This window comes from Populus nigra, chromosome 10 (genome assembly GCF_951802175.1).
Source record: "Populus nigra chromosome 10, ddPopNigr1.1, whole genome shotgun sequence".
In the NCBI taxonomy this organism is placed as follows: Eukaryota; Viridiplantae; Streptophyta; class Magnoliopsida; order Malpighiales; family Salicaceae; genus Populus; species Populus nigra.
In genome coordinates this window covers 12,350,517-12,401,018 of record NC_084861.1, presented here as the reverse complement: position 1 = coordinate 12,401,018, position 50,502 = coordinate 12,350,517, and the positions used below count along the sequence as shown (strand labels likewise).

The 50,502-nt window shown below is 35.9% G+C and overlaps 7 protein-coding genes, 1 long non-coding RNA gene and 1 other non-coding gene across 17 annotated transcripts; 6 read left to right on the top strand and 3 right to left on the bottom strand.

Moving 5' to 3' along the window:
* The first annotated feature begins 306 nt into the window (after positions 1-306).
* Positions 307-5,089, top strand: LOC133705074 (phosphoinositide phospholipase C 6-like). Its single transcript, XM_062130165.1, has 9 exons — positions 307-1,030; positions 1,704-1,900; positions 2,456-2,591; positions 2,679-2,924; positions 3,001-3,221; positions 3,330-3,447; positions 3,693-3,845; positions 3,926-4,012; positions 4,476-5,089. Exons 1-9 carry the CDS (start codon positions 638-640, stop codon positions 4,767-4,769), a joined length of 1,845 nt encoding a protein of 614 aa, XP_061986149.1. The 5' UTR covers positions 307-637; the 3' UTR covers positions 4,770-5,089.
* A 1,677-nt stretch (positions 5,090-6,766) lies between these two features.
* LOC133704654 (phosphoinositide phospholipase C 2-like) lies at positions 6,767-11,404 on the top strand. Its single transcript, XM_062129547.1, has 9 exons — positions 6,767-7,317; positions 7,929-8,125; positions 8,504-8,639; positions 8,716-8,961; positions 9,038-9,270; positions 9,661-9,778; positions 10,109-10,261; positions 10,397-10,483; positions 10,865-11,404. The coding sequence occupies exons 1-9, from the start codon at positions 7,009-7,011 to the stop codon at positions 11,156-11,158; spliced, it is 1,773 nt and encodes a 590-aa protein (XP_061985531.1). The 5' UTR covers positions 6,767-7,008; the 3' UTR covers positions 11,159-11,404.
* A 252-nt stretch (positions 11,405-11,656) lies between these two features.
* Positions 11,657-12,460, top strand: LOC133704655 (NF-X1-type zinc finger protein NFXL2-like). The gene has a single exon (XM_062129548.1). The coding sequence runs from the start codon at positions 11,687-11,689 to the stop codon at positions 12,458-12,460; it is 774 nt and encodes a 257-aa protein (XP_061985532.1). The 5' UTR covers positions 11,657-11,686.
* Positions 12,461-12,632: 172 nt separating this feature from the next.
* LOC133704656 (uncharacterized) lies at positions 12,633-17,765 on the top strand. Of its 4 annotated transcripts, none has more exons than XM_062129553.1 (6): positions 12,633-12,706; positions 13,484-13,550; positions 14,955-15,032; positions 15,158-15,365; positions 16,118-16,200; positions 16,837-17,765. In XM_062129553.1, the coding sequence occupies exons 3-6, from the start codon at positions 14,963-14,965 to the stop codon at positions 17,064-17,066; spliced, it is 591 nt and encodes a 196-aa protein (XP_061985537.1). In that variant the 5' UTR covers positions 12,633-12,706; positions 13,484-13,550; positions 14,955-14,962; the 3' UTR covers positions 17,067-17,765. The 4 variants fall into 4 exon arrangements, with proteins under 4 accessions (XP_061985537.1, XP_061985535.1, XP_061985538.1 ...); XM_062129551.1 differs by having other exon boundaries at positions 16,112-16,200; XM_062129552.1 differs by lacking the exon at positions 12,633-12,706 and adding an exon at positions 13,113-13,241 and having other exon boundaries at positions 16,112-16,200.
* Positions 17,766-21,253: 3,488 nt separating this feature from the next.
* LOC133704653 (putative serine/threonine-protein kinase-like protein CCR3) lies at positions 21,254-24,095 on the bottom strand. Its single transcript, XM_062129546.1, has one exon. It carries the CDS (start codon positions 23,901-23,903, stop codon positions 21,465-21,467), a length of 2,439 nt encoding a protein of 812 aa, XP_061985530.1. The 5' UTR covers positions 23,904-24,095; the 3' UTR covers positions 21,254-21,464.
* Positions 24,096-29,707: 5,612 nt separating this feature from the next.
* On the bottom strand, positions 29,708-33,789 carry LOC133704501 (uncharacterized). Of its 3 annotated transcripts, none has more exons than XM_062129336.1 (6): positions 33,193-33,787; positions 32,064-32,192; positions 31,867-31,987; positions 31,671-31,752; positions 30,288-30,441; positions 29,708-30,160 (listed from the first exon to the last, which is right to left on the bottom strand). In XM_062129336.1, exons 1-6 carry the CDS (start codon positions 33,460-33,462, stop codon positions 30,059-30,061), a joined length of 858 nt encoding a protein of 285 aa, XP_061985320.1. In that variant the 5' UTR covers positions 33,463-33,787; the 3' UTR covers positions 29,708-30,058. The 3 variants fall into 3 exon arrangements, with proteins under 3 accessions (XP_061985320.1, XP_061985319.1, XP_061985318.1); XM_062129335.1 differs by having other exon boundaries at positions 29,708-30,190; positions 33,193-33,783; XM_062129334.1 differs by having other exon boundaries at positions 29,708-30,441; positions 33,193-33,789.
* A 545-nt stretch (positions 33,790-34,334) lies between these two features.
* Positions 34,335-35,808, top strand: LOC133705361 (uncharacterized). The gene is made up of 3 exons (XR_009844251.1): positions 34,335-34,685; positions 34,958-35,030; positions 35,161-35,808. It is a non-coding gene; the product is annotated as an uncharacterized LOC133705361 (long non-coding RNA).
* LOC133705359 (serine/threonine-protein kinase ppk15) lies at positions 35,347-41,219 on the bottom strand. 4 transcript variants are annotated; one of them, XM_062130502.1, is made up of 8 exons: positions 40,663-41,219; positions 38,671-39,523; positions 38,304-38,384; positions 37,986-38,265; positions 37,703-37,810; positions 37,247-37,525; positions 36,968-37,111; positions 35,347-35,806 (listed from the first exon to the last, which is right to left on the bottom strand). In XM_062130502.1, the coding sequence occupies exons 1-8, from the start codon at positions 40,985-40,987 to the stop codon at positions 35,633-35,635; spliced, it is 2,244 nt and encodes a 747-aa protein (XP_061986486.1). In that variant the 5' UTR covers positions 40,988-41,219; the 3' UTR covers positions 35,347-35,632. The 4 variants fall into 4 exon arrangements, with proteins under 4 accessions (XP_061986486.1, XP_061986483.1, XP_061986485.1 ...); XM_062130500.1 differs by lacking the exon at positions 38,304-38,384 and adding an exon at positions 35,915-35,970 and having other exon boundaries at positions 35,682-35,806; XM_062130499.1 differs by lacking the exon at positions 38,304-38,384 and having other exon boundaries at positions 40,663-41,218.
* Positions 40,254-40,361, top strand: LOC133706095 (U6 spliceosomal RNA). Its single transcript, XR_009844440.1, has one exon. It is a non-coding gene; the product is annotated as a U6 spliceosomal RNA (small nuclear RNA).
* Positions 41,220-50,502: the final 9,283 nt, after the last annotated feature.

Sequence of the window (50,502 nt, the reverse complement as noted above, 5' to 3'; positions counted from 1 at the left end):
TTTTAAAATTTATTTTTAATATTAGCATATCAAAATTAAAAATAAATTAATTTTAAATAAAAAATTAAAATTTTTACTAAACAACATTTTAAACACGTTATCAAGCACTACTAAATAAGTAACTATTGCTAATGAGTTCCATGAATATAGTAATTAAGAGATTTTAAACATGGATGGGTTAATTACTCTTGGTGGAAGTCAACGCATGAATCTCATCCCATCAATAACAGATAATGTTTCATAGATTAATTGGCATAAATATTTCGAAATTTAACATTACGCTATTCTTAGAATAAATTCCTAAGAACATCGCTATTCTAATCTGAATTTACTCGAAATTGCTTTGTTTCAGAAAAATGTCACCTCACATGATTGGCTTGCAGCGAAGGCATCCTAGTACGAGAGCAGGATAATTATGACATTTGATATTAGTCAAACAACAAGAAGAAGAAGCCAGATATCAAGCTGGTACTTTTGCTTTTATTGTCTCCTATGATAGATAGAGCTACAAATTCTCCTGTTTTATATATAGGCTCTCCTCAGTGTCTCTCCCTCCTTGTCTCCCAAATCTTCAAGCCAAAAAGGTTCTGGAAAATAAAACAAAAAAAACCAGATAGCGTGGCAGAGAAACTCAACGATGGGGAGCTACAAGAAAGACAAGCATAGACCATCTCCACTACCAGAATCTAGCAATAGCAACAAAGATGAAATGGGGAGTTATAATTACAAGATGTTTAATCTTTTTAACAGAAAGTTCAAGATCACGGAAGCTGAGCCACCCAAAGACGTGAAACAACTTTTTTCCAAGTTCTCGAATGGTGGGTCCCACATGGCGGCTGATCAGCTCCGGCGCTTCCTGGTTTTGCACCAGGACGAGCTTGACTGCACGCTGGCGGATGCACAGAAGATCGTGGAGGAGGTCATTAACAGGAGGCATCATTTGACGAGATACAGCAGACATTCACTTAATCTTGATGACTTTTTCCATTTCTTGCTTTATGATGATCTCAATGGACCCATCACCTCTCAGGTTACCCCTCTCCCTAACTGTGTCGCTAAATGTATTTGGCACGTTTACGAAATTTAGAGTATCACAATTGTGATTTACGCTTTTAAATCATGTTTTTTTTTAATCATGGATAGGGTAAAGAAAGCAAAATCTTGTGCAGTTGATGCCAAACCTTTTCTTTCTCAATTATTTCTTGTTGTAATTTGAACTTTAGAGAAGCTCGGAAAATGGGGTTGGATAAAGTTTGTAATTTTTTACAGCAAATGATGGGTCTAAATACTTCTTGCATTTTAGTTGGGATTCCAAAGGTGGGGTTCTCTCTCTCTCTCTCTCTCTTTTTCTCTACATTTTTGTATTGTGCAGGAAGCGGGGCATTTACATTGTGGACTAGGTGAAAGTAGCACTGCCCCCTTTTGTTGATTTTGTTAGCAATTAGAATTATACATTGATTAAGGTGTGTGGGCCTAGAAATTGATTGATTAGCAGAAAGGATTTTTTTTATTGTTATGATCAAGAACCAAAACAATAACTTCTCTTTTAGAAATTACGGAAAGATTTTTACTTACAAGTCTTACGAACAGGGATCTTTGGAGCATTACTTATCTGCATCTTTGCCATGTTTTTCCGGGTATGCTTTGAACAATTTGTAAGGGGACCGTGTTGAGTATGCCCTTGACAAATTATGTCATTCCAGGTACACAATGATATGACTGCTCCATTGGCACAGTATTTCATATATACAGGGCATAATTCCTACCTAACTGGGAATCAACTGAGTAGTGATTGTAGCGAGGTGCCAATTGTAAAAGCTTTGCAGAGAGGTGTAAGAGTAATTGAACTAGATTTGTGGCCAGGTTCCGCAAAAGATGAGATTCTTGTTCTTCATGGAAGGTATATACTGATTGCAATTGTACCATTTTTGCGAATGTGAGTACTTTCTTTTGCCTTTATGTATTTGTGGATATGCATATCCACTACTTTATACATGGATGGTAGTATTTGTGAAGCAGAAGCCTTTCTTTAAATTGAAAGCAACATTTAGCGAAATGTTTAGTTGCTATTACAAATCAGAATGAAGAAGCTTTTAGAGGCACAATATATCACTGTTCTGTATAACTCATCTTTCCCTTTCCTGAAGCATGAAGGTCAGGGCGTCTTTAACTTTTATTTTATTTTATTTTTTGTTAACAAAAATAATATAATGAATAGAATTCACTGAATGGATTTCATGCAAAAGAAATTGGAGTTGCTAAATAGTGAGAGAGTGAGAAAAATCTATGTAGGGTAGCATGGATTGCATTTTGGAAAGCAGAAGCTAATGAAGTGTTATTGAATCGAGTTATTAGTGAGTTAAAGAAAAACGCATTCATTGTAGGAAAGACATACATGGATGTTATGATTCTGAATCATTGTTCTCTAACTAAGTTATATCCTGATTAATCGTAGGACCCTGACCACTCCAGTGCCACTCATAAAATGTCTGAAGTCCATAAGAGACTATGCTTTCGCTAGTTCTCCTTATCCAGTCATCATAACTTTAGAAGATCACCTCACACCAGAACTTCAGGCTAAAGTTGCAGAGGTTAGCTTTCAATTCATTTTCAAGGATTTGAATTTTCAGCTTCTCTGTTTCCTATGTATCTATAACCTCCAATACCTTTGCACGTAGATGGTTACTCAAACATTTGGCGGAATGCTGTACTATCCTGAGTCAGATTCCTTATTACAGTTCCCTTCTCCGGAGTCATTGAAACATCGAATAATCATTTCAACCAAACCACCAAAAGAGTATCTTGAATCTAGTGGCATCAAGCGAAAGGGACCTTTATCACCAGGTGGAAGGAATTCATCCGAAGAAGAAGACGAAGCATCAGGGATACCATGCCATACAGCTGAACTAGAAGCGGATGATAGGGTGAGCATAGAGGCGAATCTTGCCTAGTCTAAGTAAGATTTTTAAGGTGTTTCGTTAACTTTTTCACAAATGGCAGAGCGACAGTGATCAAGATGATGTAGACCTAACCGATTGTGACAATAAATCAGGCCAGTTAGGGGCACCTGCATATAAACGTCTAATCACAATACACGCTGGGAAGCCAAAGGGTTGTTTAAAGGATGCTTTGAAAGTTGCAGCTGATAAAGTTAGACGTCTTAGTTTGAGTGAACAGGAACTTGAAAAGGCTGCGGCAACAAATGGAACTGATGTAGTGAGGTATCTATCGAACATTACTGATTACCGATGCTTCAAAGAAGTTTCCATTGCTATTGTCCATCTTAAAACCAGATCGATAGTGCTAATATATGCTGTTGTTCTTCCCAGATTTACACAGAATAATATTCTGAGAATTTACCCTAAGGGAACTCGGATCACCTCCTCTAATTACAAACCACTTGTCGGATGGATGCATGGAGCTCAGATGATTGCGTTTAATATGCAGGTTTGTTTCCGAAACCATATGATGTCAAGCAACTTTCTTTCATGAAGGAGGCATTCATAAGTTAAAAGACTATATCCTTTATGAACCATGAGTGACTTGGATATCACGGGACTTGAATTTTTTTTTAGGCTACCTGGATGTTCCAATTAGTTAAGCAATCCAAAGCTTCATGTTCTTGCATATATGATGATCACAGAATGTCAGCCATATAAAGTCCTCGTAACATGTGAGCTTTCCTTTAACAGGGATATGGAAAATCACTTTGGCTGATGCATGGGATGTTTAGGGCCAATGGAGGTTGTGGTTACCTTAAGAAACCAGATTTTCTATTGGAGAAAGGTCCAAATAACGAGGTGTTTGATCCTAAAACAAAATTACCAGTAACAAAGACATTAAATGTGAGTGTACTAGTCTTGCTTGAAATTGAATTTCATTTGTCTGAAGCTCTCTTCCCGAACTCTATTTTATCTATTAACAGGTGAAAGTATACTTGGGTGATGGATGGCGCCTTGATTTTAGCCACACACACTTTGATTCATACTCACCACCAGACTTCTACACAAAGGTTGGTTGGATTAAGTATCCTACTCACATGTAAATGTGAAATTTGTCATTAAAACTCGTAATACTTGAGCATCATCTTCCAACCTACGAATGGGAAAAGGACTTTTCAACATGTTTTGGTTAACCTGCCTTATCCACAATTGGTCGAAACACAATTCACTCTGAAGTGATTAAAAGCCATTAATGAGCAAACCATATCTATTTTCTTTCACATTCTAGCTTAAGAAAACGATGTGTGATGACAAGTAAATGAACATTTGATTTGTTATCCTCAAGGTAATCTCTAGATTTTGCTAATAAGTTTGAATCACCAGACTTGGAGATTGGTATCTGTGATTGGTGAGGGTTTTGAGGTTCTAATCCTGCCTTATTCTGTTACATTGCTGGCATTTGTATCATGTTCCTGAAGTATCTATCTCACGCATGCTTTCCTGCTAATGAACTAATAATCCACAGTACTGCAGGTTTACATAGTTGGGGTACCAGCTGATGCAGCAAAGAGAAAAACAAAGATAATCGAGGATAACTGGTCTCCAGCTTGGAATGAGGAATTCACATTCCCCCTAACCGTTCCTGAACTGGCTTTGCTTCGGGTTGAAGTGCAAGAGTATGATATCTCAGACAAGGATGACTTTGGTGGTCAAACATGCTTGCCTGTCTTGGATCTAAGACCAGGAATCCGATCAGTCCCTCTCCATGATAAGAAAGGAGAGAAACTCAAGAATGTAAGGCTTCTAATGGGGTTTCAGTTTGTATAACCTCTACAGAATTATTTTTCATTGACGGCATAAGCTAGCTCCAGCCCTTGTTCCTAGAACAACAGATTGTCCAACAGTAGGTGTATAATTAAATAGGCTTTATAATTAGTTAAAGAAGATTGAACCTGGCCCGAATGCTTATGCTTTTGTTTTGCTTCAGACCGACGATAGGGTATGAAAAGTTACAAGCAAAGTTTTTTTCCCTTGACAATTAACATGGACAGCCTTAGCTGTTGCTGTAAGGTCCTTTCTTCGCTGTTGAGATGTCACAGATGTAATCTTTCGTTTTTTAAGTGCTTTCACATTACACTTGGTGATTAGTTGTGGTCACGTATTAAGAAGCTTGCCTGGAAGCATCTTTAAAAGATTATTTAGCGAACGACTTTTGACCTAAGATGATTTGTTCTTCAGTTATGGTTAATTTTGTCCAAAAAGTTGGAATAACATATCATCTGTCTTGATGTATCCCAAAGTAAAACTGTTATCCCCCCCCCCCCCCTAAATGTAACCCAATCGAGATACAAACCGTAAAAAAACAAATAATATTCCTAAAATCCACTGAATCTAATCTCGTTTTGGATGGAAAAACTCCGGTAGGACCAATCACTTGTATAGTTATATGAGGCTCCGAGCCTCTTCCTTAATGTGTTTTTACAAGAAAAATCCTGATCTAGACTGAACGGTATATATCAAAATATCCTCAAGAAACGTAGCGTGATGGTAAAGGATTTAAAATTTACACAGCAGGTCTCAAGTTCGAGTCAGGACGTGCCTCTTGTAAGAGCCTGGAACAGTCGAGATTTTACTCGTTCACCTTAATCCACAAAATACATTTTTTGAGGAGTAAGGTTTCCTAAAAAAAAAAAAAAAAGATATATATCAAAACCTTGTCGGAAAAGTCAAGGTGCAAATCAGGAACCGACCAACAAGCAGTAATCATGGGGCACGTTTGATCATCCTTCCCACATAAAATTTTATCATCATTTTAAAGGCGGCTCTGAAAGTGCGCAATATATAATAAAATATTATGGGATGGCTTGATGGTTAAAGGCGTGCTTTTTAATTATCAGCTACCCTTCAAATCTCAAGTCAGGCTATCGAAGTTAACTTCCATGAGTTATTTAAACTTGTTACAAAAAACAAAAATCTCCAGTAAGTGAAAGCTGGCCCGAAAGTCGTAGACTGCAAGGAAGTTCTCGGAATGCCCTTGCAGAACAGAAGGTAGATATGACAATGGCCCAAGCTATAATTAGGTCCGAATATGAGAGATCCTAACCCCTTGTAATCCGATGTGGAACCCGTTCAGCTGATTGTTTTTTTCGAGCTGTGTGTTTCATCAGATAACTTGTGAGAGAAACCTTTGATGCTGTGGTCCAATACTGCTTCAAAGGAGTATCTTTTTTGAGCAGAAAGATATTCTTTTTCTTTTGGTCCAGGTAACTAATTTTCTCTCTCTTAAAGTTAAGAAATATTATCATCTAATTGGTAACTGAAAAGAAGGATATTGAAGTCATCAACTTATTTAACGTGTTAACAGTTCCTGATTTCATGGCATGCGTGTCACTTTAACCTCGTACTTCTAGTTGTTTAATGTAAGAAACAAGAAACAAAATTACAGTAATAGCCACAAACGATCAAGTGTGAATAATAAAAAAAGCTTATCCTCTCAAATTTACGAGTTTCTACTTTCAAGTGCAAATAATTTACCATAAACTCAATGGATAAAGAATTTATTAGTGTTTGTCAGCACATAAAGAGTGATATCGAATAGAGGGGGGAAAAAGAAAAACATCTGAAATTCCAAACACCTCTTCACCAAATTGTTCATTTCCTTCCCTAGCACTCCATTAATTTATCGCGAGCAGTCAATTAACTTTATTCTTTCCCTCACTACGCAAGCATTATCACTGTTTGATATAGCGTATGGTCAAAGCTACCTGTCAGCCTGTCACCAGCCATGCGTATAATTTAGCAAATGGATCAGTGTGTAGAGTATTGGATTCCTGTCACTGCCACTACGCCCATGCCAACCGTCCAAGAGAAACTAAAGGTCAATCTGGCCGCACGCAATGTCACCCAGATTTATCTGGAAACCATCACCTTTTATTGCCGACACACACCATCCTCAAAAAAACAGCACTCTCTCTTCTTACATGCAAAATGACAACAATCTTGTAATCCTCAAAGACTCAAATAAAAACAACAGCCATCTTTCTGCATCTCTCTCTAAAATTCTCCAATGTCCAAACAGACATACAGAGTTTGCTTCTGCTTTCGCAGGAGGTTCAAGCTAGCAGTGGCCGAGGTACCGGATGAGATCAAGGCCTTGTTTGATTTGTACTCGGAGAATGGCATCATGACCGCTGATCATATCCACAGGTTCTTGATCGAGGTTCAAAAACAAGAAAAGGCCACTTTCGAGGAAGCACAATCTATTGTTGAAAGCCTCAAACATTTGTCTCTTTTTCACCGTAAAGGACTCCATCTTGAGGCCTTCTTTAAGTATCTTTTTGGCGATACTAACCCTCCTCTTGATCTTAAACTTGGGGTAATTTTCCTCTCTTTTTTTACCCTTCTTTGTTGTGGCTAAATTTTGATTCTTCAATGACTTATGCTAATCGGGTCTTTCTTTCTGGTTAAATTTGGTACTTATCATACACATAGTTAGATTTGTTTTTTGGTTTCAATATATATATATATATATTGCTTTGGTAGCTAAAATAGGAAGGGGGCGGGTTTTTGTGCTCCATGTCGGGAAAGAAAGTGAAAAACTCAAGCTTATGACTTTTGACTGAATTGTTACTAATAAGCTGCATTGATTTAAGTATTTCATGATTATAATAACTTGTTAATGAATGCTATTGGATTGTGTATTGCTAATTATCTTTGAAACGTATGATTAGATGTAGAGTCTCATGGGATGCTTGAACTTGTCCATGTCGCTAATTAACTTTTGTTATTTAACGTTTCTTTAAAAGTGGAATGTCTTTCATTTTCTACCAGGAATGTAAAAATAAGAGCTTTCAACTATTGTCTCTTCGTCATGGTTTATTTTTCTAATTGATTTTTTTTGGAATTACTGTTCTGTTTCAATTTCGTACGGATATCTGCATTTTTCTTTTTCTGTATTTGCTTATATATTTTATTCTTTTGTTTCAGGTGCATCATGATATGACAGCACCCCTTTCACACTATTTCATATATACTGGCCACAATTCATATCTAACTGGGAATCAGCTTAGTAGTGAATGCAGCGATGTTCCCATCATAAATGCTCTGAAAAAAGGTGTGAGGGTAATTGAATTGGATATATGGCCAAATTCTGACAATGATGATGTGGAGGTACTTCATGGGAGGTATGCTGTTATTGTGCTAATAATGGTATCTCTAAATAACTATAGGATGTGCAATTGTTACTGCGAAAGGAAACGAAGCAGGAACCAATAATTGTACTACAACTTAATGGTGATTTTTTTTTTTCCATTAAGTTTTGATTTTGTTCTTGCTTTGGTGATTTGAATCATAAAGAAGCTTAGTGGCTTCCTCTTTTTTAGTGGGGGATCCACATGTGCTAATCTGTAAAAAAAAAAAAATTGTACAACTTATATCCTTTAATCTTTGCCTTGAGTGACCTTTCAATCGTGAGTTATGAGAAACCATTTCAGTTAACTTCAAAATACTTTTGAACCATCCTTCCCTGGTTTTTAACCAGTGGTACTTTGTACTTTGTTTAGGACTTTGACAACTCCGGTGCAACTTATCAAATGTTTGAGGTCAATTAATGAGCACGCTTTTACTGCATCTGAATTCCCTGTTGTTATAACTCTAGAAGACCACCTTACTCCAGATCTTCAGGCTAAAGTGGCTCAGGTGAGTCTTTGCTATTCTGTAAGGATGGGAAGGACTTACGGACTAATGATTTAATATTCTTTCAAATGGTTTCTAGATGGTCACTCAAACATTTGGAGACATCCTGTTTACTCCTGGCTCAGAACGCTTGAAGGAATTCCCTTCCCCCGAGTCTTTGAAGAGACGGATTATCATATCAACAAAACCACCAAAGGAATACCTTGAGGCGAAGGAAATTAAGGATAAAGAGAGTGATTCCCAGAAGGGGAATGCTGCTTCCGATGAAGAAGCTTGGGGGAAAGAAATCCCAATTCTTAATGGCCATATTCTTTCTGATGACAAGGTATTTGAAGACACTTACTAGTATTTAGTTTGCCAGGTTTTTCTACTTTCTTTCCAGACTAACCTTCTTGGAGCAGAATGAATCGGACAAAGATGATGGTGATGCAGAGGAAGATCTTGATGAAGGAGATCACAAGTTGCAGCATGATATAGCACCAGAATACAAACGTTTGATTGCTATTCATGCTGGGAAGCCTCAAGGTGGATTAGATGAATGTCTGAAAGTAGATCCTGATAAAGTGAGGCGTCTTAGCTTAAGTGAGCAACAGCTTGAAAAGGCTGCGGAAACCCATGGAAAAGAAATTGTCAGGTACAAACAAATCCTAAAGCATTCCGTTGAAAGAACTCATCTGCAGTAGTACATGTGCCTTTATTTGCTGCTTGAAACCTTACTGTCACAGGTACTATTTGTTCGATTGTGCATTTAATAGTTCAATGCTCATGGTTGAGAATGTATTTATTGGTGGAGTTGGAAGGATTTGAATGACTTGAAACATTGGCTTTTAATATTCTATGTGGTGGTGTTTATCCAATCCTGGCTTCTAAATTTTGACTCCTTTTCTGGCATTATCATTCCATTATTATACTAGTAATTAGCTTATGAGCTTCATAACCGTATCCTATGCCATTATTATACCCTTTGTAATTGGATCATTAGAAAACCAAGTTCCAGTATGTCTGATAATGGCTTGCTGTACAGGTTTACCCAGCGGAATATACTCAGGGTGTATCCAAAGGGTACTCGTGTGAACTCATCCAACTACAACCCACTAATTGGATGGATGCATGGTGCTCAAATGGTTGCTTTTAACATGCAGGTTTGTGTTTCAAAATTTAATGATTGAGTTCCCAAGCATAAACTTTGAGGGTAGAAAGTAAGGGTGGGAGGATTTGGTGTTACATCATTCAATTTTTTTAGGAGTTTTGGCCTTTTGTTTGTAAATGGATTGCTTAACTGAATAATTTTATTCAAACTTGTGTTTAAAAAGTACTAGATCGATAGAAGAGAAAATCATGATGAAGTCTTTTTTTAATATAGTTATCTTATATGATAATGGCTGAGCAATGCATTACATCTATCATTGTTCTTTCAAATTTATAAAAGTATGTGTCTCAGCCAAATACTAAAAGCAGGTCTTTCATTGAAGGGATATGGAAGATCACTCTGGTTGATGCAAGGAATGTTCAGAGCCAATGGTGGGTGTGGATTTGTGAAGAAACCAAGTTTTCTACTGAAGTCTGGTCCACATGGCGAGGTATTTGATACCAAAGCTAAGTTACCTAAGCAAAAAACTTTGAAGGTGAGTGCCTTATTGTCAATGCCTTTGGCTGGAATGGACTTTTTTTCCGGATTCATTTAAAATGTCCATGTAATGTTTTCTTGTGCAGTTAATCTTGCGTAGATGAATAATTGCAATTTTCTTATTGCTGAATAGGTGAAAATATACATGGGTGAAGGATGGTTTTATGATTTCCAGCACACACATTTTGATGCATATTCCCCACCAGATTTCTATGCGAGGGTAAGTAGATACAATCTTATGGCCTCGTTGTCTCCTATTCTTAAGTGATTACGTTCAATCGTTCAATCCACTGCACAATTTTCCTGCTACACAACTATAGTCTAATCCTAGTTTGGCTTTCCATCAAAAGTCTCATGTTCTTGTCATGGCTAAGGCATTGTTGAGATCTGTAGTAATGCAAGACTTTACCGTAACAGATTTTATCTTTGCTGTTATTTGTTCGCTAGATTTTTGCAGTTTACTTTTGATTCTGTTTTGCTTAGTTCTTCTTTTTGGGCCCTCCTTCCCCTTTGTTCCCAATAGGTATCTGAATCAGTGGCTACTGCCTAGATCATGAAAAATAATGGATGATCAAGTGCAGTTTAACTTTTTTATGTGCAGGTTGGGATTGCCGGGGTCCCTGCAGATACTGTAATGAAGAAAACGAAGATTCTGGAGGACAGTTGGATACCTTTTTGGAATGAGGAGTTTGAGTTTCCATTAACTGTTCCAGAACTAGCTCTGCTTCGGATTGAAGTTCATGAATATGACATGTCAGAGAAGGATGACTTTGGAGGTCAAACATGCCTTCCTGTATGGGAGCTAAGAGAAGGGATTCGAGCAGTTCCACTCCATGACCGCAAGGGAGAGAGATACAATTGTGTAAAGCTCCTTGTGCGCCTTGAATTTGTTTGATACCAGTAGAAGTTCCACGCCAAGTAGAAAACTACGAAAGAGAGATGTACAAATCTGTGAAGTCCATTTTGATTTCTTTGTTGTTGTGAGCTGGTGTGATTATGTGATTTTTTATTGCCGTGTGAACATAACAACATCTGCCCGGTGCTTTTGTCTGGCTGTTCGTTGTGTTACACGATAATATTGTAAAGAAAATGATGGAAGATTATCATATTTTATTAATCTCTGATGAGAAGGTATTTTGCAGTTGACTCCAAGCAATAAGAAAATGATATAATCTTTTCTCTTTGATATGTTGTGTGATAAAGGAAGCAAAGATCAGAAATATTCAGGCGTTCGTCAACTCGGAAAAATTAACTAGGTGGTCGTGATGATAGCTATCCCTGTCTCGTGGATCTCAATTCTAATTGCTGCTGCTAGTGGGCTAGCAAACAATCCATCACCAGCCCTGGGCCTAACACTTCATTTTTCCAAATGCTCACGTGGATAACACGTGACTTCATTACCCCGCCCTCTGTTCGTTCTTCAATGCCAGCCGAACCAAACCCCACTCCAGTTCCACTGCTCCAGAGTCCAGCTCCCCAAATTCTGAAATGTCCTCTGCCCACAGCCACCATCAACACCGACAGCTGTTCTCCGAATCCGTCACCACCACTCTGCAGATCTCACAAACTCAATTTTCAAATACTATCATGTCTCATTTCTCTCGAAGCATCAAACCAACCGATCCAACCTGGTCTTCCACTTCTCTATGCTGCGCCGTTTTCGACCTTATCTGGTATCGAATCCTGGACCCGCCAATCCTCCGATCTCTCCGCTCTTCGAGCCTCCACGCGCCTCCCTGCCTCCCCCGATAAAGCCGCTGAATCATCCACCTGCATCTGCCCTAAATGCCGCTCTGAATATTCCATATCTCAAATTCCAAGAAGTTACCTCTGTTTCTGTGGCAAAGTGGAAAATCCACCACATGATAATCCCCGGATTTTAACTCACTCTTGCTGCGAAATCTGTTACCGACCGTTGAAGAATAACTGTGGTTATTTCTGTTTGTTGCTATGCCATCCCGTTCCTTCCCATCTTGCCCGAAACTTGTCAAAACGACATGTTTTTGTGGCAAAACGATGGTTGTTAAGCTGCAGTTACAAATTATTTTCCTGTAACAATGTCTGTAATAAATCATTAGATTGTGGGATTCATAATTGTAAGAAAATCTGCCATGATGGAACTTGCCTGCTGTGTAATGGCCGCGGGGTTTATAAATGTTTATGCGGAAGGAAAGTCGAGGAGAGGGGAGTGTTGTGAGAGAGAATTTAGATGTGAGAATCCGTGTGGAAAATTGTTAGCCTGCAGAAAACATGTGTGAGAGAGGTTGCCGTTTTGGGGAAGAGAGTTTATGAAGGATTGGCTTGTGATGTTGGTGGTACTTGTGATAAAATGCCGAGTTGTGGTTTGCATAGGTTCCATGAGAGATGTCATCGAAGGCATTGCATTGAGACTTGTCGAATTGTTGTCATCAAGTTGTGTCAGTGTGGGGAGATGAAGATAGAGGTAAAAACTTTATTTTTTCCTGCTTTCTGATCCAATTCAGTGTTTTATGAACTGTTGCTATTAGATTGTACTCGTTGTTACAATGAAGATGATTGGTTATAATGCAATAAACGTTAGTATGTTCATTTTTAGTGAATCAAAATTTTGACTTTTGTTTTTTCATATTTATTCATCGTGTGAGTTCAAAATTGGGAAGATTTAACTGAATTTAGATTGGGTTCCTTGCTATCAAGATTTGGCGTGTGAGAGGAGTCAAAGATTGAGAAATTATGGACGGCATGCTTGTAAATGTAGGTGCTGTGATGGGGACTGTCCACCATGTGGAGAGGTGCATTTCATAGTGCTTGGTTGCTTATTACGCCTCATATCTATCATTTTATCCTGAAATTCAATACATGTTTGAAATTCCAGATCTGTGGCAAGAGGCTTCAGTGTGAGAATCATAAGTGTCCTGACCCATGCCAGCGGGATGCTTGTCCTCATCCTGCCTCACTTGCATTTCTTCTATTCACAAGAATGACCATGAGTTAAATAGGTATATAACAAAAAAGAGATGAGAGCCAAAGTAGTTATACAATGCCACTGCATTTTAGAATGCTTCACGCACATACTCATTTGTTCGAAACGTCTTTGATTGAGTTTCTGAAACTTTGGATCAGTCTGACAATATACTTCATAATGGGGTGTTGTTCTTAGTTATCTAATTAGATCTTATGCATTATGGATATTTTTATATTGAGGCAATGTCTTGATGGTTGGTTTTGTCCTTGTATGTAGAGGTGCCTGTGCTCCTTGTACTGTCATGTTTACAATTTCATGTGCATGTGGAGATACTCACTTTGAGGTGAGCGTTTTGCTTATTCTGGATATCTCTTTAATTTCATGCAGCCATTATTTCAATGATTTCTAGAGTAGCCATTAATTCTATTGAAAGCCATAGTTAATTACTCGTTTAAATAAATAACTATTAAATGTTGACTCAAGGTTCAAAATCAGAAAGTCAATGAATGGAGTCCACCAAATCTATCTCTCATGATTTTAAGACTCTTTAGCTCCAATAGGTAGAGGAACCAGCAAAAATGTTGACAAGAAAAGAGAAATGTTTCCAAATGGTTTGATGATTTGGATTGTGCCAACAGTGCTGTAACATGAGAAGTTTTGCTTTGTTGGCCTAATTTTACACAAATGCCTCTGGCTTAGTATTATATTTTTTGACTTAAAGACACCGTCATAATTAAAAGCGTGTGCATCGGTAGCGTATAAATTGTGATGAATGGGGAATTGATGCACAGGACTGTTCATTCTTCAGAATTATTTTGAAATAGCTTCTTACTGTCTATAGATAAGGTAATTCATGCTTTAGCTTAGGAAACATTATCAGAGATGCAATTGCAATTTTATTATTTTTTTTGCATCGCATTCTATTATATGGTATTTGGATCTTGCATATTTGTTAGAGAAATGATCCACGCTATTTTCTGTTTCCTTGTATATATATATATATAATGAAAGAGTTCAGACTAAGAAAACAAAAGACTAAAAATAGACAAAGCTGTCCCAACCATAATAGCTAATAAAATTGATGAAAAAATAACAGGGAAAAGCCAGAGGTCACCAAATAAAGTTAAAAATTTCAGTCAACATTGAACACAACTTGAAAACGTAATAAGGAGAAGCAAGCAACACCGCTAGCTATAACTCACAGTAAAGAAAAACACACAAACACAAAGTCCAAACTTCACTCAGACTAAAATAGCAGACCAAGCTAGATGAGTGAAACAGAGGAGAACCCAGAGTTAGGAACTTGAAGAGAGACATGGGAAGAAAAGAAAAAGGTGTGGAGAGAAAAGGAAAAGGAAAAAATAAAGGAGAAATATTGAAGAGTGAGAAAAAAGATGAAAGGATTTGGCTTCAACTTGGATTTAAAGATTGAAAATTGATAACAGAATTTTGAAATAATGGTTTAAATTTTGACAATGGTTCTGCATTGATAAAAAAGAAAAGAAAAGCTGCTAAATCATCCACCTGGAACTGCTCTAAATTTTGACAATGGTTCTGCATGGAAATTTTTGGAGAATTGATTTCTAGAGCAGCCATTATGTGCTACAGGCTGAAACCTGAAACTTTTGAAGTTTTGAAATTTTTAGAATAATTTTGGTGATATTCGGGGACTCAAAATGGCATAACCTCTTAATGATTTGCCACCTTGAATTGCTGTGAGAAACTTCAGAATTGATATGATGTGCAGGGAATTGCATGATTGTCCACATTTATGTCACGAGACATGTTGTCCAGGTCAATGCCCATCACCTGACAAGTGCACAAGGTTACTAATTTCTCACCTCATCATAAAACGATTAGTGAAAAGGAACATTTTGTTAATGCACAAAACGTTAATGTTATTTCAGCTTCCAGTTATTAACTTGATTTGTCATACCAACTCTTTACAAGGTCTCTATTCATTATCAATGCCAAGCCTTGAAAAAGGAGATGCCATGTCAAGAGGGTTTAAGCAGCATATTGCAAAGCAGGCTCTGATCCCAAAGATATATCTGAAAACCATTTTGGACCTGAACTTCTTCCTTGGAATTACGCTTGCAAGAGTAAAGCACAGGTCGTGGATCAGGAATTGCATTTGTGTAAATCCAAAGATTTGGAGGTACTATTTATTCCAACTTGAACTGTAGAATTCATGCTCCAGAACTCTTTATGCTTGAGCTTATGGTTCCAGATAGTAATATCAATAGCTTTCTCTATAAAAAATTTGAAGTGTCTATTGATTTAATTGCTATCAGAATAAGCTTTAGCTTGGTTGGCAGCTTGGTCAACTAATGCAATAGTAGCCTGATTGTTTATGTTATCAGGACTCAGATGTAGAACCAGTTCTCGCTTCCGTTTCTACCAAGGGGTTATCTTGGAAAATGCTCCTCTTCGTAAACTAGTTGGTGCATTTTTACTTTCTAAAATGTGTGGCAATTAAAAGACTCTGTTATTGAAGCACGCTTACTCTAGTGGTTTAACTTATGGTTACTTTACTATAGGTTGTGTGATGAAACAGCCAACTGGAGATATTTCCATTACAATAAGGAAAGTTATTTCATTAAATGATACATTAGGTAATGCTCAGATGTGGAACTAATTCTCCCTTCCGTTTCTACTACAAGGTTATCTTGGAAAATGCTCCTTGTCATAAACTAGTTGGTGCCTTTTACGTTCTAAAATGTGTGGCCATTAAAGACATGGCTTCGCCTTTCCATTATGGAACGCTTAATAAAACCACCACCATGGATATATATTAATCACATAAATGAATCCACTTTTCTGATGCACAAGCACAATGCTCTTTTTCGGTGCATGGGGGCTCTTGACCTGAAATCTTATAGCATTTTATGATATTTAATGAAGGAAAAGGTTCCAGCTACTAAAAATCATGTACCTAAGCACCAAAATCAGCGTGAATGACTGCAAGAGCAAAGAAGACCTCACAAATGCGGGTACGTTACTCTTCTGAAGCAAAGACCAAGTTTTTTAACTGTTTTTTTGCCATGATGGCTTGTTTTGAAGCAGAAGATGCTGCCACTATGAGGTGGCTTTTTCTAATAGTCACCCTTGTGGTGACTCTGGTGGCAGCAGCATATTTTGGTTACAATGGTCTCATGTGGCTCTCCGATTGGATGGATGAAGTTGAAGAGCAACGAGACAGAACCATGAATCTAATCATTGTCAAAGTCGTCACTTGAGTCGTCATCAAGTTACATTGCTTGAACTCTGATAGGCATTTACTGGTTACCTTTTTTTTTAACAACAAATGGCTGTCTGGTGAATGTACTGGGGGGGTTTGTTTTCCTTGTTTGTAGTAGTCTTTCCGCCTCACGTACAAAAGCGGCGAGCATCACCTGATTTGGGCAAAAAAACATGCGATTGATTTTAACATGAATTTGGAACATGGATGTGAGCATGGACACAACCGATAATTCTGTCAATACATATTTGATTTATGAAGCGAGACATGATTCTGGTATTATTGGAACTTGATAAGATGGATTGTTTAAAGTTATTTGTACATATTAGGTCGATTTCATGTGCTGTTGCAACCCAATTTCCTGAATGATTTAATTTATGTGATGCAGATCTTTCTCTATTCGGTGCATCCAAGAAAAAGAGCTTTTTAGCATCGGCCAAACTACTTGAAGAATCAGCCATTTGGCTCTCTCATGTTTTTCCAACAAGAAGCTGGCTTGGTCTAAAGTTTTGTTCTGGACAAAATTTACCATTGAAACAAGACTGCAGGGACCAGAACGTGTCTGACTTGCTCTGTTTCTTCACTTTTTTCAGCCTTTCTTTCCTCCTATCCAGGTAAAACGTCAGCAAATGCATGAATATAACAGAAGTTGTGCTTGGATTACGGTCAACAGCAGGGATATATTGGATTGGATCACGCCCAGAAGATTCGAGTGGTGGTTGAAGTTAGAAAAGGGAACTCCAAGGTGGTGTTTTTGCCTACGTGTGCGGGAGAGCGGGGATGACAAGTAAGGCGAGATGTTATGGTTTGTAACAAAATCAATCAAATCAATTACTCCTCGCTCGTGTTTTCAATAGATAGAATCAGGGTGAGCTGCTGTTAAACCCTATCGGATCTCAAAATTAATTCCAAAATTCACAATTGCAAATTTAATTAGAGAAGGGCCTTGTCACCACAATATCGATGGGTGGTTTTACACAAGCTATAAATCACTGCATGGACGTGAAATGCAAGAGTACTTGTATGCATCATTAGGCACGTGTGATATGTTTGCAGCTCATTCTTGCCAGCCCATGAACTGTTAATGCATCCCTTTGGCCTGTAGTCGTCTCCCGTGACTGTTTTCTGGTGCCATGAAGTTGTTTGGTCTAATCAAGCTGCTAAATGTTGTTTAAATACATATGGGGGGAAAACACATGGTGTTGTTGGGAGGCTGTACATAAATAAGGGCAGAATTTTTTCACCTTGGATTGAGTACTCCCAATCTGTATGTCCTCTTACTACAAAACGATTCATTGACAACGAATTTCAAGAACATCTGCTTGTCTTTTTTTTGTTTTTCCTTTCTCCTGTGAGAATATGCTATTAAATTACAAGTTAGAGCTACTATAAAAGGATAATGATAGTGATTGATAGTTTTTTTTTTTTATGTACCTTTGTCCAACGAATTGGAAAAATAGTGTAACTAGCACAGAAAAAAAAAGAAGGCAAAGTGACATAATTTTTTTTTGATAAAATAATATAGCTTGATAAATATAACTGTGATATTAATTATAATTTTATATTCTTTTATCTGGATTGAAATTTTAATTTATATCGTGTTTTAAAAATGTGACAATATCAAGTGTATTATTTTACCGAATATTTTTAAATGATGATTTACTGTCAAAATTCTACATTTACTATGCTAATTACGTAATTTATCCCGATGAATTAATGTTGTTTTCCGGTTACAATCATCTTTATAAAACAGATGCTGAATAAAAATACAGCTTCAGCACCGCAGATTTTCAGCCACTGCTGAAACATCTAAAATCTAAATCCTTAGGGAGCCATATTGTCAACCAATGCTAAAACATCTAAAATCAAAGTAAATAAACACCAATGTATGCTGCGGACTGAGGAGAGAGTGGTTCACCGACCACCACCGATAAGAACCCACATCTGCCCCCGCGACATTTAATCTCACTTAATGCATAATTAATTAGGGTATTAACCGCAGCGTTCACATTAATGTGTACAAGCCTTCACATTGATGTTTACATTTGGATGCCAATAAGAGTAGTAAATACAACCCAATTGGGCATTAAATTCGCGGGGCACCGCATAATTCGTCGGAATATTTTCTTTTTTATTCATCAAACGTGTATCCCTTACACACGATCTTCCATGGACGTCGTGTCTCTTTTGGGACTAAATCTCTTACAATTCATATGTTAAATCAGTAATTTACATCCAAACCATGCATTTATAAAGATTTCATTCTGCAATCTTTATTCAAATTACTAAATAACACTTTTCAATGTATACTTATATTATACGCGTAAGGTAGGTAGATGTCGATCGTATGGATTTTGTATCCGTAAAGTACAATGCATATTTGGTCCAAACACGTGCCAAGCAAATAATGATTCATCACCACCAGAACAAAGGATAAAGTAGGCGATTAGTATACAAAATAAAAAGAAATTGAGAGTCGTCATTTTGAGCCGTGATATTTAATTTGCGGTAACAAACAAAATTTTAATTGATTTTAGAAAATTTGCTTGGTACGTGATTGATAGTTCCGTCTGTGAATTTCTGTCTAACCCTAACCCTGCTATTAGGGTTTCTAACCAGAGCGTGCATAGCATAAATCTGACACAAGATCTTTTTTTAATGGTTCCATTTACTTAATTTCTCTATATTGTTAGGTTGAAAAGTCTTTGCAAAGTATGGAAGAAGAAGCTGGGCGTATTTACAAGGATGAGCGTGGAATGATTCTTGACGATGAAGCGGCATCGACTAGAGATGCAATGTGATCAGAACTCGGTCTTTGCTTTCCTTTTGCATTCTCATAGTTTGCCTTTTGTAGGCCCGATCTACCCTTCATATTCTGACATTCTCACCTGCTTCAAAGTTTAATCTCCCCCTTATCTCCATCCGATCACTGTCTTCTAACACCTCCTCTCCTCACCTACACTAGAATAGTACCCATCATCATCGGTGTCATTGTTGTGATAATCATTGTCGTCCAAAAAAGTGACCCGGAATCAGAATAACAAGGGATGGGTCGGAGGTGAGAGAGAAGGCAAGGATAAATTAAGTTGAGGATTTGTACAGGAAACGAAACAGAAAGAGACGGCGCAACGGACGAAGATAATGTCGGAAAGCAAAGATACTGCATCAAAGAAAATGAAAGAAACAATATAATTGATGTCGCGGATATGAACTGAGATCTTAATTAAAATTTTACTCTACTTTTTAACTGTGATATCAATATCACAGTTGTTACATATAATATTATATAAAGGCTGTTTGGTGTGTTTTAAATAAAACGCCTGTTTGATAAAGAAAAAAAACAATTTATTGTTTATGAATTCCACAGTGTTTTTATGTCTGAAATGCAGGGAAAAAAAAGCAAGTGAATGCTGCTTCTTGCATATTATTCATGCTAATTAATTAGTGTGAATAGTGGAGCTGGCTATACTGTTTATTGAACAATGGAGCCGGCTCCACTGTTCCAATCAGACTGGTTTTAGTTTAAAGCTTAAAATGCATTGAACTAAGTCCGACCTAATAAAATAAAAAATAAAAATTATTTTTTATTTTTTATTTTTTAATTATTTTTTATTTGAAAAACTAGTGTTAAACATTATTTAATGACTATATAAATTAGACGAAGATCGCTTGATGACGCCGCATTTACAGAATTTGATCGCAATCTCAATTTTGTTCCTGATTATATTTTACCTGATGTTGTAGCGCTCTTAAAAAAATTGTGAAAACTGTAGTTCTTATCGGATGTATTTCATATGTGATGAAATTATAGATAGTTTAATGAAACAATAAAAAATATTTTTTAAAATTATTTTATAACTTCAATTTCAAAAGTATTATTAACCAAATATATTAAATTGTTTTTTGCTCAACCTCAATTTCAAACATTGTTTTAATCAAATATTTATTTTTTCAAACTAACCTTAACTAAAAATACTTTTTATAAAATAATTTTTTTCAAATTAAAATTACAACAGCAACCGCAATACCAAACACACTTATATGTTTCTTAACAACAATACAAAAAAAAAATCTATTTCGTAAAAGAAAAAATCAAAATATATTATTCTTTAAAAAATTCAAAATTACTATGATAATTTTACAAAAAGTCGCAGAACAAAGCCCTATCCTATTGACTCCTTTTGTTAATTGAATTTTCAAAGTCAAATTCATGGAGTGCCAAACGTTAACTCGAAGCAATGTGCCAAGGTCCAGAAATTGGACCACATTTGCTTCTGCTTCTTGCCCTTTCCAGGGATGGACCCATACCAGAAATTCTGCTTCGAAAAGAGTTCTGATAGCGGTGGTCGGCGTAGGCAAGTACACAGTGAAAAGCATCGTCGTCGTCTATTTTGGTGCCACATGTACAACCCCATATGCCTCATTTTGTCAACTTTATGTCCTTTCCTAACATCACATCGCAAATAGACAAATCGTCATCTGCAACTTTTTTTAAGAGAAAGGGTGATCAGTCCATTTTGTCAACGAGAAAACTGGGTGAACTCTTCCGACCACACCGTGTTTGTTAGTGTTTAAAATACTGTTTCTTAAAAAATTAATATTTTTATTTAAAATTTAATTTTTATGTTTTTTAAATTGTTTTAAAGTATTAATATAAAAAATACAATTTTAATTTATTTTTAAATAAAAAAACACTTGAAACTATTGCTGTAATGCCAGACATACATGCATCCTACTTCGAGAAAAGGAAAAATAAGCAAAGGGGCTTTTGTTTAACAATCTTAAACTATTAGGAAGAAAAGGAATATTCTCCGTAAAAATAAATCATGTAATCATTCTCCTTGCGGTCAGTGTTCACAAAACCCTACATTACAGCTCGATGTTAGATAAATACTCCTAATTCCTCTACAATTGAAAAGGAAAAAAAAAATCCTAATTCTTTACAGTAGCCCAAATGTATACCCAATTAAATTATCCAAAAAAATATTTGTTCTTCTGGGTTTGAAAATTGAAATTTCAATCTGAAACAATTGATATTCTACCACTAGAGATGCTGCCATGGCTACTACCATCACAGAGGGACAAGGCTCGCTCCAAGTTAGCAACAATGTCTGTCATAGTTGGCCTATCTTTCCCTTCCAAATTCACACAATGCATTGCAGTGTATCCCACCAGCTCCACTGCTTCTGCTTCATTAAGCTCCGGCGGTCCAACCCTGGGATCCAAAATCTTACCCAATTCATTAACCATAAGTTTAGGCACCGCAAAATCCACTATACTTGTTGGTGTGCCTCCATTATCATCACCCTTGAAAATGGCTCTTTTTCCAGTCAGGAGTTCTAATAATACCACACCAAGGCCATAGACATCACTCTTTGCAGTTAATACATTCAGGCCATAGTACTCAGGATCAATGTACCCAACTGTTCCTGCTGCCTTTGTTGGTCTGTAATTGTAATCCTGTTCTGATTCAGGACCCATCAACGACAACCCAAAATCAGAAACTCTTGCTGTCCAATTCGCATCGAGTAATATATTTGACGACTTGATGTCTCTGTGAATTATTGTTGGGACTGCATAGTTGTGAAGATATTCAATTCCTCTAGCAGCATCAAGTGCAATCTTGATCCTCATTTTCCATGAATTTATCACACTGCTACTCTTTTCAATGTTGTTCTTGTCATGTAAATGGTCATAAAGAGCTCCATTCTTCATGTAATCATAAACTAGAAGCCTCTCATCTCCATCTTCACAATACCCAACAAGCCTTACCAGATGTTTGTGGTGAAGCCTTGACAAGAACGCCAATTCTGATTCAAAAGCACTCTCTTTTTCTTGAAACTTCTTCATCTTCTGGCCTGTTTCCCCTCTCTTAATCGCCACTTCGCGGCCATCTTTCAATTTCCCTCCATAAACAACACCAAAACTCCCTGCACCAATCTTGTTCTCTACTGAAAAATTGTTGGTAGCAGCAGCAAGTTCAGCAAGACTAAACTCCTCAGCTCTATCCCCATGCTTTGATGACGTTCCACTCCTCTGACGCCTCATCACCCTTGAGCTCTGGCGCCTTATAGTTGATGATCTCGAATTTAAACCACTATTATTTGATGTCACGCCGGCAATGGAAACAGCTCTAGTAATTGTAGGCTGAACTGAATTATGCACTTTCTTCTTACCAAAGCAAACTCCAGTCCACAAGCAATAAATAATCGTGCAAATTCCGGCAAACCCCCCTACTGATCCAACAATAGCAAATGCCAATAACCCTGTTGTCAATTTATTGGACGGAGATGACTTGGGCACTATCGACGGGGGTGGTGCTGATGGCAATGACGGCGGAGCCAACGGTGTTAATATCGAAGCATTGGGACCACAAGGCTTGCAAATGTTCCCTGAACCAGAACACAACTTCTCAGATCGCGGATACAAACCGCATTCACTACAAGAAGATTGCACACATGGCCCTGGTAAAACCTCGCCCAGCGGAAGCCGAGTCCCTGAAGCATTAGGCCACCCTGGTCCCCAACACATAATCGAAAAATCACGCGAAACCAATCCACAGCTAAAATTAGAACCTGAAACAATAGACTCAAAGAAAACACCCTGAATCTCACTCACATTATATTCACCACCACCTCCCCAACAAACAACAGATCCATTATTCCTTCGAATCGCACAGCTATGACTAGCCCCAAGAGCCAACTGTGAATATTCCAACGCATTATTTGAAGGGACATTCAATTGACCAAAACTATTATCCCCTTTGCACACCAAAACGCCACTAGAATTGACACCACAAACATGCAAACCACCCACTTCAAGATTCAAAATTATCATATCGGCAAAACCAAGTTCAATCTCTTTTGCAATTGCATTATTACCCCAACACTTAATTCTGTTATTTTCCATTAAAATCCCACATGAGAAGCCAGACCCACTTGAAATTGACTTAAATTTATCGCCTTCGCTTGGTGATTGTTTACTTGCATTACCATCTCCCCTCCAACACCTAACGGTCCCAGTTTTGTTGACACTCGATGTGTCATTAACAATTGCACACACTTGATTATCACCAACAGAGAGGTTTTGTAGAAGGGCGGTGTTGTTAACATAGACTCTTCGAGATTCAAAAAAGAAATTCGATGTGTCCCAGCATAAGAAAGCATAGCCCCCAGAACGTAGACCGCAGAAGAAGGAGGAACCGCCGGAGATGGCGGAGAAGGAGACGTTAGGTTGGACGGTGATGATTTCGGCGATGGGGGTTCGTCTATAGCAGGTAATACTTTGGGATGGTTGGGAGGCGGCGACGCCACAGACGGTGGAGGTGGCGGAGATGACCGCGAGGGTGGAGCCGGAGCCCAAGGCATGGGTTAGAAATGGAGATGATAAGATGAAGGAGAGAAGTGAGAGGGTGGTGACGGAGAGGACAGCGGAGGAGAGGTGTAGTTTCGTCATGTACAGAAGTGGAGATTTCCGGTGGTGGTAGAGGAGGTGGGTGACGGGTGACGGGTACGCTTCATTGGTAGAGAGAGAGAGCGGAGATTTTAAGGCACTGAATGTCTATCAGTTTTTATTGTTTTTATTGCGTTTGAAATTAATAAGAGAATGAAAAGCTCATGGAGAGGGGGAGAGAGAGAGTGGAGGGGTTTTAAGTTCTTGTGTGCAGCAGGTTACATGGCTTTTTCAGCTCGTTTGAGATTTTTTTATTTTCTTGACTGTTAAGAGTTTTTGTTTCTAAGGATGTGTTTGGAAAGTTTTTTTTAAAAAAAGGTAAATGATAATTTATTTTTAGAGTGGACAGTTTGATTTGGGGGTGCGACTAACCTCATATGCGTTTCTTTTCTGAAAATTTTGGAAAGAAATCGTAGCTGAGCTTTAATTGGGAAAAAAAAAATTTATATATATAGAGGGTGTTCGTTAGGGCAAATTATAAATTATGATATAAGAAAATTTAATTTTTTAAAAAAAACAACTTGATAGTTAAAGATATATGCTTCTTTTGTTAATTTTCAAAGTTAAATTCCTAGGTGTTATTTGATAACAAGCAATTAAATATATAAGAATGAAGGAGAGTTTTATTCAATATGTATGTGCTCAGTTGATTAAAATGGAATGAAAATGAAAAAAAATAATATAATGAAAACTAAATAAATTTTTGTTATTATGGGGAAAATGCAAATAAAAATATAGAGTGAGAATTATTTTTTTGAAGAAAAAAATATATATTAATTTTTATTCTTTGTATTTTAACTATTTTACCATAATCCACTGCTTTAACCACTATTACAGTGGTAAAATAACTTTTTTGTGGCTTTGATTTTTTTTAAGTAAATTATTGTTATTACTATGATATTATTTTCACCCATCATCTACTTCTTAACCATCTTTATAATTTTTACTTCCACTGGTATTGATAGAATTACTTTTCTAATCATTATTTCATTTTTATTTTAAAAACGAGTCATTAAATGTTTTAAATTAATTCCATCATGCTATCTGTTACTATTTCAAGCATTATAGAATGGGACTTAAAACGTGTTTCGATTTCTTTATTCTTGTTATCATTCCTCCATTAATTCTCATCCTTGACATTTTTTTATTGTTATTAATATGGTTATTCGAATCAGTTTGCATGCACTTTAACTAATCTTATGGGCTCTAAAGTTAACAACCATATAAACTTATAATGGTCATCATATTAGCAATCACAAGACTCGAACCTTAAACCACAAAATGAGAAAAACTCTTAATCTCAAGCTCTTACTATTAAACTGTTTCATCCCAGACATTGTATTTTTATAACCAAACAACACCTTAGTGCTAGCATCTTGAAAAAATTATTAATTTTTCATTAAAATCACTTTGAAACAAAATAGTTTCAATTGATGTGCAAGTTAATTAAAAAAAATTCCCTTATCATTGAGTTAATAAAAAAATCATATCATTTTGATGAGATAATTGTCCTCAATCTACAAAATTGAAACGAAAATCAAAATGGTTTCTTCTTTGAATGCATATTGGTTATCAATTTCGCTTGTTTGATTGAATAGATTTCTTAATATCATTTAAATTTAAAGAGAGAGAGATTCTTGATCTAGTGGGTAAATAAGCAGCTCCTTATTAATTCCATATTAATATCTAGATCCAATCTCAACATTAGGCTAGCTAGAATATGTGTTTTCCTATGAAGATTTTAAAATCAAGAATTAATTGTTATGTATTTAACTTAGTCGATGAGATGAATTGATTTTAAAATGCGATGTATTATATAATTGCTATCTCAATAACATAACTATTTTAAAATCAATATCAGAGTATTGTATTTTTTTCAATTTTTCAGGGCAAGTTAAGTTCAAATCCCGTAATTTCCTAACACCGGACGTGTTTGAATTACGTTATTTTTCAAAATGATTTTTATTTAGAATTATATTAAAATAATATTTTTTTATTTTTAAAAAATTATTTTTAAAACTAGTATATCAAAATAATCTAAAAATACCAAAAAAATATTAATTTAAAGCAAAAAAAATTAAAAAAATGTAAATTTTTTTAAAAACACAAAAATGAACATGCTTTAAAACCATAAAAATGCTTTTTATCTATCCATTAAATGAAAAAAAATTGCAAGGGCACGTTTTTTTCAAGGAAACGCAGAAGCACCATTATGATTCCATAATTCATTTCCGCAGGAACTAATATACAGTGAAACAAACACACCCGAGACGAGAGTCGAGAGTTTTTTTTTTTTTTTTTGTGGTAAACAGGGAATAGGTGAACTGCAATTTGCCATTTTTGATGGCCCAAGAAATTGTTGTTAACTGTAGAGAGCGAATCACATGCACCATGCTCGATTGAAAAGAAAAGAAAAGGAAATAAATAAAGAAAGAAACACGTAAGCAATGCAAAGGCAAATTGTTTTACGAAACATACAGATGGCAATTCTTGACCACGAAGGCTGCAAATCAATTCAAAAAGTAGACGTATCATTTCGAGTTTTATTTTACACGGAAATTATTATTTTGTAAGAGGTTAATCGTCACTGATTAGAAGGAATAATCCGTAAATCTTATATTCAAGATTTGATGTAACCTAACTGGGTCATATAGCATGAGTTTCACGACTGGCTTGCTTGATTTCAGAGAGAGAGAAGGGAAGAAAATGAAAGCAGAGAGTGAAATATGGATGGGTTTTTTTGTTCCTCGGTAAATTTGTTAACTTGCCTCTCTAGGTCCTTTTTTCCTTTTTATTGAAGTTCCAAACGCGTCTGACAGAGACTCATGAGAATTAGGAGTTGCATCGATGATCTTGCGAAATTCTTCATTTTTCAATGCTGTCTTCAAAATATAACATCTCCGAGCAAATTCTTGACATGGTCAACTCAATCTGTGGATCAGCCCGCTGAAAACTACTTCAAGCTGACATGCTTGACTGTTCTCTTAAAATGGTGATGTCTGTTTCGTATAAACAGATGAAATATTGATGCAATGTAAAAATAAGATTCAAGCGATGAACCAGGCAAATTTGAACCACGGAATATTACTCAACGTTTTCAATCTAGTCATGATGCTATGTGCAAAGCTCTACTGTATATTTAATTTGGGGTTGGTGGTCTTTGAAAACGGAACACCTTGATAAATAATATTCCTGAATCCTTACTTTCCAGAACTTGTATTGATTTCACACTCTAATCATTGCAACTTTGCAACAAATTTAAGGTTCGAGACTTGAGCGATTTAGGTTAAATTAGGTGGGTCAACTTATTCGAGGGGTGGAAGATTCTGTCTTCGTTTTTGTGATAAATGCTGTGTTTTGACCACAGCAAAAGCCCAGCATTAGTAAAAACACAAAAGTTAAATGTAGTCATTCTTTTTTCACTGTTACAACTTTTCAGGTGACAGTAGTTAATTTGAGTAAATTTTACATGAGAGTGGTTGTTTTGCTTGAAAATTTATTAAAATAATATTTTTTTAATTTAAATTTTGATATTAGTAAATTAAAACAATACAAAAACATTAAAAAAATTTAATTTAAAGAAAAAAAATAAAATAAAAAATTTTAATTTTTTAAAAATTATTTTTAAAATATAAAAACAAACTAGCTCTTGTCCTATGACTTTGTTTTCTCTTCTTTTCTTTTCTTGAAAAGTTAAACACATGATTCCAATACATAATAACTTCCACCTCTAAATAAAATCAAAGTCAAAACGCAAAATCTCATCCCCGTATATGATGCATGTGGGATTCAATTTGTATCAGGAAAATCTGGAGGATAGCGCTGTAATCATTCCATAGATTCTGGAATCAAATCCAATTAAATGAGCAAAAGGCACTGATTAACCTGGCTTGTGATCCTTACTTGCATTTTATAATGCGTTCCTGGCTCCTGCTAAGGGAATCTGAAGAACAGCTCGATCGTATTAATAAACACATGTCAGCAACTCCGAGTGACAGACAAATTAGGTAAAGGCACATAGTCAAACCAGGGTGTTGTACGTGTAAAGAAAGCCATGATTGAAGAATGATTCTTTAGGTAAAGTAAACGCTTGAAGCATCCTTTACCATCAAAGCTTGATTGTTATTGCGTATAATAATTTACAGGAAAATAATTCTTTAGGGAAAGTAAACGCTTGAAGCATCCTTTGCAGTCAAAAGCTTGATTGTTATTGCGCATAATAATTTACAGGTTTTCACAATTCTGTAGTTCTGTCTTTCTTGCAATCAACACCATTTATCAAGTTTTCCTTGTGTAGTGGATGGCATTCACATGGAAGATGCTCTGGCACATCATCACTACTGCTCGCGAATGACTTGTTTTCTTGTTTCTTTTTTCTTTTATTATTCTTGAACTGATAGTTAATTGGCTTCCTTCTTTTCAATCGATTTCTACCTTCTAGGCCCCGGCATTTTGTGTTTTCGTATTTTTGTCAACCTGATATGAAGGATTGTTTTTGCTTCCTTTTCTTTTAGGTTAACTTGTCTCTGGGCTCCTCCTCCCGCACTTTCCCTGTGTTTGTTAGAAGCAAAGCACCCATCTTTGATAATTAAGCCATTCTTTTTAGAATGATTACCAGGTATACTCACTGGAACTGGACTGAACATAACATTTTCAGGATGACTCAACATTATGCACCTTCCAATTTATATAGCCGCAAAGCTAGCGAAAGCTGTCCTGTATTCATCATAAGGTGGCAAAAATAAACCGAGAAGAATCGTGAAGTGAAGAATACCCTTTTAACCAGCTTATTTGAATGATTAATCTGATCCTGAAATATGACGGAATCAAGCACGTCACTGCTGAAGTTAGCATTGCTGCCTAAACTCCAGGTCGTCAACATTCTTGAACTTGTGCAATTATTTAAAATATCAATCAGTATAAAATATCCAACACATTATCTGTTGGATTTCAATATATATATATATATATATATGGGAAAGAAAAGGTGGAAAGATGGTCACCCTTGAGAATGAAAAAGTGAGTGCTCTCTATAACCGTATATAGAAGTTGTAGGCTGGCTTTGCTAATCCATATATAAACTTTAGGAACATGCAAACCTGTGAAAGCGGTCAAGTTCCTAACATCATGTCGGAGTGCTACTTGATCCATAATTATTATATGAAAGCTAAGTCATCGACCAGGCAAAGTCGCCGCCGCCCATGTGCCCATGCAGGGTCTTCCTTCTATGCTGCGTTACTGCACTGCCAGACAATTTCTAGTGGTACACAAGATCACTCTATCAAACCTGGCAAAGGGAATATGGCACAAGTTCATATTGATATCCCATTAAAGAATTGTTGGGAAATTTACCTTCTTAGGACTGCTGGAGAGTACTAGGCAAATTTTAGGCAAGAAATTCTTCTACCAAATTAGCCCCCGTAAGAACTACGTAAACCAGGTCCACAAGATCCAAAACGAAGGAGCAGGAGGGGATAGCTATGCTTCTTGACGGTCTGAAAGGGTTGATCCACGGCCAGTAGGGTAGAAAAATGGAAGCATCTCGGCACCGAAAAAAAAAGACCAGTACAAAATAGCATTATCTGCTTAATTAGTTTGGTCAGTGCAGTTAATGTGCAGACGTCAAACAAGACCGGTCTTTCTTCTCTTTTGATATTTTTCATTCCAGGAAAATGTCCAGCAATTTAATTTCTCCGAAGCTCATCATAACTATCCTCCTATTATTAATTAAAAGCACAAATCCACGTGACATGGAACATTCAAGCAATAAACACTCCTTATAAACCAGCCACACTGCCCACTGAGACTACCGAGTAAACTAACAACCTTTGTTAACGAGGAGCAGATATACAGAAGTCTAAAAGATACATAAATAATCAAGCAGACTGCAAGGTGCAAACATATAAACACAGTTACAACAAGAATCGGAGTATAAACAAATCTACAGACATAAATATTGTACCTATTTGACCAATAAAAGCAGCAGATAAATCCTTTTTCTGAAGCTGTGTTACTTCAGCTTTCATCAATGCCTCTGCAGGAGAAATTAATGCTATACAAAATCCATCGCTCCTACAATAAGTTGCTGCCTTTGAATGAAGTAACTGTGGATGGTACAAAGGAGGGCTGCTTCCAGTTGCAGATGATCTTTTATCCTGCTACGTCCAACCAGAAGCAGGGATTCCCTGCTTCTGAAACCATTCAAGCATGTGGAATCTTTCAGAGAGTACAGGTCTCACATCGTTCTGCTGAGAGAGGTGCTTGAGGAGTGGAAGAAGCACATTCAGAAGCTGAACAGCCCATAAATATGGATAGAGAGGTGGTTGAGTAAATGAACAAACAAGATTGGGGAATAATTATGAATTTAAGTGATTTAGATATTCCTACCTGTGTATCATGTGGTTGTCCTGCAGAAAATGGAACGCATGGAATTCCATTCAGTGGTTGCAACAAGAAACTGAATGGATTGTTGTCAACAATAACAATCCGGCATGGATCATTTGATATGCAGGAGAGATCTTTCACATGCTCCTGATACTCCCTGTTCAGTGGTCACATACAGCATGAAGGGTTTTCAAAACTAAAAAATGAATCTTAAGCGTAAGGATACAAGAGAAGTTAATTCCTTCATTTAGAAATAAATCAACTATACAAAGTATCTGCATTTGCTTAACTTAATCACAGAAGCATACTGTGTCATTATCAGGAATTGACATCTTTATCATCAAAATTTCACATCCACTCAAAACTAGAAAGATGAGTTTGAAGCACTAAAAGTGAGTGGCATAAAGCACTCATGAAGAATTGGAACACATTATTAAAACCAAGCAAATCCATTGCAGTTAATAAATAAATACAGTCATTATGGTGGGGGTGGGGGTGGTTTAAATATTAAATATGAAATCATTAGCATCATTACACAGGCAATTATCGGGAGCATAAACAATCTAGTTTCTGTAATAAGAAAAACGAACTAAACTCAAAATTCAACATAGTGATAGCCCCAGTCTAATCAAGATTGTCTAGAATATGTGTCTTCTGAAGCGAGCATGAACTTAATTTCTATAGAATATGTAAAACCTTGTTTTGAACGTTGAGAAAAATTCCAGCATTAAATATGTAACTCTTTAGCTTGCGTGAGGTAAATGATATTTAATCTTGTAAGAAATTTTCAAGAATTACCTTTACCATGTATAACTCTTATTCACAGACAGATACATCAAATGATTGCATAGAATTCACTTAACATGAAATCATAGTAACTTAAGTCGACCTGCTAAATGTAAAATCTGCACGATCATACCTAATTCATTTCATAATATCAGTTTTTTCTGTAAAGTACAGAGACCATTAATTCACACCATATATTGTTACTCTAGCATAATAAGCATCCAGAAAAAAACATATAGAGAAACTCTAATATCCAAGACTGTCAGAAAAAAGATTTCTTCCAAAATATTATAAGAGTTTTAACTGTTTCCAATAAAATCACTTAAGCAATGTGTGATGGTCATAACTTATGTCCAATTCAAAAGATGTGCGCATACTTCATGGTAGAAAATTGTTAACTGGTGGATGCTTGTGTATTCGGCAAACTAAAAGGACAAGAACACAAGTTCCACTTGTCCTTTTGAGAAGCCTTTTTATCTAGAGAAGTAAATATCCTAAATTTCAAATAACTAGTGTGCTATCAGCAGTTACAAACTCAAGGAAGGAAAGACATAATGTAAGAAAGACCAGAAAAATATGAACACAACAACTCGTGCTTACGTGCTAGTTGTTGAAGGCCGATAAAGACGTAAACTAAATCGATTTTCTGTATCTATTCTGTCAACAAGTGGTCTGGCATAACCTGCAAATATTGTTGTATTTCGAACTCGATAAGAAAATAATAATAAAGGTGGAAGAGATAATAGCAGATACAGTAAGTATAGCAGCCAGATGTATGGTGAAGTAAATATCAGACCTTCAAGGCCAGCTGTAAATAGCACAAGCTCTGCAAATTCACTGAGTTGTTTTAGGAATTCATCCAACCCTGGACGCTCAAATACCGTAACATAATTGATCTTAAGTTTCCCTTCGCATTCCTTCAAATCCCAACATACTCAAGTCAAAATAGTCTAACTTAAATAATTTTACTTAAAATGACTTGCATATAATAACCTTGTCTGAAGATACACATTCCAGCTCAAACCACTTCAATCCAGCTTCCATTGCTTGATTGCGCAGAAGCGCTGGCAAACTAGATGTCTCATAAGCACATACTAGAGTTTCATCCAAGTCAAGAACCACCTGCAGTGCATATTCTGGAGTCAATGTCATGTTGAATTACTGTTTTTAAAGAAGCAGCACGAGAGAAGATAGAGAAAAACCCTGCTAAACACCTTTCGCACAATGATTTTACAGATTATAAAGTTAAATACCCAAGACCAACAACATATATCAATGCATAACCTCAGAATTTTAAACCCTCTCGGCACATTACCATACAAAAAATCAATAGTGGGATTTTACAGCAGTAATTAACTAACTCACGCACCGAGTGACAAAATCAAAGCTTGGAACCCAAAAAAAATTCCTTTTATAACTTCAAATGTTCAAGATTTAATGGAAGATGTAAGAAAACCATAAATAAATATCAGAAACATAACCTACATAAAATATCCAAAATACAAGAAAGCTTAAGAGTATTACGAGCACGAAAACATATCATTTACAATGGGAAAACATAAGACACGAAAATAATCTAAAACATCTTTAAAGCGCACTTTTTCCAGGGGAATTTATTAAATTCCTGATGTATCAGGTTGATGTATTGGGTCCCGAGGAGGGGACTTGGTCTCGGTTAGCATGTAAGCTGACCTGAAGATATCCCTTATCATTGAATAAAAACAAGAAAGCACACTTTATTATCACATAGAAATTTTTTTAAAAAAAAATTATAGATTTAGCTCGTAAATATGATTTCTCAAATTGTTGAGTCCACACCAACGTGCAACACTCCTCTAAATAGTACTAGTAATAGTTCATGAAAGCTAAAACTAGAATTTCCCAATCTATTACTATTGACTACTAATTCTAGTAACTAACATCTTAATTTGGCCTTAACTCTCCATATCTATCTACGTCATAAAATACATAACCTGGCAAACACAAAAATCATAAACCTCTTGAAAAAATAACTCATCCTTTTATTATTATTATTATTATTATTATTATGGGCATAAATCAGAACACATACAGAACCTTCTTTGAGAGCAACTATCATAACCAGAGAAAATCGATATCATACGGTGAGTTTCTGGATAGGCTCGTTGGCGGAAATGGCGTCGGTGCCGGCGGGGATCTCGACTGTTGCGGGAGGAGGATCGGTGGTCTCAGGCAACTCGCCAAGAGGCAAGGGCTTGAAAGTATGAGAAGGAGTAGAGAGAGATTGAGGTCCAACGGCTCTAAGGATCTGCAAAAAGATCTGGAAGAAGAAAGCAAGCCAGTTCCACAGTGCCCTCCATAATTGAATTGACCGTGGTGAGTAAACCACCTCGGGATGAGACAGCTCAGCCATATAGTATGATCAAGAACTGGTTCGATGGCGGTGATGGTTTATAACTTATCAAGAGAGAGAGAGCGAGCCAGTGAGATTGTTTTCTTCAAAAAAAAAAACTTGATTTGCTGAGTGTTATGTTTGTTTTATTATAAAATTCCGTGCTTTTAGGGCGGGCGACGGTGAAGAGGAGAGATGACGTGGCTGTTGTGGTCATCGAGGTGAGTGTGTGATTATTCTTCGATTTGATCAAAGTATAGAAAGAGGAAGGATGTGAATCACATCACAACTAAATCGGTGAATTTTCAAACATGCATTTGGTGCCCCCTCTTACTTCCGTGTTGATTTGAAATCGTTGTAAGATTCTGAGCTTTTATTCCTAATAAAGAAAAGTAAATTCGGTGCGTGACATGGACATGACTTTTTTTGTTTTCCACTATTTCATTTCTTTTTTAAAATCAATCAAGATATATATATAAAAAAAAACACCAAGAAAATAGATGCAGTAAGAATGCCAAATTTAAAATTATCGAGGATAAAAGGGGAAAAAAAAAGTCAGAATGAAAAAAAGAAGGGAAGAATACACAAAAGACAAAAGGGGATAGTTTTTTTAACAATTAATAATTAAAATAATATCAATTTGCTTCTAGATTCGTGAGTCCGGTCAGAAAAGAAAAAAAGAGCATGCCCGCATTATCATTTTAGATTTATGTGGAATGGATATGCGGATGATGCAAAAAAGTGGGTCCCGGTAACAGGGGCCCAGAACAACCCAGCCATCACACGTCTCTCACGTGGAATGGATAAGCGGATGATTGCAAAACGTTGACGTGGAATATGATATAATATCGTTAGAAATGTTATTTGGATACAGAGTTAGCACATAACAAATATATATTATCGTGAAATGCAACGTGATTGGTGAGATGGGGTTGCACGCGTAGGCAGTTAGCGTGTGTGTACCAAAATAGAGAGAATTTGAGAAAAGGAAAGAGAGAGAGAGAGAGGAGTTTTTTTTATTATTACTACTACCAGCAGCTGCTGCTTCTGCTGCTGCTGCTGATCATGCTTAAAATTAGGGCCAGATTGGGTGAACTCACGCCTACCCAAAACCAGATACAATCCACTTTTCTTTTTTAGCTGTGGATTGAGCAACCTCAGCTGGGATCTGATCAACTGCGGTGGCTAAATTGCTGGCGATGGCAGCCTATCCTATGTCTTCGAAGGATAGACACTGGACAGTGGTATAGCTGAAACTTTATAATTTAAGATTTCAATACCCTTTTAATATATATTTGATACTGCAGCAGTACATGTGAATAAAAATTGGTATGCTTCACGAAGAAGTTGATCTTTCTTCGGGTAGTGGATATGAAAATTTGGTTTTACCCCTTTCATGCAAGCTTCATTTCTGAGAAATTGCTGAACTTGTACACGTGTTTTCTTGTTCTGTTGTTTCATAATTTCTAATTCAGTCCCAATGCGTGTTGATTAAGTTATTCAACTTCTTGGCCAGATTGGATGATCAATCAAGATTTGGTTAGGTAGGAGTGCTTACGACATCTTGCAATCCTTCCAAACACTACAAGGTATCCATGACTTCAACTCCAAATAGTTTTGATGCCTGCAGGGAAAGACAAGCGATCAGGTCTAGGATTTTCCTTTTCTGTAGGAAAAATACACTAATCACTTGCCATTAATTTCTATGTTGACACCCAGATAACAACAACAGCTTCTTGGATTCTTGTTCGTAATTTCATGCTGTTTGTCACTGGTTATAAATCCACAAACAGCCCACCTTCCTGTACTCGATGCAGCCCGCATCGACTTTTGCCTGTGTTCGGGACTGGAATATAGTGGATTTATGTGGCGTATTGAAGGCGCTATGCATTCATTGACGACAAGTATCCAAATCATTGTGTTGGTGATTTTATTACTGTCCTTCTGTTCCCAATCAAATGATACTTACAAAGCCCCACCAAGTGAAGGAAGAAAAGAAAATGCAAGAAAACTTCCTGTACAAAATAAATATGAGTTCAACAAAAAAAAGAATGCGTGTATATATCTGATGTGGTTGCATATACTGAACCAAAACTGGTACTGGAAGCATGCACTCCAGAGACAAGAAAGAGACACAAATACATAGCCACGAGTATTGACTCCTGATCCACAACTTCAGTCAGAATCGGACTCAGTATGAATGTGAAAGCCATGGGTGCTCTAGGGCCTCCCTTGCAGTTGGACGCCTCAGGGGGTTGAGCTCAAGCAAGTCTCTCACGAAATCAATGAACCCAACGTCGGAAACTTGTAGATGATGTTCCAGTGAGGATTCCTCAGGAATAAGGTATTCTACTTGATTTGTCTCCTGGTCATTGCAAGCCAGGTATGAGTAAATTGGGGCTGGTGAAATCAGTCATCTACTAGTCATGATTGGTAAATATATTACATAATCCTTGAATACAACAAAACTTACCTAACAAAAAAAAGTCAATGGTTTGATAGCCGGGTTTTGATGGGTCAGGCTCGGGTCTGCGGATCAACCCAAGTTTTTGACCGGGTCAATCAAGTTTTTTTTTTTTCAACCCGAACCAGTTCAAATCCCGAATCAACCAAGTCTTAGATCGACCGCTAAACAAGTCTGAGTTTTGAAACTATAGTGTGCCCACCTTGTTAAACACTCAAAGCATAGATATGGAGTAATACACCTCTTGGTCCTTTCTCAAGATAATGCATAAAAAAACACCTAAGTTGAACTTTATTATAACTAAGGGTGTTCATGGATTTAGTTGGATTAAGTTTGAGTTTAAAATTATACCCAACTCAACTTCTAATATTTTATAAATTGTAAACCCAACCCAACCCATTCATCTCTTCTTTTTTTAACCTAGAGGTTAGATATATCAGGTTAAGCTAATTTTTTTAGTGGTATTACAGACATTCACGGATTGGATTTATATTGCTAATTTTAATGGATTGAGTTTTAATTAGAACCAAGATTTCGGCTCACTAAACTCACTCAAGACTTGTTATAAGTTGTAACAAACAATTTAAGCTTAATATATCAATGAATAAATTGACTAAAATATAAGAACCAATTTAGCTATGATAACCAACAAGGTTGTATTGGATATATGGATTGACCGGATTTCAAAAATCTCGACCTGTAATATCCATTTCTTAGATTTTTTTATCCATTATCATCTATAATATCTGTATTATCTGATTTTGACAAATTGAGTTTGGTGATGAACCAGTTTTTTCTTAACACCCCTAATTGTGACTGTTTTGTGGAACTTTCAGAAAGCACCTTTTCCCTCCTTAACTATCATGTGCCTAGAGCAATGTATTTAAAATGAATAACCACAAATTGATGAATGCAGAGCTTATGAGAATGCAATCTTTCCCTCCCTCCTGAATATTTCTATGCATCTTATGTTCCAAAAACATATTCTGAATGCATAAAGGTAAAAAGTTCAACAGTCTGCTAGTCCTCATCTATTCTCAAACTGAAAGAAATTTGACAAACCTCATTTAAATGATAGAGATCATATTCTTCTGTAAAGTACTTGTGCGTTTCCTGTCCTGTCTCCAGCATCTCTGGATCAATAGGACCCAGCATGCCAATCATGCGCATGAGGATCATTACAACTGCATCATTTGGAAAGAGCACCTGACAACCCAGAGCAAATGATATAGGTTACCAGAAAAAATAATCATTGAATGCTCAAGCCATCCATGGGAAGGAATAACTAACAGCAATATCCACTTTAAGTTTACTGAATGAAGCAAAGCAAAGCAGACATACTTCCCCAGAGCACAGTTCAGCCAAGATGCAGCCAAGAGACCATAAGTCAATCTTTTGGTCATAGGGGAGACCTAGGATGACTTCAGGGGCTCTATAGGAACGAGATTGTACATATAGGCATAAGTTGTCCGACTTAAAGCAACTGCTTCCAAGATCAATAACCTTTATCTCGCATTTCCTATAACTCTTTATAAGAATGTTTTCGGGCTTTAAATCACAGTGAATAATTCCCAAGTCATGCAAGTATTCTAGTGCCTCCAAACACTGACGGGTTATGACCTGTGAGACAAACAACCGATAGCTGACCGTTAATACATATTTCAAACTGTCTGTTGTAGGTCAGTTTATTCGAAGACATTATACTAATTTCTATAACTGTGGACCTGGTAAAAGCAAGAGGTCGCACCAATGAATCAGAAGGAATGCCAATATGGCTCAAGGCTTAACCTAACTAACCTGCAATCTGCTGAGAGTGAAGTAAGCTTCACCACCTGATTCTTGATTAAATTTCTGAAATTCATACAAGTTCGCCTTAAGGAGTTCACAAACAATGAAGAGATGCTCCTGTAAATGTTTATTAATTAGAAAAGGTTAGCAGAGGTTCAAGAAATGACCAGTAATAGGATGGCATAAAATTCTTGTAGCATGCACAAAATAGCATCTATAAAAGGAGAGCAGTTAACGAAACCATGTCAATTTGTTGCAGAAAAATTTAACAATCCATCTTTTTCAGACATACTTGGTGATAGAAGTAGTCATAAAGGCGCAGAATGTGACGTTCATCAGCCGGATCAAGCTTGTTCACTATTTTCAGAAGCTTAATTTCATCTAGACTCTGATCGAAAAAATCTTTGTCATTTTTAATAATCTTCAAGCAAACCTCTATTCCTGTATGAAGATCATGTGCCTGAATGACCTTACTGAAAGCAGCTGAACCTAGGTATTCAGTGACATAATATCTGCCTGCAATGACAGTATTTAGCACAATAGGCAGATCCTTGTTTTCCTCGAATCCAGTCCTGCAGATGGCATAAAAAAATGATTACAGTGTTCTAACCATTTAACCTGCATTGCACAAGCATCAGATCTCCATGAAAACAAAGTACTATCAGCAGGATCAATTCCATGACCACAAGACCTACAATAATAGGAGGGAAAATTCTCTATGGAGGCAAGTCTGTGCCTTCTGGTTAAGAATGGGTGGATAAGTTGCTAGCATTGAGAAACTGGTAGGTATATTTCTCAAGCCATATCAAATCCTACTGATTTAAGACCAGCTGGCTAGGCATTGACACAAAAGGTTGAGCTAATTTGATTATTTCATGCGAGCTCAAACCCAATTTTAAACTATCTTGCTTGTTATCCAAGCAAAATTGGAGGCGCAATGTAAGAAAACAGTATAGTTAATGACTGTCTCCAAGAACCTGTTTTTCCTGTGTATAACTCGCAGATTGAAAACTTCATATTCATCCTCCTGGTTATAGTACATCAAAAGTTCGTTAGCGTTAACATCTTCTCCACCAATAGCAGCTGCAAGCTCATGGGCTTCTCCATTTACTCCTCCACCATCTCCAACTTCAAAGTCATCAATTCCATTTTCTACAATGCCAGAAGTACTTTTAAACCCTTCAATCCAGTCACTTTTGGAACCTTTTATACCATAGTAGTTAGCATTCTTGTTTTCCATATTCACAGGAACTGTATCATCATCAGTAGGGCTTTCCCCAACTTTTAACTGAAAGTCACCTAAATCAGGTCCCTTGGAGCTCGTATAGATACAGTCAACAGAATTCTTGCCATAAATCCCTCCTGTTTCTGTTTCTGTGAAGAATTTGCAATTGTGGGCTGAACTACCGTCCCTATCAATGTCTCCTTCAAGCTGGTTTTTTTTATCAAAATCATGATGATAATTCATAGATTGAGCCTCGTTTTTATTATTCACAGATGTGACATTGTAAAGACACTGCTTATCCAAGTAATCAATGTTTCCTTGTGTTTCACCTTCAGATTTATCATACAAACCCAAGGAATTCTCAAATTGCTTCCCAGTCTCAGATGTCATGACAAACTTATCCTCGCTTGGACAGCCAAAGTAGTCTGGGCCATTGAAGCAGGGACTCATGAAGTGCCCTTCCTCTTTCTCATCATACCAATAAGAGTCATTTTGCATATCAAAATCTGGGTAATCACGTGCTGTGCCAAACTGAGAGAGCCTATCAGATGAAGTTTCTGAATTAGCCTGCGATGTGGAATGAAGTCCATATGGATTTGAGAATTCTGCAGAAATGAAAAGGCATCAGAATGTTCAATTGCCTCACCAGCTAAAATTAATACAACAGCAGCCCACCTACAAGCACAGAGCACAAAAGAATAACCATGGCAAGATACCAGAAACAATGCAGAAATAATTGGAGTATTTTAAAGAGTTTTGTAATTTTGCTAATACAACAAAGGGTATTAGTAATAGTGCAGTGGCTTACTAAGTATCTCGCTTCCATTCTGCATGCAGGCTTCTATAAAATGCATACACCAAAGGATGGTTATGCTATGCAGTGCATTCTCAAACTTGATTCCCAGTGATTAAATGAAGACAGAATCGGTGTCTTGAGTAACATACTGATTTTCATATTCTGCAGATGAAGTGATGATGAACTATTGATGGGGGTGAAAACAGAGAATATATGATTAGAAATGATGAAGATGAGCCAGTGCGTTAATAAGAACAGTAGAATCTGCAATTTTGCTGAAATTGAGTGTCATTTTAGACATATAATATTTCCAAATTTGACAGAAAAACATTTAAGGAAAGTGAAATCTAAGAAAAGGGCGGTTTTGGTGCTCGGAATATATGCTAGCAGAAATGTTACAGGCTATTTTCGAGCTTCAACTGCAATGATGCTCTAGTAAAAGAATCAAATGCATATCAATTTGAAAAAAGCAGCATCTTATACTACCATATATCATCTACTAATCTACCAAAAATAAAATTCCAATCTAACAACATCGCGTGTCCCCTCTGACACAGCTGATTAAATTGGACCAATTCAGAGAAAATAGATTGACCCCTAACCAAAGATGACACAAACAAAACAATAAATTCTTAATCCTAGTTTTTTCCCGATATATTACAAGATAAAAACGAAGAGTATGTGCCTCATCATAAGCAATATAATTGACCAACAGACTCAGGTTGAGCTTTTGAAATTTATATTTATAGCATAACATAAAACACGACTCGAGATTCTGATCTATTGCGCATTTCTTCATCTTCTACAGGATTTTGCCTTCATTTAAGGATTTCTTACATAATTCCTTGATCAAACAAGAGATTATAATTGAAGAAAAACCGACCAACCAAAAATCAAAATTCAATCAAAATCAACCGGAAAAAAATTCCATCTAGCATCAACCAGTACCTGAAGAGTACACTTCACTAGCACTGGTAGAAGACCCCAAGCTAACAAACTCATCGTCCGACGGAGACCCAGAACTCGATCTCAGCCTCTCAACGGCGCCGCCACCTTCTTCCACATCCAGCTGCCGGACACTCGCCGGAACCCTCACGGGTGGCAATATAAACAAGAACTTCTCAAAGTGGAAGGAGCCCAGTTCATTACTTCTCTCGATCATGTCCTCTTTAAGAGCCAACTCTGCGTCCCTTAAACCATTTTTGCGTAGAAAATCCAGCACTGCTTCCACGTCCGGGACTGCTCGTCCTGTTTCTGCTTCTGGTCCCGCCATTAGAGAAAGTCAAAATATCTGAAGCTAAGAAGAAACTCGAGAGCAATGAAAGAGAGGTGCTCGCATGTGAATTAAGTAAATTTGGAGGGTCAAGAGTGGAAAAAAATAAAAACATGTTTTATGCCTTGCATGCCTCTTCTCTTTCTCTCTCTTCTCCGCTTCTTTGTCGCTCCCTGTCTGTTTTGCTGTAAAACTGAAGCTGGGGAGAGGTTGTCATGTCTTTCTTTTACCAACTTTGAAAAGAGGGGTTTTGGGGTTTTTGTAGGTCACGTGTACACGCGGAGAAATCTGGAGCATACACGTGGAGGGTTTGTGATTTTGATTGTTTCTGGGTCTTTGTTGTTTTGGTAGAATGTCAAGATGGTCGTTCAAGGGGACCATTTCATACCTTTTTTTTTTATTTATTTATCTTCGGGAATGTGTGGGTTAATTTTCTTATTTTCTTTTTTCTTTTTTCTTTTTACTTTTTGGTAGGGTGGGGCAATAATTTCATTTTCAGTGTGGGGTGTGATTTGGACATTAATAGAATTTAAATTCTTGGTTTAATGTGATTTCTTCAAGGGTAAATTAAGATAGTAAGTTTTTTTTACCATGATTTCCATTGATCGTCTATGTCGGAGTATATTGTAAAATGATTTCTTTAATCCATGTCTTTTTTTTATTAAGTTGACTTTCTATAATTCTATCTCATAATCATCACTGTATCTTGAGAGCTTTTGAGAGGACTACTTGTCACGGCAGTATTATTTTGTTTGTGGATGTTTATTTAATGGCAATTGAATTTCATGTAATTAATTGGATAATTTCATTTGTTCTAGTACCAATAAAAAATGCATCTTTTTGTTTTTTTATCAATGCACTCGTGAGTGGTTTTTATTTGCCTCTATGTAGTAGCATGTGTTGCGTAGTATCATAGTCCATGGTATTTTTAAAGTGATTTTTACAAATATATATATATATATATATATATATAACATTAACAATTTAAATTATTTAAAAATAGATAAAAAAAATTAATATGATATTTTTTTTAATCTAAAACACATCCAAAAATATTAGTCAGGGATGAGTAAAAAAATCAAAAAACTAATTAAATCAAGAAAATAAAAAAAAATAACTAAAAAAATCAAATTGTGAAAAAAACCGATTAAAATATTTAAAAGATTGACCGGTTTGGTATCGGTTTAATAAGCCTGAAATCACAAAAACTAAACCGAGTCAAACCGAACAAAACAAAGCTGAAAAAACCGAGCCAAATAAAAAAAAAAGATCCAAACCGAAACCAAACCCATTGGAAATTACAAAAAAAATAATATAGTTTTTTATTTTTAAGATAAAATAACATAACCAAAACTGAAACTAAACCGAATCAAAAATAAATTTGGTTGAGTTTTGGTTTTTGTCCTAAAATAATCAAACCGAAAGGGCTGATTATTTGGACTGGTAAAAAATAAGAACTTTGTTTAACTGGAGGATAAAAAATTCTCGAGAAAGCTGGTTTACCTTGAGCACGTGAAGATTCCCAGTATCGGTAACATTGCCCGAATTTACAATCCTTTACATGTGAGAAAATTAAAATGCATGCTTAGCTTTTGTGGCTCTGGCAGAAAAAAGTGTGAAGGTGGATACCAAACGCTTGATTGACTGCATCTTGTCACAGCAAAATCATGATAGCTAGGGCCCTGATTTTTTTTATTTTATTTACGTGGGGTGTCCGGGCCAGCTTGCGCGCACCACGACTATTCCCCACGGCCCACTGGACATCCTGCAAGCCCAGGAGCAGGTTAGGCACCGCGGGGGTGACAGGCGTGCACATAGAGAGTCGAACCCGGGACGGGAACGGAACAAGTCACACGGTTGACCACAACAGCTAGGCACTCAAGTGCTAGGGCCCTGATTTTTAATCCCAGTGGTGGGTTGCTTTTCAAAATCCACAATAATGCTCTTTCTCTTCTCTGACTTTATTCTCTAGAGGGTTTTAAGAAAATAAGCATCGCTAGACCAGAGGTTCTTGCCATGTTCTTGTGTTCCTATTCCATAACTCCCATGAAATAAACCTTGCTTGGAATTTTGTTTTTGTATTAAACGTGTAAATGGATTAATGGACAGCTTCCTCTATATTCCAGAACCCTAAAAATATTCACAATAGTCTCTGCCATCAATTTAAACTATTTTTCTCCTCAAATTCGTCGTGGGATTTTCACAGGTAAGAAGTATTTCCGTCTGATGAGGTCTGACTCGTTAATTATTGGTCAAGCCTGATGTAGGGCCCGTTGATCATTTTACTGGTATGGTATAGCCTCCTGCTTCTCGTGGGGATCATCATGATAAGTAAAATACAACCCACGCCTCGCATCATAATGCTGTTTCTTCATGAATTGTGTGACGCAAAATGGCTTTTCTTTCACTTTCTAGCTTCTTTCCCTTGTGACCATGGAAAGATTGACTCGGCTGCTCTTTTCCTCCTCTCCTTTCCCTTTATTGTCATTATTGTCTTCCTTTTCCTTTTCCTTTTCCTTTTCCTTTTTTTGTGGGGTTGGAAATTTGAACCGGTTGCCCGTTGGGAAAAATTAGCTCTAGTATTTTCACTGCCAGCATTTATATTTATTTGTAAATTCAGTCGATAGGAATATTCAAAGACGAGACCGGACTTGGCAGGGGTGACCGTATAATTTTGATTTTGAAGGGGGCATTTAGTAAAAATGTTTTTTAAAAAAATTGATAAGCACGTGGGTAATTTTTTGAAACTTTTCAAACTTCGGGGAGGTGGCCAGGCAACCATAGCCACCCAAAACCGTCCCTGTGAATATGTAGAGGAATCATGTATATCCGTTGGTAGATGCTCATTTTTTGTACCAATTTTCAAAGTTGGGCATGGAAAAAAACAGGAGTATTCACTGTTTCCAGATTGACCAAAGACTATAATAGGTTATTCGGGGTTTCCGTGTATCCCGCTTTTCATAATTTTTTTAAAAAATTTAATTAAAATAATTTTTTTTGTTATCAGAAAATTATTTTAAAAAAATTATATAGTATCTTATTATATTTTCAAATGACTATATCACATTAAACCATCCCCGAATAATCCCCGCGGCATATATTAGGTTGTGATAGCTACTGATCTTCTGTAGGGGGGGGAAGGAGCAAAACTTCGCAGTATAATGGCTATTGATTAGTCATGCCATATGCCGTGGAGATGGATTGAATAGGATATATACCTACGGTCAGCAAGTGTTTTTATATTTGTCGAGAATAAACCCGGTTTAATAGTAGCCATAATTTTAGGAAGCGTGGACTTGCTGCTTCTCCATTCATGTGAACACACAAGCCTGCCATACGCTACAAATCTCTTCTATTTTTTCAATAAAAGATCCATGGCTGCACCAGGGAAAAAAAAATGGAGATTCGTGAAGAAAGATTGTTATTCAATTCGGACAAGTTATGGGTTTCAAATTATTAGCAAGTAGTTCGGTAATATACATAATAATAATGATTCGGTTGTACCAAGACAAAAAAAAAAAAAAAAGGAGGAGATTCACGAAAAAGAAGAGTTATTAAATTTTAATCAAATCATGGGTTTAAAATTGGTCAGCAAGTAGTTAAATAACACGCGTGATGATAATATATTATAAATTAGATATACAGATATTCTATTATAATCAATCAAACCTAATTCAGTCTAGTCAAATATTGATCAGATTTTTAAGAGAATTGAGGTTTCTACTTTCTAGCATAATTTTGTAGGGTTTTAAATTGTAATAATAGTTTTTTTTATAGTATTTTTTATTTAAAAATAATTTAAAATAATTTTTTTTATTTTTTTAAAATTTATTTTTAATATCAACATATTAAAATGATTTAAAATTAAAAAAATTAAAAACTTTTAAAAATATTTTGAATACAAAAACAAATATAATCTTAATCCCTTGATAATTGCACCCCGACAGATCCGTGATTCAACCTATCTAGTCCCATGAAAAACCATTGCCTCCATCCAATTAGGATGTATTTTTCCTTGAGATCTCAATTAAACAAGTTCTTGGATTTTTGACGCACTGCTGCACAATTAAAAACCTCTTCCTAATTCTCGAAAATTAATAATTTAATTATCACGTACATCTGTTTCTAGTTTTTTTTTTTAAAAAAAAAAAGGGAAAACCGAAGTGAACCTATAACATCGAAGCTTTACGATCTGGCATTACTATTTTGAGCCAAACTCGAAATTTGAGATAAGATGATTGGTAAACGAACACATCTTTTTATCTCTTGAATTTGTTTGGAGTTTTTTTCAACGAGATTTCGAAACCAATACACCGTACCGTGGTGACCCGTGAGTTTGAATTCTAGTCATCTCATACACTCAGGCCTTGGCAGATTTTTGGATCTCACTTGCTGGGTTTGAAAAGCTAAGTGCATATTAGGCCCCACCTTTGATACATGGCCCATCTAACCATGGATCAATTTTTACTTAACAAGTGGGTTCTTACGTGAATCCAAGCAATCCACGCTCTTTTTTTGCTCGAAAGATTTTGAACTGTAAGCCCTGTTCAGTGTCTAGAGCTCCTCTCAAGGATACCATTCTAGCCGACTGCCACATTTTATACGCCCCCAAGGTTCCTTAAAAGTACACCATAAGCTAAAAAAAAAACATGGTATAGGTATATAATAATCCAAGAAAATGGTAGATAGCCAGACGTACAAGACAAAATTGATATATATCTGTTCTAGCTCTTCTCTTAATTTTCTTCATATTTTTTTTTATCAATTTACCTTTAATTTATATTTTTTGGTTTGATATGATGTATTTTCAATTCAAACTAATTTCACTTTAATTGGTATTAAACTCCCCCACTGAACACGTGATTTATAGTGGTGTAATGTATTAAGATGAATTTAATACATTTATTTAAATTTTATCGAGAAGGTTTAAACTTAGGCCATGTTTGTTTCCTGAAATGTAATTTCTGGAAAATCACTTTTTAAATTTTCTTGTGTTTGTTTGCCATAAGAAAAGGTGGTCAACGGAAAATACTTTTCGATCAATGCAAAACACTTTCCGATCAACAGAAAACAATTTCCAGTCAAAGAAAATTTTTACTTGGTTTTCCAGGAAAGTATTTTTTATTTTGGCTATGTTTGTTTTCCGGAAAGTAATTTCTGAGAATCCACTTTCCAAACTTTCATGTGTTTGTTTGTCATTAGAAAAGTTGGTCAACGGAAAACACTTTTCAGTCAAAGAAAAATTTGGCTTTGTTTTCAGGAAAGTGTTTTCCTGGAAAATTTGGGCAGAAAACACTTTTCGGAAGTTGTGAAAAATTTTGAAATGTCATTATTTGCTGATTATATCAAATTTGATTCTCAAACTTTTGATTGCTATATATATTTTGTTTTGAATATTTATTTTTTAATTTCATCTCTTAAAATTTAATTTTTATATTAACTTTGGTCCTTATTTTTATAATTGCTATTTGCTTTTTCCTTATTATTTTTTTTGCCCTCATTCTTTTAATCGTTACTTATTTTATTTGAAATAATTTATGAAATATTAATTATTATTATTTTAATTTCTTCATCTTTTAATTTTTTATTTGATCTTTATTATTTTGATTACTATTTATTTTATCTGAGATAATTTATGAAATTATATTTTTTTCAATTTCATTCTCATTCAACTTTTTAATTTGTAAGATTTGCTCCTTATTATTTTAATAAACTTGAAAAGAAAAACATTAATAAGTTATTTTTCAGCTCATTTTCCATAACATAACCAAACACTAGAAAATATTTTCCAACTTATTTTTCATTACACTACCAAATATCGAAAACTACTTTCCCGGAATTTACTTTAAAAAAAAAAACTATTTTCTAGCAAACAAATGGGGCTAATAAATCAACTAATAAATCAAGAAAGAAAGCACAATTACTATTTAACCATCAAACCAATACCTTCAATTTCTTTTAACTATACGATACGTGTATATAATTTACAAGTAAATGTATAAATGTTTCTTGTCACATTATATTCACTACTAACTTCTCTTATTCTGAAAGAAAAACTCTCAGACCGACGGTACGACACGAGTCCTTCTACGTTGGGCTAGGAATAAGCATTTATGAGCTCGAACTCAGGCATATAAAGTTATAAACCCAAAACAGCCGGAATCCAAGACAAGCCTTCCAAAATCCACCTATCCTGCTCGGTCGTCAAGTTCCTCGAATGACGAGGCTGGGTCATTTATGATACGGGTTATTCAATGGATCCAACCCAACGTCTCTCTTCTTTCCCATTTTCTCGTTTGAGAACACGGTGCAGCAGAAAGTGACCAAGCTCTTTCCCAGAACGAGCACTTCTTTCTGCAAGTAATGTGTTTTAAACATATACTCTATCCGTTCTAGAGAAAGCGAAAATTTGTCAAATGGTAGGACTAATGGAAGAGAAGAACTGGGTCCCCCCACTAGCAGAAAACATACACACAACTTCCTATTTAGGGTAAAATCCAAAGCAATAGGAGGTAATTCACTAAGCCACCCCCACCCACCCTATTTCTGTTCGGCCATGTTTGTTTTCTAGAATTTATTTTCTGGAAAATTACTTTATAAATTTTCCTGTATTTGTTTGCCACTAGAAAAGTTGGTCAAAGAAAAACACTTTCCGGTCAACAAAAAACACTTTCTAGTCAACGGAAACACTTTTCGGTCAACGGAAAACACTTTCCAGTCAAAGAAAAATTTGGTTTGATTTCTAGGAAAGTGTTTTCTCTTTTGACTGTGTTTGTTTTCCGGAAAGTGGTTTCCAGGAAACCACTTTCCAAACTTTTATGTGTTTGTTTGCCATTGGAAAAGTTGGTCAACGAAAAACACTTTCCAGTCAAAGGAAAATTTGGCTTGGTTTTCAGGAAAGTGTTTTCCTGAAAAATTTGGACGGAAAACACTTTCCGGAAGTTGTGAAAAATTTAGAAATGTCATTATTTGCTGATTATATCAAATTTGATCCTCAAATTTTTTATTGCTATATATAATTTGTTTTGAATATTTATTTTTCAATTTCATCTCTTAAAATTTAATTTTTATATTAATTTTGGTCTTTATTTTTATAATTGATATTTTCTTTTTCCTTATCATTTTTTTATTGAAATTTTTTATCTATCAAATTTAGTCCTTATTCTTTTGATTTTTACTTATTTTATTTGAAATAATTTATGAAATGTTAATTATTATTATTTTAATTTCTTCACCTTTTATTTTTTTAATTTTTTAGATTTGATCTCTATTATTTTGATTATTATTTATTTTATTTGAGATAATTTATGAAATTATATATATTTTTTTAATTTCATTCTCATTCAACTTTTTAATTTGTAAGATTTGTTGCTCATTATTTTAATAAACTTGAAAAAATAAAATATTAATAAGTTATTTTCCAGCTCATTTTCCATAATATAATCAAACACTGGAAAGTGTTTTCCAACTTATTCTTCATTACACTATCAAACATTAAAAAATACTTTCTTAGAATTCACTTTCCGGAAATTCACTATTCAAAAGAAACTATTTTCCAAACGGGGCATTCATGTGCACTTTGTTTTCCCTTTCAACGCCTCCATAATTGCCTCTTTACGTGGAAAAGAAAAACTTTATCAACAGTTCAAGGATCACTTCAATGGTCATACGCATCTCCTACTAACGAATAGAGATCGCCACTATAAAAACAGGGACCTTTGATTATATATTGTTGCTCGACTTTAATGATCGTAGCCATTATAAAACATGGCCTTGGTGGAGGCCAAAAGCACTACAGGACATGTGTATACCAAATATGGCAACGAACATACAAGTGGCCGGGAGATGCTTCCACAATTATGTGTACGATGGGGAATATCCGGCGGTTTGCTTCTACTATGGTCTCGACTATGTAAGATGGTTTGATTTGAGTGGCCTCCTAATTCTGGCAAGTGGGGTTTTCCAGTCAGAGCCCTTCGAAATCAATGGTGCTGGGGTCTTGTCTTTGGTCCTCCGTTACCTGCTTACACTCCATCCAGTGAAGAAATTAGTGTCCTGTCAACCACCATAGGAGTTAGTTACATGACGGAGATGAATTGCCTAATTACCTGCCGTCGAGATTTCTATTATACTCGCATGAAATCATAAATACAGGAGGGAGCAGTGTTTCTTGAAAAACTTTTCTATTGTACAAAACTTCTCTTGTTTTGTTATTTTATGCACAAACGGGCATCCATACATGCATTATTCAATCTATTAAAAATGAGATACTAGATAAGTTAATTAAGATCCATACAATTTGAGATCTAATAAACTTAAAATAAAACAATAAAGATTAGTTAATTTTAAAATATTAAAGATTATTAACTATATAGTTAAGTATCAGTTAATTGCCATGTATAAGAAAATGATTGAAGTTAGCAGTCAGTTAGTTTCAAAACATTAATTTGAAGTTATTTTTATCTTTAAAATAAAATAAACAAACTTATACTGTAAAAATCATCACTTCTCATATTTTTTGAAGTTTAATTTAATATATGTTTAATTAAATTGTTTTTATAAAAACCACCTTTCACTCTCTAAAGTTAAACAACTAATTTTTAAAATTCTAACTAAATATTATTTTTGGTATTTTGCTTTGAAACAAAGCAATGAAATCTAGAAAAGTACTAGGGGCCAAACAAACTCTTAGTTAGCATCGGATAGGACGAGACCAAGAGAAAACTCAATTTTCTGTCATAATTATATATATTTGGTCATATTTTTCAAACTAATATAAAATAAAGCCCATGTTTGTAGCTCAGATCGACCATGTAAATCATATAGAATGTGGAGCAAATAACAGGTCATCTCTCCAGGGATTTCAAGTAGGCTTAGGATATGTTTGTTATAACAATTTCTTTGACATCTAAGAAGCCTTGATAGGGGATTCTCTCGTACCAAACACCCTATTAATTGCATGACATGTTCTTGCTCCTTGTATGTGTTTCTACATCAACCGCAATATTTGGCAGATGTGTTTTTATATTTGCAGGGGATTGCTAAATATATCAGGAGTAGTAGCATTGCTGCTTTTTGTATAATATGAAATCTAATGTAAAAATTATTTATAGATTTAAACTTTATGTGAGATGGAAGATTACAGTTCCAAATATATAATTGGAGTTTTATCTCTGCATTAGATCGCGCCAAGACTTCCACTGACTGTTGTCGGCCGGGAGCTTACTATATAGTTTCCACTCGCAACTAACGAAAATTTAACCTGGGCGTACTAGTTTTGTGTTTGGACAGACAGACATACATAAAACGTAGAAAATCATCACAGTTTCGGAGTCTCTCGAAGTTCGTCGCCATACCAAAGCATATCTATCTCCCGATGCTTCATCGAATCACGCCCCGAATTTTTAGATTCCCATCCAAATCCGATCTTAAAAAAGACCCAGAATAAGAAAGAAAGAAAGAGGAAGAGGAAACAAACGTCACCTAAGATCCATGTCCTTAATTAAATAGACCGA

What these genes read in the sequence shown, in the direction of transcription:
- LOC133705074 (XM_062130165.1), top strand. Translation starts at nt 638, where the DNA reads ATGGGGAGCTACAAGAAAGACAAGCATAGACCATCTCCACTACCAGAA. An exon ending in TTCAGGCTAAAGTTGCAGAG is followed by an intron (nt 2,592 to 2,678) that starts GTTAGCTTTCAA and finishes CTTTGCACGTAG; the next exon opens with ATGGTTACTCAAACATTTGG. An exon ending in AACTAGAAGCGGATGATAGG is followed by an intron (nt 2,925 to 3,000) that starts GTGAGCATAGAG and finishes CACAAATGGCAG; the next exon opens with AGCGACAGTGATCAAGATGA.
- LOC133704654 (XM_062129547.1), top strand. Translation starts at nt 7,009, where the DNA reads ATGTCCAAACAGACATACAGAGTTTGCTTCTGCTTTCGCAGGAGGTTC. An exon ending in GTGGAGGTACTTCATGGGAG is followed by an intron (nt 8,126 to 8,503) that starts GTATGCTGTTAT and finishes TACTTTGTTTAG; the next exon opens with GACTTTGACAACTCCGGTGC. An exon ending in CTAAGCAAAAAACTTTGAAG is followed by an intron (nt 10,262 to 10,396) that starts GTGAGTGCCTTA and finishes ATTGCTGAATAG; the next exon opens with GTGAAAATATACATGGGTGA.
- LOC133704655 (XM_062129548.1), top strand. Translation starts at nt 11,687, where the DNA reads ATGCCAGCCGAACCAAACCCCACTCCAGTTCCACTGCTCCAGAGTCCA.
- LOC133704656 (XM_062129551.1), top strand. Translation starts at nt 14,963, where the DNA reads ATGATTGTCCACATTTATGTCACGAGACATGTTGTCCAGGTCAATGCC. An exon ending in TCACCTGACAAGTGCACAAG is followed by an intron (nt 15,033 to 15,157) that starts GTTACTAATTTC and finishes ACTCTTTACAAG; the next exon opens with GTCTCTATTCATTATCAATG. An exon ending in AGAAGACCTCACAAATGCGG is followed by an intron (nt 16,201 to 16,836) that starts GTACGTTACTCT and finishes TATGTGATGCAG; the next exon opens with ATCTTTCTCTATTCGGTGCA.
- LOC133704653 (XM_062129546.1), bottom strand. Translation starts at nt 23,903, where the DNA reads ATGACGAAACTACACCTCTCCTCCGCTGTCCTCTCCGTCACCACCCTC.
- LOC133704501 (XM_062129334.1), bottom strand. Translation starts at nt 33,462, where the DNA reads ATGGCTGAGCTGTCTCATCCCGAGGTGGTTTACTCACCACGGTCAATT. An exon ending in AATGTGTATCTTCAGACAAG is followed by an intron (nt 31,988 to 32,063) that starts GTTATTATATGC and finishes TGGGATTTGAAG; the next exon opens with GAATGCGAAGGGAAACTTAA. An exon ending in CGGCCTTCAACAACTAGCAC is followed by an intron (nt 30,442 to 31,670) that starts GTAAGCACGAGT and finishes ACCACTGAACAG; the next exon opens with GGAGTATCAGGAGCATGTGA.
- LOC133705359 (XM_062130502.1), bottom strand. Translation starts at nt 40,987, where the DNA reads ATGGCGGGACCAGAAGCAGAAACAGGACGAGCAGTCCCGGACGTGGAA. An exon ending in TAGTGAAGTGTACTCTTCAG is followed by an intron (nt 39,524 to 40,662) that starts GTACTGGTTGAT and finishes TCATTTCTGCAG; the next exon opens with AATTCTCAAATCCATATGGA. An exon ending in ATGACTACTTCTATCACCAA is followed by an intron (nt 37,811 to 37,985) that starts GTATGTCTGAAA and finishes AAACATTTACAG; the next exon opens with GAGCATCTCTTCATTGTTTG.